This window comes from Fringilla coelebs (assembly GCF_963513975.1).
Source record: "Fringilla coelebs genome assembly, chromosome: 30".
NCBI classification, from domain to species: Eukaryota; Metazoa; Chordata; class Aves; order Passeriformes; family Fringillidae; genus Fringilla; species Fringilla coelebs.
This window is the reverse complement of record NC_140056.1, coordinates 2,707,117-2,776,971: the sequence shown is the minus strand read 5'-3', so window position 1 is coordinate 2,776,971 and position 69,855 is coordinate 2,707,117. Positions and strand designations below refer to the sequence as shown.

Here is a 69,855-nt window from a genome sequence, read left to right as displayed (position 1 = left end):
CTGCCCCCACGGGCCAATCCCAGTCCCGATGCTCCAGAGCTCCCAGAGCCAGCCCTGGAAGGGCCAGGTGGCCACAGGTGGGGGATGCTGTGGCCTCATCCCAACCTCACCCAGAATCCTGCAGTATTTTCCTTCCTGGCCCCAGCCACTGCCTCTCAGCCCCCCCAAATTCCCAGATTCTGGCCCCATTCCCACACTCCCGTAGCATAGGAAGCACAGCTCTGGCTCGCGGGGTTTGGCTGTTACAATAAAGTTCTGTCACTCAGAATCCATCCTGTCCTTGGTTTTCTCTCAGCTGCCCACCACAGGCACCTGGAGCAGCAGCTCCTTCCCAGCAGGACCCACCTGGGGACCCTGGCTGGGTCCTGGCAGCCAGGTGAGGCTGGAATCGCTTCCCAAGGATTGGCCTGGGCACATCCCTGGGAGGAAGGGTGAATCCTTAAAACCCAAAATCCCGGACAAAGACTCTCTAACTCAGAGTTAGAAAGTGGTAAATCATGCTCCAAGGGCACAGGGCCAGAGGGGCAGACACAGGGTGGGATCCAAGGCCTTGGGGACCAAATTTGGGAAGGAGGGAAACACACTCAGCACTGCTCAGCTTCCCCTTCCCAAACTCCTCCTGCCCCTCTCCAGAGGGGAATTTGTGCACATCTGGGCACCCATTTCCCTGCAGCTCCTCCTTCCAGAGGTGCCCTTTTGGTGCTCCTTTGTCCCCACAGAGACTTCCCTGGGAGATCCAAACCAGAGGAGGTTCCCTGGGGCACTGGAGGACCCAAATTTGGGAGCAGCTTTGCTGTTTGCTGCTCACCTGGGAGACACTCTGCCCTTCCAGGGTCAGCTTCCCCTTCCCAAACTCCTCCTGCCGCTCTCCAAAGGGGGATTCCTGCACACCTGGGCCAGGTCCATCCTGGGCACCCACATTTTCCTGCAGCCCTTCATTCCAGAGGTGCCTTTTGGATCACAGGTGCTCCCTGCTCCCCTGGGAGTCCAAAGCAGCCCAGGATCCCCAAGGTGCCAGAGAACCCAAATTTGGGAGCAGCTCTCCAGGTGCAGGGCAGGGGATGGGAGACAGAGGATGGGAAGGACGTTCCAGACCACAGGAAAGAGTTCAGTCCAGTTTCCCAGCCTGGCAGGATGGGGAAGGGGGGGCTCTGAGCAGTTTGCAGGTGCTCCCAGTTGGGCAGGGTTAGTGCAGGGCTGCCTCTGGAGCCAGGAACCTGCAGAGCCTTGGGGAAAGCCCTTCCCAGGCAGAGGAACCGAGCAGTGGGAAGGGCTGTGTGCTCAGAGCAGCCCCATTCCCAGGACAGGAGCAGCAACAGGGCCGGTGCTGCCCGGGATGAGGCTGGAACGGGGGCCTGGGACACCCCAGCTGGGGGAACTCAGGGAGGGCTGGGGCTCAGCTGAGACTTCCCACTGCTTTTCCTCCCTGACCTTGGATTTTGGGGATTTTTCTGCTGTTTCTGAGCCTTCTCCACCCACGGGATTGGGAGAGATCCCTGAGGCCACAGCAGGGGATTAAAGGGTGGGTTTGAGATTTGGGATTTTGGGTCCCTGTTCTGGGACAGACCTAACCCAGCATTGTCCAACTGCTCCCAGCCTAATGGCTCCATCCAGCAGAATTCCTGCCCTCCATTGAGGGGAGCTGAGCTGAGCTCTGCCTGGGACCATCCATGGCTTTGGGAGGCCCATCCTGCCCTCTCCACCATCCCTCCCTCACTGGGACCCAGCCTCTTCCTCAGGGCAAATTCCCATGGCTGTTCTCATCCCAGAGTCACAACCACCCCAATTCCAGCTGTAAATTCCCCAGGGAATTGCTGCAGGTTCCAGGCAGCACCCTCAGCTCAGAACCCCCCTGAAAAATCCCTACTCCAGCCCTTCAAAAAGGTCCTGGCTGCACCCCCATGTTGTCCAGATCAGCGCTGTCAATCCAGAATATTATACACTGATTTACCCTTATTAGGGATAGAATGTGAATAAAGGGAAAACAGAGAAGGATGCAGCCCCAGAAAGTGCCAGGTTTGTCACATCCATGGCTTTGGCTCAAAATGCCACAAAATCCCACCTGGCTGCTTCCTAAAAATTCCTAAGGACTGAAAGGATCCTGAATTCGGTTGGGGGTGGGGGTGGTGGGGGAAGTTGATGGAAAAGCTCAGGTTTTATGGAAAAAGAGATGGTTTTATGATGGTTAGAGGGCGCTTGGTGGGGTGGAGGCATTGCTCACCTTCTCAGATCAATGTAAAAAATGGATCAAGGCCTGAGGATTTCTGGGAAAACCAGGGTTAGGGAGGGTAATTACCTAAAAAATGGTATAATGAACAGGATTCCCCCGTTTCTGGCTCAGTAATGGTGTTTTATGGCCAGCTCCAGTGATCCCCTTCAATCAGTCACCCCTGGGGTGCCAGGGCACATTCCCCGGGGGATTTGGGAGCTGCTGAGGCCATCTGTGGGATCAAGGGACATTTATCCCTCTTATCTGCCAGGCCCCTCAGGAATCCACGGCCCAGCCTCCTGCAGGCCGTGCCGTATCAGCTCCAGCCGCTCCCAAGGGCGATCCCATCCCCGCCTGGAGCCTCTCCAGGACCGGACACGTCACAAGTCCTGGAGGTCTCGGACGTGAGACATCCCAGGGGCGAATCCGGGGCTGCGGGGATTTCGGGAAGGGCAGCAGGGGATCAGCCCCGGAGGCCGGAGCGGCTCCCGGAGCATCCCGGGATCCGCGCACCTGGAGCGGCCAGGAGCGAGCTCCGGGCTCCCTCTGCCGGGCAGGTGACGCCGCTGCAGCGCCTCCCCAAAAATCCCCAACAGCTCCGGCTTCCTTCCACAGGCCCGGCCTGCAGAGAGAGGGAAACGGCTCCCGAGGAGCGGGGAACGGAGGGGATCCACAGGGGATGTACAGGGGATCCTACAGGGGATGTACACAGGATCCTACACGGGACCCTACAGGAGACCCTACAGGGGACCCTACAGGGGATGTACACAGGATCCTACACAGGACCCTACAGGGGATGTACACAGGATCCTACACGGGACCCTACAGGGGACCCTACAGGGGATGTAGACACGATCCTACACGGGACCCTGCAGGGGATCTACACGGGATCCTACAGGGGATCTACACAGGATCCTACAGGAGACCCTACAGGAGATCTACATGGGATCCTACAGGGGATCCTACACAGGACCCTAAAGGGGATCCTATATGGGACCCTACAGGGGGTCTACACAGGATCCTACACGGGACCCTACAGGAGACCCTACAGGGGTCTACACGATCCTACAGGGGACCCTACAGGGGATCTACACGGGATCCTACAGGGGACCCTACAGGGGATCCTATATGGGACCTACAGGGGACCCTACAGGGGATCTACATGGGATCCTACAGGAGACCCTACAGGGGTCTACACGATCCTACAGGGGACCCTACAGGTGATCTACACGGGATCCTACAGGGGATCCTATACGGGACCTACAGGGGACCCTACAGGGGATCTACATGGGATCCTACAGGAGACCCTACAGGGGACCTACATGGGATCTACACAGGACCCTACAGGGGACCCTACATGGGATCTACATGGGATCCTACATGGGACCCTACAGGAGACCCTACAGGGGATCTACACAGGATCCTACACAGGATGCACAGGGGATCTACCCAGGACCCTACAGGGGACCCTACAGGGACCCTTCTGCCCCGAGCAGCTGTGGGTGCCCCATCTCTGGCCAGGCTGGACGGGGCTGGGAGCACCCTGGGAGGGTGGGACCTGTCCCTGCCACTGCTGTAAGGTTCCATGGTTCTGTGACCCAAACGGGCATTTCTCATCCCCCAGGAGCTCCCATCCGGCTGGGAATGACTCCTGGGATCCAGCCTGGCTGTCCCATTGCTCCAGACTCGCTGCCCCCCTCCTCCAGAGCCCCCACACCCCTGGAATCCCTCGGGGAAGGTGAGGAACTCGTCCCTCCCCCTGAGCCCACCTGGAGCAGCCGTGGATCTGTCACCTTCCCCTCCCTGGGCTCAGGTAACACCAGTCTCTGGCTGTGCTGAAATATCCCCAGGTCCTTTCTGACTCCACTTTTTTATCCTCTAAGGGCCAAATCCTCCAGGAACACACCCAAATCATCTTTATCAGGGGAAAAACCCTTTTCCTGTCTGGAGCCTCAGCTCACAGCCCCTCTGCTCCCCAGGAAACAGCTGCAGGGGGGAGCATTCCTGGTTTTCTTCCACCTCTCCTCCCTTCCCCAGTGGATTTTGGGATGCACCCTCAGTCTGGGAGCAGCCAGGCCTTGTCCCAGTCCTTCCCAGTGCACAGAGCCTGGAGAAATCCAGCCCCAGCTGAATCCTGCTCAGCACCAGAGGGGAGCCAAACTCCCCCCGAAGTGCCATGGGGTTAAATGTGTGGGAAGGGAGCTGGAAATGTCCTGGCACTGGGAACTGATGGCCTGGGGCTCCCACTCCACATCCAAACCCAGTTTAATCCACCCACCCCAGCTCTCCCACAGCTGCTCCCTCAGTTCCAGCGTGACTCAGGTGGGACAGGAGGAGGAAGAGGGATGCTCCGGGTCCTCCCCCGGCCCGGCACGACTGTTTGCAGGGATGGAAGTGGCTCACGCCAGGAAATCAGCCATTGGGAAAGGGAGCTCCCCCACTTTGGGGAAAAGACACGGGTTGGATTTCCCTTTCCTGCACCATCCTGGCCCAAACCGTGCCTCAGTTTCTTGGCTTTTTTCACCTGCAGCCTCGGGGAGGATGGAATTTGGGGGGCGGGGAGATAATTTCGTTTTCCGAATGAAATGCTCCAGCACAGAGCAGGGAATTCAGCAAGCAGGGAAGGGCTCAGCGAGGATTTATCCCTGTCCCTCTCCCCAGGCTCGAGGGGATCACCAGCCCCACCCTGGGTGCCCAAACCCCTCCGGGAGCCCCAGATCCCCGGGCTGGCTGCAAACAAATCCCGGCATTGTGTCCAGAGAGGGGAGGAGGGAGGGGGGGGAAGGAGCCCGGCCCCATCGGCCCATCCCGGGGGAGCGGCTGCCGCTGCTCTGTGCCCGTATAAGGCCAGGTTGGGCTCTCCCGGCCCAATCCGAGCAGGAATTGGGAGCACCTGAGCCCGGCCCCGCCCAGGGGAGCCGAGTCTGCCCAGGTGAGCCGAGCTCGCCCTGCCCGGGGCGGGGGGGCTGCGGCTGCAGCCCCTCCCCAGCCGTGTCCGCTGGGAATTCCGCCCCGGGAACCGTCCCGGAGGCCCCAGGGCGGCCACACCGGCTCAGTTTTAAGGCGGGGCGGCACCTTTCCCTCCCCCATTGCCAGCCGTTCTCCACAGGGGAGGTGGAACAGCTCTCCGACCGTCCCGGTGCTGGGATTCACCCCCTGTGCCCAGCTGGGATCGCGATTCACCCCCCTCAATCCGCCTGGGATTGGGATTCATCCCCTGAGCCCGGCTGGGATTGGGATTCACCCTCTCTGTGCCTGCCTAGGGCTGGGATTCACCCCCGTAAACCCGCCTGGGATTGGGATTCATCCCCTGAGCCCGGCTGGGATTGGGATTCACCCTCTCTGTGCCTGCCTAGGGCTGGGATTCACCCCCGTAAACCCGCCTGGGATTGGGATTCAGCCCCTGAGCCCGGCCAGGACCGGGATTTGACCCCTGAGCCCGGCCAGGACCGGGATTTGTCTCCTGAGCCCGGCTGGGATTGGGATTCATCCCCTGAGCCCGGCCAGGACCGGGATTCAGCCCCTGAGCCCAGCCAGGACCGGGATCCGGCCCCAGTGCCCGGCCAGGACCGGGATTCAGCCCCTGAGCCCGGCTGGGATTGGGATTCACCCCCTGAGCCCGGCCAGGACAGGATTCCCCTGCCAGGTGGCCCCAGCCCCGCTCTCTCCGATCCCAGCAGGATCCGGGGCTCCGGGCCGGGGAATCGCGGCAGCCCCGGGCTGTGCCAGCACCGGCTGCCGCCGGCTCCGGGGCTCCGGGGACTGGCACCGGGGTCTGGTGGCCCTGTCTGGGCAGGGGCATTGGCCTGGGTGACCTCCACAGGTCCCTGCCAACCCCAGGTGTTCTGGGATCCGGGGACATCGCCTGGATCGCAGCCCTAAGGTGCCACCAGGCCGGGGGGACACGGGAGGGACCCCGGGGTGCCGGCACAGCCCAGCGCTGTCCCTGTCCCTGTCCCTGCCAGCCCGGAATTTAGAAGAAAGCAGAGTTGCTGCCGAGACCCAAGACATTCCTCTAGCTGCCCCAAGTGATTCGAGACCCCAGCAAAGAGCTCAGAGAGCTCAGCACAGAGTCAGAAACACCTGTGCCTTCGATTTTAGTGCACAGAAAAAATGACCAACTTTGTGTGAAGATTTACAAGCCACAAGAGTTTGAGTAGAATAATAGTGAATTTGACACAAAGTGAAAAAGTAGAATTTTAAGGTTTTAGATTGAGGCTTCAAGAAGCAAGATAGAAGAATCTAAGTGTGTCCTGTCCTTCTTCTTGTCCTCCATCTTCTGCTGTGATGGTGGTACTTTTTAATTAAAGTAGAGACAAACTGTTTAACATAAGTGATAAGTATTGGAAAATTATTGTAAATAAAGTACAGGTAGTTTGTAGTATAAAAAGTTAACACCACCCCATGGGCAGGGACTGTGCCACAACCCGACCTGCTGGACAGATCTCAGCAGGTCAGAGAAAGGATGTAATGGATAAGGAAAAATAAACAACCCTGAAAAGCAAAACTGACGAATCTCAACTTCTTCTGGGAAAAAAGAGACTTTCTAATGCCTCAAACGTCACCTGAACCACAGAAAGCCGAGAGGCTGCGGGGCCGTGCAGCCCCGCGGGAGCGGAGCCAGCCCGGCCCCGGGGCTGGGAGTGCCCCGTGTGCCACCCCCGGGTGCCACCCCCGTGTGCCACCCCCGAGTGCCACCCCCGTGTGCCACCCCCGAGTGCCACCCCCGTGTGCCACCCCCGGGTGCCACCCCCGTGTGCCACCCCCGAGTGCCACCCCCGTGTGCCACCCCCGGGCCGGGCGCTCCCCGCTGCAGCTGCGGCAGCCCTGCCCTGCCCCAGTTCCTGCCCCAGTTCCTGCCCCAGTTCCTGCCAGGGGCACACAGGGAATTTGGGGTTTGTCTGATTTACACCGAGCAGACCCCGCAATGGAGGAGCAGCCTGGCCTGGGACACCTCCAGTGCTGGAATCCAGGACGTCCCTCTGGCTCCAGCCCCTGCCAGGGGGCTCAGAGACCTTGGCACAGAGCCCAAGACCCCTGTGGCTGATTTTGACCCATGGAGCAAATTACCACCTTTATATGAAGATTTACAAGTCAAGAGAGTTTAAGCAGAATGAGAGTTAGTTTGTCACAGGGTGAAAAGTAGAATTTTGGGGTTTTTAGCATACAGGTTCAGAGGCCAAGATGGAGGAATTTGGGTGTGCCTTGTCCTTCTTTCTCCCTCTCCCTAGCCTCCATCTTCTGGGTGATGGTGGCACTTTTGGATGGGTTTAAGGTAGGAACACACTGTCTAATGCAGGTGATAGGTATTGGAAAATACCTGTAAATAAAGTGCCTGTAGTTTGTAGTATAAAATGTTGACACCAGGGCGGGCAGAGTGCTCTGGCTGAGCTGCTGAACGGACCTCGGCAGGCCAGAGAAAGAATGTTACAGATAAGAGAAAATAAACAGCCTTGAAAAGCACAGCTGAGGAATCCTGACTCCTTCTTTGGGCTGGGAAATGAGACTTTTAACACTCCAGGAACCATTTCCAGCTCCCCCTTGGCCCTGGCTGAGCTCCTGCTCCAGGGCCTTCCCTTCCCCCTTATCCAAACCTGCTCCCTGGGCTCAGCTGGGGAAGAGGAGGCTGGGGGGGACCTTCTCCCTCTCACAACCCCTGACAGGAGGCTGGACTTGGCATCTGCTGCCAGGGAATGAGTGAAAACGGCCTCAAGGTGCATCAGGGAGGATTTCAGTTGGATTTAGGAAAAAATTTCTCACTGAAAGGGTTGTGAAGCACCAGAAGGGGCTGCCCAGGGCAAGGACAGGTCCCCATCCCTGGAAGTGTCCAGAAGGGTGTGGCTGTGGCAGCTGGGGACATGGTCACAGGGGTGGCTGGGGTCCTGCTGGGTTGATGGTTGGAGCTGATGCTCTCTGAGGGCTTTTCCAGCCTGAGCAATTCCATGGTTTGTGGACAGCAGCGACCAGAGGTGGCTCCTGGGGTTTGCAGTTGGGCACAGCTCGTCCTCCCCGCTCCCTTCAGGCCCTGAGCACCATCCCAGAACTTCCTCCAGGATCAGCTGGAGACCAGGGGGCTGGAGGAGGTGGAAGGAGCCCTGCCCACAGCACCAGTTCCCCCTGGGACACAGCTTGGGCTGGACACCCTGGAGTCAGGGCATGGTCTGGGGTGAGGGGTCTCAAAGCTCACCCCATCCCAAACCCCTGCCATGGGCAGGGACACCTCCCACTGTCCCAGGCAGCTCCAAGCCTGTCCAACTTGACACTGGAGCTGCCAGGGATGGGCATCCTCTGGGAAATCCATCCCAGGGCCTGCCCACCCTCACAGGGAGCAATTCCTTCCCAAAATCCTTCCCAATATCCCTCCCTCTGGAGCCATTCCCTGTGTCCTGGCACTCCAGGCCTGGCCCCCAGTCCCTCTCCAGCTCTCCTGGAGCCCCTTTGGGCACTGGAAGAGGCTCCGGGGTGTCTCCAGAGCCTTCCCTTCTCCCAGCCTGCTCCCTCCCAGCCCCACAGATCTCTATGAGCACAAATTCACCAGGAACTCCCCAAACCTCAGGGAGTTGGGATCCACAGAGGGCTCTGGGAGATCTGGGGCAGCGTCCAAGGAGGGGTCTGGATGAGCCACAGGGATTTGGGACAGTGCCCTGTGTCCATGGAAGGGTCTGGAGCAGCCACAGGGATTTGGGACAGTGCCCTGTGTCCATGGAAGGGTCTGGAAGAGCCACAGGGATTTGGGACAGTGCCCTGTGTCCATGGAAGGGTCTGGATGAGCCACAGGGATTTGGGACAGTGCCCTGTGTCCATGGAGGGTCTGGATGAGCCACAGGGATTTGGGACAGTGCCCTGTGTCCATGGAAGGGTCTGGAGCAGCCACAGGGATTTGGGACAGTGCCCTGCGTCCATGGAAGGGTCTGGAAGAGCCACAGGGATTTGGGACAGTGCCCTGTGTCCATGGAAGGCTCTGGAAGAGCCACAGGGATTTGGGACAGTGCTCTGTGTCCATGGAGGGTCTGGAGGAGCCACAGGGATTTGGGACAGTGCCCTGTGTCCATGGAAGGCTCTGGAGCAGCCACAGGGATTTGGGACAGTGCCCTGTGTCCATGGAGGGTCTGGATGAGCCACAGGGATTTGGGACAGTGCCCTGTGTCCAAGGAGGGTCTGGAGCAGCCACAGGGATTTGGGACAGTGCCCTGTGTCCATGGAGGGTCTGGATGAGCCACAGGGATTTGGGACAGTGCCCTGTGTCCATGGAAGGGTCTGGAAGAGCCACAGGGATTTGGGACAGTGCCCTGTGTCCATGGAGGGTCTGGAGCAGCCACAGGGATTTGGGACAGTGCCCTGTGTCCATGGAGGGTCTGGATGAGCCACAGGGATTTGGGACAGTGCCCTGTGTCCATGGAAGGGTCTGGAAGAGCCACAGGGATTTGGGACAGTGCCCTGTGTCCATGGAGGGTCTGGAGCAGCCACAGGGATTTGGGACAGTGCCCTGTGTCCATGAGGGGTCTGGAGCAGTCACAGGGCTCTGGGGGATGCAGTGCTGTGCCTGTGCCCACGGAGGGACCCAGCAGGAGCAGAAAAGCCCCAGCTCAGCAGGGAAAGGAGCTCCCTGGAGCCACGCCAGGAATGCAGAGTGGGAGCGGAGCTGAGCCGCTCCTGCCGGGACCTGCCGCGCTTGCGAGGCTCCGGGCACACCCAGAAATTCAGAGCTTCGGAAAAAAACCCTCAGCACCTGGGCAGGGGAGGGGGAGGGAGGGGAGGAACCACTTCAGAGCTGAGGAATCCCAGGTGACTCAGCCCTGACGCAGGAAGCAAACAGGGCTGGGAATGGTGGGACGAGGGTCGGGCAGCCCCGGGAGGGATCCTGAGGGGCCAGGGAGACTCGGACCACCTGAGTTCATGCATGGGATGTTTTCAGCTGCAGCAAAGCTGCTCCAAGCACTTCCCAACACCCACCTTCATCTGGCTCAGAACCAGCTCCAAGGGTCCCAAAAGCTCCTTAATGCCAGCACTTCTCAGGCTGCTGCAATCCCAGTGCAGCACCAAGAGCAGCCCCCTGCCCACAGAGAGGCAATGCACCCTTGAAAAAACGGAATATAAACCACCTGGATCTTCATCTCCAATGCTTCCAGAGCCTCATCATGGAGCCAAAGGGGTCTGTGACTTCCTCTGGGCAGGAGAAGGGAAGTAGGGATGAGGACCCCACCACTGAGCCCGTGGATTAGGTCCAGGATCCCAGGATGGTTTGGGTGGGAAGGGACCTTAAAGCCCATCCCATTCCTGACACCTTCCACAGCCCAAGCTGTTCCAAGCCCCAACCAGCCTGGCCTGGGGATGGGGCAGCAGGGTTTGGGGGGATTGGGAAGCACTTGGAGCTCTGGGGGTTTGGGGCTTTGGAATTGCAAGGAGAGCAGTAAAACAGCCCCAGCTCAGTGCCTCAGCTGTGGATCCACTCTGGATTTACACCCCCTGCCCTCCACAATGGGTAAATCCAGCATTCCCTGGCTAATTCCCCAGAATGAGGGATCTGCACCAGTTCATCTCCAGCATTCCCAGTGGTGACACCAGTTTAAGTCCCAGTTCCTGAAGTGAGGACCCCATGGAATCCCAGCTGCTCTCCTGGTTCAAGCCAACAACGGAAAACCCTCAAAAACTGGGACCCCAAACCCAGACTAACCCAGGGGGAATAAATCCAAATATCTGGATCACAAGACACTCAAATAACCTCAGAGTTCATCCAGCCTTGGATGTGCCATGGGGATCTGAAATTCAGGAGCATGAGACGTTTCCCCTCTTCAGACCCCCACGGGGTCAGCCCTGTCCAAGCTCCCCCAGCCTGCTTTTGGGGAGCACCAGTGGAGCCTCTGGATGGGGGGCTGGATTCCCTCCATCCCTGCTCCTGGCAGCTCTCAACAGCAGCTTCTGCCACAGCCCACACCCACGGGACACGCTCTGACCTGAGCTGGGATTTGGGATCGGCCCACGCCCGGCGCTGGCAGCAGCTCTGCACTTACACAAGGCAGGGAAAGCTTGGGCAGGAGTGTGGGGGTCCCACCTGGAGCAGAGCAGGGATCCCACCTGGAGCAGGGCAGGGGATCCCACCTGGAGCAGAGCAGGGCAGAGGATCCCACCTGGAGCAGGGCAGGGATCCCACCTGGAGCAGGGCAGGAGATCCCACCTGGAGCAGGGCAGGGCAGAGGATCCCACCTGGAGCAGAGCAGGAGATCCCACCTGGCCACAGCAGGGCAGGGATCCCACCTGGAGCAGAGCAGGGCAGAGGATCCCACCTGGAGCAGGGCAGAGGATCCCACCTGGAGCAGGGCAGAGGATCCCACCTGGAGCAGAGCAGGAGATCCCACCTGGAGCAGAGCAGGGATCCCACCTGGCCACAGCAGGGCAGGGGATCCCACCTGGAGCAGGGCAGGGCAGGGGATCCCACCTGGAGCAGAGCAGGGCAGAGGATCCCACCTGGAGCAGGGCAGGGCAGGGATCCCACCTGGAGCAGGGCAGGAGATCCCACCTGGCCACAGCAGGGCAGAGGATCCCACCTGGAGCAGGGCAGGAGATCCCACCTGGAGCAGAGCAGGAGATCCCACCTGGCCACAGCAGGGCAGGGATCCCACCTGGAGCAGAGCAGGGATCCCACCTGGAGCAGGGCAGGGATCCCACCTGGAGCAGAGCAGGGCAGGGGATCCCATCTGGAGCAGGGCAGGGCAGGGATCCCACCTGGAGCAGGGCAGGGATCCCACCTGGAGCAGGGCAGGGGATCCCATGTGGACCTGGGCAGGGGATCCAGGGGTTGGTGGGACTGAATTCCAACACAAACTTCCCGAGTGTCCCCCAGGAACAGGAATTCCCACCTTGCTGGAAGCTCCTCAGCCCACCTTGAGTGCAGGAAGGGGCAACTCAGGGCCTTGTATTTGGCTTTATAAAACAGGCCTCCAGTGTCTCCAGCCCCTGCTCTGCATAAAATCCCAGTCCACAACTGGGAATTGCCTTTGGACTGCTCACCCTATTCCTCACTTCATCTTGGGAAGGGGCAGCATTCCCACCTCTCCTTCACAAAGAGGCTGAGCTGTTCCAACCAGGAAAGAGCCCCAAATTCTCCACTCAGGCAAAGACCCCTCCCAGCTGCTCCCTGTGCTTGGCCATCCCGGTGCTGCAGCTGCACATGGAAAAGGCAGGATCAGCTCAGACATCCTCATGGTGCTTCCCAGTCCCCCAAAATCCTGCTGTCCCATCCCAAAATCCCGCTGTCCCATCCCAAAATCCTGCTGTCCCATCCCAAAATCCTGCTGTCCCATCCCAAAATCCTGCTGCCCCATCCCAAAATCCTGCTGTCTTATCCCAAAATCCCGCTGTCCCATCCCAAAATCCTGCTGTCCCATCCCAAAATCCTGCTGTCTTATCCCAAAATCCTGCTGCCCCATCCCAAAATCCTGCTGCCCCATCCCAAAATCCTGCTGCCCCATCCCAAAATCCTGCTGTCTTATCCCAAAATCCTGCTGTCCCATCCCAAAATCCTGCTGTCCCATCCCAAAATCCTGCTGTCTTATCCCAAAATCCTGCTGTCCCATCCCAAAATCCTGCTGCCCCATCCCCAGGCCAGGCTGGTCAGGGCTTGGAACACCTTGGGCTGTGGAAGGTGTCAGGAATGGGATGGGCTTTAAGGTCCCTTCTCACCCAAACCATCCTGGGATTCTGGGACTAATCCAGGTGTACCTGAAGGTACACATTGACAGAGTTGCCTTCCCTGCCAGCTTAAACCCAGAATTCCAGCTCCAGCACAAATGGGATGAATCCCTGTGGATTTAGTGGGAGCTGGGCCCCTTTAACAGTCCCTTTGTGCCAATTCCTGTGTTTTACTCTGAACTGGGAGGTTTTTACCAACCATCCCAACCATGCCAGGAATGGGGTGGGGATGTTTTGACAGGGAGTCCTGGATCACGTCCAGATCCCACCCAGCTCCCTCCTCTCACCTCTCCCTGCTGCCCGACGTGCTCAGCTCCGAGTGTCAAGAGACTGGAATTTGAGAGAAAACAGACTCAGAGAGCAAACACTGCCCAGAGCAGGGGGGATCCAGGGATATCAGGCCCGGGATCACACACACGGCTCCCTGCGTGCGGGAATGGAACATCTGGGGCTAAACCCGCATCTGTAAAACACACCTGGGGGAGCAGCTCTGAATCCCACCCGCGTGGGGACATCCCTGAAAAGCCAGGTGCACATCCCTGTTTTCAGTGAGGATCCTCGTTCTTCTCAGCTGCTGCCGCACCTGGCTGGGAAAGGCGCTCGGGAGGCTCCGCCCGGCCCCGGGGCAGCTTCGGGAGCCGCTGTGGGCGCGTCCCTGGAGCCTCCCGAGCCGCGATCCCTCTGATCCTCCCGCGTCCCTGCCCTGGGCTGGGAACGCCGCGGCTCCAGCTCCAACCCACTTTCGCTGGGTTTTGCACAGGAGGCAAATCTGGGCGCTGCAAAGCTCCCACATCAGCACATTGGCAGGAGCGGAGCCTGCCCGGCACAGAAATGCCAAGGCCAGGCAAGGGGGGGCTCCTGGAGCCTGTGGAGGTGCCCAGATCGTCTTCTGGCCTTCCCAAGGTCCCTTTGGTGGTGCTACTGGATGATTCTGAGGGTCTCTTCCAAGTGATTCCACAGCCTCCCACCCCTTCTCTCTGACCCAGCCACCTCCAATCCCCACAGTCCACCTGGAACCATCCTGGAACCATGGCTCAGATGCTCAGGGAAAGCATCCTCCTGTCATGGGGAAAACAGGACCTTTCCCTGCTCTGTCACCACCCAAACCTGGATTTCTGTGACAGGACATCACGGAGAGGGGCTGGGATGAGCCAGGGATCCCATGGCTCCTCTGGGCACCCCAAAGCCTTGCAGACCCTTGGGATGCTCCTGCACAAGGTGTTCCCTCAGGGATCAGCGGATTCAGGCCCACCCTGCACCTGAAATCAGAGTCCAAAGGAACCAAGTTCTGCATCAACCAACTGGGGCCATCCTTGGGGTATTTCCCAGGGAACAGTGGGGGAATCATGGAATCCCAGAAGGAGTTGGACTGGGAGGGAGCTGGAAGCTTCCAGGGCTCTCTGGAACCTCCGGGTGCCCTGTCCCACGCTCTGTTCCTGTTCCACACCACCCACCTGATCAGAGGCTTCATGGGCATTTCCACTCTCACTAAAACACTCCTTCACCTTCCAACTCTCTAAATCCTTACAAATCCTTACAACTCTTCCTTTGGAGCCTGAAGAGGAACCAGCCCAGCTCCACCATGGAGCCCAGATCCCCCAACTCCTTACAAAGCCTTTCCTGGCTGAGCCTGTCCCGTGTGAGTCAGCTCTGCACAACGCCCGAGTCAGCACTTCCCACAAAGCAGCTGGAGCTGGGCCTGGAAAAACGCAGCCACATCCCCAGGAGGGACCAGCCGGGACCTGCCGGGCTGGCACGGGGCACAGGGAATGTGCTGGTGACAGCACCCACCAGCAACGCCCAGCAGGACAGAACAGGGAGCAGCTCTGCCTCGCCCCCAGGCACAGGGCCCTGTTTGGGACGTGTCAGAGGCTGCTGGCGATGGAGCCAGCCCAGCCTGGCCCTCCCCAGCTCCTCTGGGCACGGGGATCCCCCAGGTCAGGTCTGCACCGGGGTTATCTGCTGGAACCCAGGACATCCCCCTGGCTGCCCTGGAGGAATGGAGCCCTGGGAGCTCAGAGACCCCGGCACAGAGCCCAGGACCCCTGTGCCTTTGACTTTGGAAAAAATTACCGACCTTACATGAGGATTTACAAGCCTCAGAAGTTTAGGCAGAATGAGAGTTAGTTTGTCACAGGGTGAAAAGTAGGATTTTGGGGTTTTTACAATACAGGTTCAGAGGCCAAGATGGAGGAATTTGGGTGTGCCTTGTCCTTCTTTCTCCTTCCTAGCCTCCATCTTCTGGGTGATGGTGGCACTTTTGGATTGGTTTAGGGTAGAGACAGACTGTCTGACATAGGTGATAGGTATTGGAAAATAATTGTAAATAAAGTGCGTGTAGTTTGCAGTATAAAAAGACAACACTGCCCTGAGGGTGGTCAGCGTGCCACAGCCTGACCTGCTGAACAGACCTCAGCAGGTCAGAGAAAGAATGTACTAGATAAGAGAAAATAAACAACCTTGAGAACCAGAGCAGAAGAGTCCTGACTCCTTCTTCGGTTGCCAGGCTGGGGAAAGAGACTCTGACACATCTCGGGGTCATGGTGACCACAGAGACCCCCGAGAGTTACCCAGGCCAGGTGAGATCCCAGCCCCAGCACCCACAGCAGGACCCTCAGGAGAAGGAGCTCAGGAGGGCACGGCCAGCAGGAGCCCCAAGAATTCCTGGTTCCATTCCCGAGCCTCATCCAGGCTTGCCAAGCTCAGGTGAGATTCCAACGTCCAGCCTCAATCTTCAGGTGAATGGAGCTGGTGAACACAAGGCCCAGGAGGCACTACAGGAATACTTCACTCCCAAACCTCATCCACACTCAAAGCTCAGGAGATACTCCAGGAATGTCTAATTTGATTCCCAATTCTCATCCAGTCACCCTCCTTTCCGCCCTCCCTCCTCTCCCAAGCAGCTCCCAGGCTCACAAATCCCATGGGATCTCTGTTCCTTCTTCCTAACCACCTTTTCTACTCAGACCTTCCCTGAACCTTCCTGTGCTCTCTCCTGGCTTTTCCATGGAAACCTGGACACCTTTCCCACCTGCCCTGAGCACTAAACAAGGTGTCCTGGAAGAAGCCAAAGCAGGTGGGGTGAGGCTGAGTGGAAATGGAGCCTCCCAGGTCCCCATGGTTGCCTGGATTCAAGGACAAGGCTGTCAGCAGTTGGGATCCACAGTGGGATTGGGGCAAACCAAAGGCAGCTCTCAGGGGTTCATCCTATGGGAATTTTGAGGAAAGGACTGAGCCCCACCTGTGTCAGCAAAGGGGCAGGAGTGGAGGCAAAGCCCCACCTGAGGAATGGGCTGCAGGTCCTGCTTCAGGGGCTGGGGGACTGGAAACCCTTTGGGATCTGCCCCAGTTATCCCACAGGAGCTGGGGGACAGGAAATCCTTTGGGATCTGCCCCAGTTATCCCACAGGAGCTGGGGGACAGGAAACCCTTTGGGATCTGCCCCAGTTATCCCACAGGAGCTGGGGACAGGAAACCCTTTGGGATCTGCCCCAGTTATCCCACAGGAGCTGGGGGACTGGAAACCCTTTGGGATCTGCCCCAGTTATCCCACAGGAGCTGGGGGGACTGGAAACCCTTTGGGATCTGCCCCAGTTATCCCACAGGAGCTGGGGGACAGGAAATCCTTTGGGATCTGCCCCAGTTATCCCACAGGAGCTGGGGGACAGGAAACCCTTTGGGATCTGCCCCAGTTATCCCACAGGAGCTGGCACTGCTCAGGCTGGGAGTGTCCAGTCACTCCCTCAGATCATTCCCAGGAGATCCACAAGCCCTGGAGAGAAGCCACCACACATTCCAGAATTCCAAATTCCCCTGTGTCCATGCACTGGCCACCCTTGGAGACACCTACAGAGGATGTTCCTGCCTGAGGGGATGGATCTTCTCCAGCTGGACACAGAGCCAGAGCAGCTCCCTCGGAGGAGATATTCCATGTTTGCATACATTGATTAGAGATTTGGGGAAAATCCTTCATAGAAGAGTTGTCCTGCCCTAAAAGGCTGCCCCAGGGCAGGGGCAGAGTCCCCATCCTGGAAAGTGTCCAAGAAATGTGTGGATGTGGCACGGTGAGGGGTGACCTTGCTGGCACCAGGTTGGACTCGATGATCACTGAGGGCTTTTCCAACCTGAACAATTCCATCATTCCTGGCTCAGGCCGTGGCATCTGCTCTGAGAGACACCAAGGCTGGCTGGATTAGAGTTTTCCCCATAAAACCTTCACCCTCCTGCCTGTTTTCCTCACACAGGGAATGGGAATTCTACCCAAAATGCCAGCAAGGATCCCTTCACCGAGCTTTTCCCAGCACCATCTCACACAGATCCATGGAATGCTTTGGGTGGGAAGGGACGTTAAAGGGACATTAAAGCCCATCCAGTGCCACCCCTGCCATGGCAGGGACACCTCCCACTGTCCCAGGCTGCTCCCATCCCCGTCCAGCCTGGCCTTGGGCACTGCCAGGGATCCAGGGGCAGCCCCAGCTGCTCTGGGAAATCCATCCCAGGGCCTCCCCACTCTCCCAGGGAGGAATTCCCCCTTGTCCTGGCCCTCCAGGCCATTGTCCCCAGTCCCTCTCCAGTTCTCCTGCAGCCCCTTCAGGCCCTGGAAGGGGCTCCAAGGTCTCCTTTTCCTTCTCCTCCCCAGGTGAGCACCCCCAGCTCTCCCAGCCTGGACCAGAGGGGCTCCAGCCTTTGAATCCAAGCTGGGAGTGCCTGGAGCAGGGTGTCCAGCAGGGATGTTCCCAGAGTTAATGGGGATGTGGAGACAGAGCTGAGCCATCCCAGGGCTGGCAGGTTTGGGAGCCTCCCTGTTCCCTCCCTGCTGCCTCTGTTTGATCCGTGGAGGATCCCAGGAGTGCTTTGATGTGTCAGCCTGGCAGCAGGGCCTGTTCCAGCACGACTGCTCCCAGATTCCTGCGGGAACAAAGCTGCACCTCAGCAGCTCCCACAGGCTGGGACTGGCGCTGGGGCAGAGCAGGGACACCAAGTGACACAGAGAGACCCCCTCAGCATCAGCTCCCCTGCCCTTCCCAGCAGTTACAACCCAACAATCCAGCAGAATGGGTTCTTCTGGGATGCTGCTGCCTCACAGGGCCGGGTCTGATCCCTGACCCAGCACATGATGGGGTTTGATCAATCACCCAGTGTGTGTCCTGCCATGGAGACGTGGATCAGATCCCTCCTGAGCATCCCTGCTCCATGGCAGGGTCCCCACATGAGATTTGGCAGCTCTGGCCTCAGAACTCTCTCACTCCCAATGAAACTGGCTCAGGGAGGATCCAAGGATGGAGCAGCTTTGTTGAACATGAAATTCCAGGGGGCTGCTAAGCATTTTATGATCCTGATTGGACTGGGATTGTCAGGTCAGAAGAGATAAGGTCTGAGAGCATTTTATATTCCCTGGAAGCAGATCCCCACCCTGCATCACAACTCCAGCCCCTTCCAGTGGGCCCAGCTCCAGGAGAACAAGGATGTTCCAAATTGACTCATTCCAAGGAACCTGAGTCTGAGCTAAGGAATGGTGGCAAAGATTATGCCCATAATGATCCAAGGGACTTCTGTGCCCAGGGGGAAAACAAACCTACCTCAGTTTGTTCCATAAGTGAATAAAATGGGAAACCTGAGGTGTTGAAATGAAATCCCAGAGAGGGATGAAGGAGCTCAATGAGAAGCTTCCACAATGGGCCAACTTCTCCACCAGGGCCAGCGAGGATAAAGCCCTGGGGATTCCAAGGAACCCTTCCCACCTGGAATTTAAACCCAAGGGTTCATGGCCAAGGCACTTCCATCTCCAGCACTGACAGCCCGAGGAAGGGAACAGCCAAACTCTCCCTGTGGGTAACCCAAGAGAGCAGGACCTGCCTGCAGCACATCAGGGAATCCTGGAGTGGTTTGGGTGGGAAGGGACCTTAAAATCCATCCCATCCCAGCCCCTGCCACGGGCAGGGACACCTCCCACCACCCCAGGCTGCTCCCAGCCCCATCCAAGCTGCCCTTGGACACTCCCAGGGATGGGGCAGCCACAGCTGCTCTGGACAAATGTCCAGAGTGACCCCAGCCTCACCCTTGGATTTGTGCTTGGTTTTCCCACCAAGATCCCACCAGGGCTCCCAGTTCACCTCCACAGTCCAACCTTTGTCCCAGAACTGGTGACACTGGGAGGGAAAAGGCAAACTCCCAGAGTGTGTTTGGGTTGGGACTGCTCTTTTCCCAGCTCTCCAGAATCAGATTCCCTGCTGTTCACAGGCTGCCACCTCTCCCTTTTCACCTGTAATTCCAAAGTGACAGGAGGAGCAAGAAGGAACCTGCCCTGAGCTGAGCAAGGAAGTCCAAACCTCTGCCCTGGGACCTGCAGGGACAAGTTCCTGGGCCCAGGAAGCTGCTGCCAACTCCCAACTCCTGAGATGGGTCCCTCCGCTCCTGGGCTGCTTGGATTAAACTGGAAATTGAATTTATCCATTTTTTTGCCATGTCCCCAGTGAAAAATCATGGGATGGCCTGGTTGGGAAGGGACATTAAAGCCCACCCAGTCCCAGGGTGGGCTTTAACATCCCCAGGGACACCTTCCACAATCCCAAGGTGCTCCAAACCCTGTCCAGCTTGGCCTTGAACACCTCCTGGGAAGGAGCAGCCATGATTTAACATGGACAGAATTATCCTCCATTTTCCCAGCCAGGAATTCCCAGGGGTGGGAACTGTCTATCCCTCAGCATCAAAGCCAAACACAGCTGAACAAACTCTGGGAAAGCCTTTCATGGATATGATCCAGCTCTGGTTTGGAGAGTCCCTTTGAGGAAATGCAATTCCATTTGCTGAAGTCCAACCCAATTCTAGGAAGGGGGAACTCACAGAAACTTCTAAATGTGGTAAATTGGGGAAGTAGAGAATGAAAACCTGGATGAGCTCTGGAAAGGGGCTGCTGGGGGGACTCATCCCTTCCAGGGCCAGGGCTGGGGGAATGGGAAGGAATCACAGCTGAGCTGAGGAGTCTGAAGAATTCCTTCTGCTCAGGAAAGGGCTCCAGAAAAACAGCCATGGAAGTGGCACAATGAGCACAGAATCATGGAATGGCTTGGGTTAGAAAAGCCCTCTGAGACCATGGAGTCCACCCATGCCCCAGCACAGCCCAGGCCACCCCTGGCCACGTCCCCAAGTGCCACATCCACACAGCCCTGAAATCCCTCCAGGCTGGGGACCCTCTCCAGCTGTGCCAGGAAGTTCCAGATGTGGAAGGGAGCAGCTCCAGGACATTTGGTGCTCTCAGGGGGTTCCCTCTGGCCACTCTCCAGTTCCTGCCTGGGCCCAGAGTTCCACACTCCATTTTTCCCTGGGAATGTGTCCTTTGTGCTCACTCAGCACAGGAATCTGGGAGACAGCAAAGTGTCCCTTAGAGGAGGTGACATTGAGTGTCACAGGAGTGACAGTAAAGAGAAATCCAAAACAAAAATAGAAAAGGATCTCATCAACTCCAACCCAATTCCACTTCCTCCAAGGGCTGGAAGCACCTGCAGAACCATCTGGAAAGTGGAAGCTCCAACATATGAATTTTGATGCTTCAGTTCCCCTGCAAGGAAGGGGAGAGTGACCTCCCCACAGCAGGAGGGAGCCTTAATGAGTCCCAGGACTCGGCAGGGGACTGATGAATCCCTGCAGGAATTACTGGGAATAGGGCACAGCTCTGAGCACAGGCTCCAGCTCAGCTCCTCAGGTTCTCCCTCCCAAAAGTGCTGTGCAGTCACACAGCCAAGATTCCCCATCAGGGAATCAAACCCATTCTGGGGATGGAAAAACAGAGGCAAACTGGGCTGGAGGCTGGGAACAATCCCAAAACTCAGAGCTCAGGAAAAATCCCAAAGTTCAGGAACAATCCCAGAGCTCGGAGCTCAGGAGCTTCCCAAGGCACAGCCAGGTGCTCCAGGGCAGCTCTGCACTCCCAGGGAAGCTCCTGCTCCCTCAGCAGCAGCAGCCAGCACTGGCAGGCCCATGCTGGGATCAGGGACATCCCTCCTGCCCTGCTCCAGGTGTCCTGAATCCTACCAGGGTGACCAAGCCCAGGGGTCCCTCCAGGAAACCGAGTCAGGTTGTCCAGAGCAGCTGGGGCTGCCCCTGGATCCCTGGAAGTGTCCAGGGCCAGACTGGACAGGGCTTGGAGCAGCCTGGGACAGTCCCTGCCCATGGCAGGGCTGGGATGGGAATATCAGGAGTCCCTTCCCAGCCAAACCCTTCCCTGAGTCCAGGACCTCCATCTCCCCAGGACATTCCTTCTCCAGGAGGAACCAGCACAGAGCTCTGCTGCTGCCCAAGGAGCAGATGTGGGTTTAACCCCCAGCTGGAATTTCCCTCTGTCCCACCCTCAGGAAAACTGGGAACACATTTTAGTGATATGGGAAATGCAGAGTGTTAAACAGAGCTCTCCAGATGCTTCCTGCAGCTGGGATCCCTGGGATCTCCTCCAGGCTCTGCCCCCACTGTACCCCAGAGCTGTTCCCACCTCTCCAGTCCCAACACCTTCCTGGACAGCAGGAGCTGAAAGGAAAATGAAAGTGATCTTTCCTCCTCTGTGCTGAAGGACTGACTCCGTGCTGAGCTCTGCAGCATCCTGGGATCACAGAACCATGGAATTGTTCAGGCTGGAAAAGCCCTCAGAGGTGATTGAGTCCAGCCATCAACACAGCACCACCTTGGCCATCCCTGACCACGTTCCCAGGTGCTACATCCACACTTTCCTTGGACATTCCCAGGGATGGGGACTCCCCACTGCCCTGGGCACCCCCTTCCAGTGCTTTCCCACCCTTTCCAGGAAGGAATTTTCTCAATATCCAACCCAAACTTCCCCTGTGCAACTTGAGGCTGTTTGTTCCTTGTTCCCTGGGAGAATATCCCAAATCCCCCCTGGCTCCACCAGGGCTCTGCCAGGGAATTCAGGAGAGGGAGAGGGTCCCCCCTAAGCCTCCTTTTCCCCAGGCTAAGCACAGGGACTTGTTTTGACCATTCTGAGCTGTATTTGTGGCAAAACCCAAAGGATTTGGCTGTGTCAAAGCCAAGCAGAGGGAATTCTGGAGCTGGGCCACTCCTGAGCCATATCAGCAATTCCAAAGTCCAGGAATGAGAGATAAGAAACCACTGTGCAGTTACAGACACACCAGGCACGGACAGCATGGAAAAGCTGGGCAAATAGGAATTATCCAGTCCATAAAAATAAAATAGGAAATATCAACTCCAACCCACACTGCTCCCTCAAACAGCAGCCCAGGAGGATTCCCCAGGCACATCCTGGGGGGATTCCCAGTAAAAAAGGAACATGAACCTGAAGGAGAAGATCTGAAGGAGAAGATCCTACCAGCCAAGTGTAGGGACAACAGTTTGGGAGGCACCTTCCTAGCAACTCTTCCTAGAATTTTTCACAGGAAAGCACAAAAATCCCCAAAGGAAAAAGAAAGGCAGAAATTCTTTTCCCCCTTTAACTGGGAGCAGGGACAGAGCTGGGCTTAGTTCAGAAACGTTTCAAAGGTGAAAGAAAACAGCACCAAATATTGACACAAGGGAAGGGAAACATTCCAGCGGGGGAAGGGTGTGGGATGCATGATCCTCCAGTGCCCCCAGCTGGGAAAGAGCAGCTGAGCAGGAGCAAAGGGAGGAAAACAGGCTGGGAGTGACACCCCTGGAGTCAGCAGAGCTTCCCCAGAGCTCCTGGAATGTCAGGGAGCTGCTCAGTTCCCAAAGGATTCAGGTGCTGGAGTTGCTGCAGGAGCCCTGGGGAAGTTGTGTTTATGGGAAGGGCCTCAATCCTGCAACCCTGCTCAGCATCCTGAAAAACCCAGGGTCATGGAATGGTTTGGGTGGGAAGGGACCTTAAAATCCATCCCATCCCATCCCATCCCATCCCATCCCATCCCATCCCATCCCATCCCATGCCCAGGGACCCCTCCCTCTGTCCCAGGCTGCTCCAGCCTGGCCTTGGGCACTGCCAGGGATCCAGAGGCAGCCCCAGCTGCTCTGGGAAATCCATCCCAGCCCCTGCCCACCCTCATGGGGAGGAATTCCTTCCCAATATCCCATCCATCCCTCCCTCTGGCAGTGGGAAGCCATTCCCTGGCTCCTGTCCCTCCATCCTTGTCCCCAGTCCCTCTCCAGCTCTCCTGGAGCCCTTATGCACCAGAAGGGGCTCCAAGGTTCCCTTCCCTTCCCTTCCCTTCCCTTCCCTTCCCTTCCCTTCCCTTCCCTTCCCTTCCCTTCCCTTCCCTTCCCTTCCCTTCCCTTCCCTTCCCTTCCCTTCCCTTCCCACACTCTCCCTGCAGGAGGAAACCAGGAATTCCCAGTAAGGACAAGGACAATCCATCCAGGTGTTCCTGTCCCTGCTCACCTGGGCAGGAGCAGTGACACACGAGCACCACCTCCTGGAGGTGCCACCTCCTTCCCTCTGGAATGGAGCTCACCTGGAACAAGGCTCCGGACACCCCGGCCTTCCCTCGCTCCCACTGCAGCAAGGAAAAGGGAAATACAACAGAATTACTAGCTCAGGTCCTTGGCACCCCTCAGGTGCTGAAAGGGATGGGAATAAAAACGGGATTAAAAACCCCAACACGGAATTTGGGATAAATTTCAGTGATTTTTATTCCAAGGATATCATTCCCAAAAGCACTCACCCTTAGGGATGGACCCCTGACCCAGGGCTGCTGGGGCCAGGGAGGGGATTGTCCTGCAGGGGATTGTCCTGCAGGGAATTGTCCTGCAGGTGCCTCAGCCCAGCCCTGGGGGAGATTTGGGTGCATTTTGGGAACAGGTTGCTCATCCAGGGGGAACAACTCCCCAGGGATCAGTGGGATTTTTACTTTGTCCAGGGCCAGGAGTTGGAGTCAGTCCCTTCCAACTCAGGGTACTCCATGACTCTGTGATCCCTGTGGGTCCCTTTCAACTCTGATTATTCCATAATTCTCGAGGTCAGGAGGTGCTTGGACAACACTCCTAGGCACTGGGTAGGATTTTGGGATGTCCTGTGCAGGGTCAGGAGTTGGAGTTGATGATCCAGGTGGGTCCTTTCCAGCTCCAGATGTTCCATGACTCTGAGATCCTCACAGGTCCCTTTCAGCTCTGGATATTCCATGATTCTGGAGGTCTGGGAATGTCTGGACAACTTGGGCATCAGGATTTTGGGATTAGTGGGATTTTTTTGAGATGTCCTGTGCAGGGCCAGGAGCTGGACTTGAGGATCCTTGAGAGGCCGTTCTAATCAGGACATTCTACATTCCCTTGGGCATGTTCCCTGGCATTCCAGAAACAGCAGCACTGTCCCAGCAAGGGGGGGTTTCAGGTGGGATCAATAATTCTCCTTTTCAGGGCCAGGTGAGGCCACACCTGGATCCAGGGCAGGCCTCTGAGGGACTGGTATTCCAGGAATATTCTTGATACAAGTGGAAAGCACATGTAGGAGCTTGGATTCCAGGAGCACTTCCCTGAACAACCTCCCACCCCACAAAATTGGTGCTCCCTGAGCACCTGGAGTGGATCCCCCATGTGGCAGCAGCTCTGTGGTCACAGAGAGAGGCACAACTTTCCCAGGCATGGTTCTGGGAAAGGCTGGGAGAAGATCAGAGAAAAGAATGAGAAACAATCCTTATCTTCACTCATTGCACCTGGTGTTGTGAACATGTGGAAGGTTTGGGTGGGATGGGACCTTAAAATCCATCCCATCCCCAGGGACACCTCCCACTCTCCCAGGCTGCTCCACGCGGAATGCGTTGTGGAGATTTGTTTATCAAAGGATGGTTTCTTAATTAACTGTCCCAAATATCAGCCACAGACATCCCTTGCCCCAGACTCCCACGGGAAGCCAAGGTGCAGTCCCAGCAGGGATTCAGGGATTCCCAGCTCTGCCCGAATCCGCGGCTGTGCGGGGCCGTCGCTCAGCCGGCGCCCTGGGGACGGGCAGTGGTGGATCTGAAGAGCAGCAGGCTCCTGTCCCAGGAGGTGCTCCCGAAGGAGCAGACGAGCTCCATGGCGCACTCCTGGGTCAGGATGCGGGTGATGCTCTCGGCCATGTCCCCGTTGATCCGCAGCGAGCGGAAGTGCTCGAAGTCGTGGCGGCCCAGCCTGCGCAGCCGGCGCGCGGCCGCCCGGTAGCACCTCCAGGGCTGGGGCTCCACCAGCAGGAAGGTGCAGAGCGAGGCCAGCAGGGCCAGGAACTCCAGCAGGCCCCTGTCGCCGTGGTTCAGGTGGATCCACATGGTCACGGACATGCAGAAGCCGATGTCGAAGGAGGAGCGGCCGAAGCGCTGCAGGTAGGAGCTCAGGAAGGGCTCCCTGGCCCCCGAGTCCATGATGTCCAGGCTGGCAAAGGAGATGGAGGCAGGGAAGGGGCTGCTCTGCTGGGCCCTCTGGATCAGCTCGGGGTCGATGTCACAGCACAGCAGCTTCAGCTCCTTCCCGGCTCCCGGCGGCTCCGGGCCGGAACTGCCGTCCTGGAGCCCCAGCAGGTGCTGGTACAGAGCCACGCTCAGCTCCTGCAGGAGGAAAGCAGGGATTCAGGGAGAGCTCCCCAGAGCCTCCTCTCGTGGCTGTCCAAAGGAAAATCTGACCAAGACCAGCAAAAGATCTGTCCTGGGAGCCCTGAGCACCTGGAGAGGATCCCCCATGGGGCAGCAGCTCTCTGGCCACAGAGAGAGGCACAACCTTCCCAGGCATGGAAAAGGCTGTGAGGAGCTCAGAGGACAGAATGAGAAACAATTCTTATGTTCACTCGCTGCACCTGGTGTTGTGAACATGTGGAATGTGTTGTGGAGATTTGCTTAGCAAGGGGTGGTTTCTTAATTAACCAATGGTGATGGTGTTTTAATTAAGAGGACCAGCTAGGTCTACCTGTAGCGAACGAGGGTATAAAAAAGCAATGGGTTTCTTAATAAAGAAATAAATGAATATATAAATAAATGAATATGTAAAGAAATAAATATATAAAGAAATGGATCAATATATAAAGAAATGAATATGTAAAGAAATAAATATATAAAGAAATGGATCACCTTCTGTGAGAGCACAGAGTTTGTGTTACTTATTACAGTTATTATTACAGGGGACCCCCCTGCACTGACACCCCCACAGCAAGGGCCTGCTCCAAAATCCAGGGAATCCTGGAATGCTCTGGGCTGAGGAACCCAGCTCATCCTCCTCCACCCCTGCCATGGGACACCTTCCACAAGAGCAGGTGGCTCCAAGCTCCCGGAATGTTCCAGTCCCTGGCCTGGAATCTCTTTCCACAGTGCACACTGATGGAAAGTGAATTAATCCTTAATTAAAGGAGATCCCATGGAGCTCCTGGAGCTGCAGGCACAGGACAGACTGGGAATGTCCTCTGGAGGTGACAGGTGCCTCTCACTGAGCTGCTCCACCAGCTCCCCTGGAATGGGATCTGGAATTGTCCCTTTGGTAATGCCTCAGGGGAATTCCAAACCCCGGAACAGCAGCACTGTCCCAGCAGGGTGGGTTTCAGGTGGGATCAATAATTCACCTTGGCTGGGCCAGGTGAGGCCACACCTGGATCCAGGGCAGGTGTGGGGGACTGGAATGGGAATGGGGCTGGGAATGGAGCTGGGAAAGGGCTGGAGCACCAGGCAGAGCTGGAAGTGCCCGAGGGAGCTGGGGGTCTCATGTGGGACCTCTGGAGAGGGGGTGGAGCAGGAGGGGTCAGGATCTGCTCCTGGGAGCAGAATGAGAGGGAGCAGATCCCAGGGGAGGTTTAGTTCAATTTTAGGGACAATTCCTCATGGACAGGGCTGGCCAGGGCAGGGCAGGAGTCCCCATTCCCAGAGGGAATGAACAGACCCAGGACATTGTTTCTTCCCAGTCTGCCCCACTCCTCCCAGCATCCCATGGAGGTGACTGTCCCACTGTCCTCCCTCCCACACGCGGGGCACTGCCAGTCCCAGCGCTCCCCACCTCTCCCAGTGCTCCCAGTGCTCCTCACCAGTGCTCCCCACCTCTCCCAGCACTCCCCACCAGTGCTCCCCACCTCTCCCAGTGCTCCCAGCACTCCCCACCAGTGCTCCCCACCTCTCCCAGTGCTCCCAGTGCTCCCCCCCACTGCTCCCCACCTCTCCCAGTGCTCCCAGCACTCCCCACCAGCGCTCCCCACCTCTCCCAGTGCTCCCAGCACTCCCCACCAGCGCTCCCCACCTCTCCCAGTGCTCCCAGCGCTCCCCACCAGTGCTCCCCACCTCTCCCAGTGCTCCCAGCGCTCCCCACCAGTGCTCCCCACCTCTCCCAGTGCTCCCAGCACTCCCCACCAGCGCTCCCCACCTCTCCCAGTGCTCCCAGTGCTCCCCACCAGTGCTCCCCACCTCTCCCAGCACTCCCCACCAGTGCTCCCCACCTCTCCCAGTGCTCCCAGCACTCCCCACCACTGCTCCCCACCTCTCCCAGTGCTCCCAGCGCTCCCCACCACTGCTCCCCCCCCCTCCCAGTGCTCCCAGCACTCCCCACCAGTGCCCCCCACCTCTCCCAGTGCTCCCAGCACTCCCCACCAGTGCTCCCAGCACTCCTCACCAGTGCTCCCCACCTCTCCCAGTGCTCCCAGTGCTCCCCACCAGTGCTCCCCACCTCTCCCAGCGCTCCCCACCAGTGCTCCCAGCACTCCTCACCAGTGTTCCCAGCACTCCCCACCAGTGCTCCCCACCTCTCCCAGTGCTCCCAGTGCTCCCCCCCTCTCCCAGTGCTCCCAGCACTCCCCACCAGTGCTCCCCACCTCTCCCAGCACTCCCCACCAGTGCTCCCCACTTCTCCCAGTGCTCCCCACCAGTGCTCCCCACCAGTGCTCCCCACCTCTCCCAGTGCTCCCAGCACTCCCCACCAGTGCTCCCAGCACTCCTCACCAGTGCTCCCAGCACTCCTCACCAGTGCTCCCCACCTCTCCCAGTGCTCCCAGCACTCCCCACCAGTGCTCCCAGCACTCCTCACCAGTGCTCCCCACCTCTCCCAGTGCTCCCAGCACTCCCCACCAGTGCTCCCAGCACTCCCCACCAGTGCTCCCCACCTCTCCCAGTGCTCCCCCCTCTCCCAGTGCTCCCAGCACTCCTCACCAGTGCTCCCCACCTCTCCCAGTGCTCCCCAACAGTGCTCCCAGCACTCCTCACCAGTGTTCCCAGCACTCCTCACCAGTGCTCCCCACCTCTCCCAGTGCTCCCAGTGCTCCCCCCCTCTCCCAGTGCTCCCAGCGCTCCCCACCAGTGCTCCCCACCTCTCCCAGCACTCCCCACCAGTGCTCCCCACCTCTCCCAGTGCTCCCAGATCTCCCCACCAGCGCTCCCCACCTCTCCCAGTGCTCCCAGTGCCCCCCACCATTCCCACCTGCCTCCCCCGGCTCCTCCATCTCCCCCAGGCATTGCCCTTCCCTGCATTCCCAGTTTGTCCCATTGCCCTCCCTCATTCCCCACCAGTGTTCCCAGTCTGCACCACCCCACACCAGTGCCTCATCCCCAGCCCTTTCCAAACTGGGCTGGATTGTCCCCCAGTGCCCCCAGTCTGTCCCAGTGCCAACTCGTGCCCCCCAGCAGTGCCTCCCCAGTCTGCCCCAGTGTCCCCAGTGCCAGGGGACTGCCAGTCTGCCCCAGTGTCCCAGTGCCCCCACCAGTGCCCCCCAGTCTGCCCCAGTGTCCCCAGTGCCAGGGGACTGCCGGTCTGTCCCAGTGTCCCCAGTGCTCCACCAGTGCCCCCCAGTCTGTCCCAGTGCCAACTCGTGCCCCCCAGCAGTGCCTCCCCAGTCTGTCCCAGTGTCCCCAGTGCCAGGGGACTGCCAGTCTGCCCCCGTGTCCCAGTGCCCCCACCAGCGCCTCACAGTGTTCCCCACACCCCACACCAGTGTGTACCTCACGCCAGGATTTCCCAGTCAGTCCCAGTGCCCCCAACACCCCAAACTGGTGCCTCCCCAGTCGCCCCCATGCCGCCCCCGAGGTGCCCCAGACCCGCCGGCGTGTGGCCCCCTCACCCCGGAGTTGCAGCCCACATCGAGCCCGAGGAGCGGGCGGGTGGCCGCAGGGAAGAGGCTGCGCAGGAGCCCTTGGGGCAGGAGGCTGATGCGCCCCTCGGGCGGGTGGAACCGGGAATAATTCGGGAAGTTTCCGTAGGGAGCCGCGCCGGGCTCGAGGCCGCGGCTGGAGCGGCTGATGGGCGCCGCCATCTTGGCACCGCTCCCCGCGCCGGGCGGGAACCGCAACTGGAGAGAAACGTTCCGGGGCAGAAACGTTCCGGGGCAGAAATGTCCGGAGCAGGGACAGAGGGACAGAGGGACAGGGACAGAGGGACAAGGGAGAGGGGACAGGGACAGGGGCAGAGGGACAAGGGACAGGGAGAGGGGACAGGGGCAGAGGGACAAGGGACAGGGAGAGGGGACAAGGTACAAGGGACAGGGAGAGGGGACAGGTACAAGGGACAAGGGACAGGGACAAGGGACAGGAACAAGGGACAGGGACAAGGGACAGGGACAAGGGACAAGGGACAGGGACAGACAGACAAGGGACAGGGACAGAGGGACAGGGACAGGGAGAGGGGACAGGGAGAGGGACAGGGAGAGGGACAGGGACAAGGGACAGGGACCAGGGACAAGGGACAGGGACAAGGGACAGGGAGAGGGGACAGGGAGAGGGACAGGGACAAGGGACAGGTACAGGTACAAGGGACAAGGGACAGGGACAAGGGACAGGGACAAGGGACAAGGGACAGGTACAGGTACAAGGGACAAGGGACAGGGACAAGGGACAAGGGACAAGGGACAGGGACAAGGGACAGGGACAAGGGACAAGGGACAAGGGACAAGGGACAAGGGACAAGGGAAAAGGGACAGGGAGAGGGGACAGGGACAAGGGACAGGGACAAGGGAAAAGGGACAGGGACAAGGGACAGGGACAGGTACGAGGGACAAGGGACTGGGACAGGGACAAGGGAGAGGGACAGGGACAGGAAAAAGGACAGAGACAGAGACAGGGACAAGGGACAGGGACAGTGCCACCAGGGCAGCCACAGCCCCTTGGGGGGGAAGAGACTTTAGACATTTTGTGTAAAGACCCCTGTGAAAAACGCCAATCACTTCTTTTTAAAATTTTAAAAGTTTAATAGTAATAAAATGGTTATAAAAATAGCAATATAATTAGAGTAAGAAAAATTTGGACAATTGGGATTAGGACAATATGAGACAATAAAAACAAAGAGTTACAGACAGTCTGGGTACCTTTCTGGGCAAAATGAGCCCCACGTCAGCAGAGGATTAACCCTTACAGCAGCAGCCTGTTGCACATTCACACCCCCGTGCAGGATGCAGGAATTCCATTCACACCCAGGATTCTGTCCGGGCAGGGTCAGCTCCTTCCTCTGAGTCCTGGCGGCTCTGCAGGGCTGAGCAGGCAGGAATCCGTTCATTTCTTCTGTAAGCGAGCAATAAATTCTCTTTCCATGAAAGATCCAGGTGTCCTGGGGCTGCTGTCTCACTGTGAGTCCTTCCCCAAAAAAGTATCTTACACAGCACAGTTCCTATTTTAACATTCTGTTATAACCTAAAATTATATTTAACACACTGCTTAAGAGAATTAATACAGCCCAACTTTCTAACATTACACATATAATATTCATTTGAATACTTGCAAAAAGCCAATCATGAAATACTCATTTTACACAACCCTGTGAAAAATGACCAGATGATATTGCCTTTCACATTGACAAATTAGCCTATGCATGCTGTTAGTGATTGTAAGTATTTAGAAGTATCAGTTGTAACTCCTTGTAGTTGTATGTTGGTGTCATATAATCGATCAGCTCAAGTGTGCTCTGTATTGCTCACAGTAGTAATAGAAATAGAGGTGTCATGAGTACAATATCAATGTATCACTTATGGAAATAATGTGTGTGATGGATGTACTGTGTTATGGGCCTTAGCAAAACACAAGATGCTGTGAAAAATGCGTGTTTTGTGATTGGCTTTTCACAAATATTCAAATGAATGTTATATGTGCTGTGTTAGAAAGTGATGCTGTATTAGTTCTCTTCAGTAGAGTGTTAAATACAGTTTGAGGTTATAACAGAATGTTAAAATGGGAACTGTGCTGTGTGGGATACTTTTTTCCTAAAGAAAGGACTCTCACTGAGACAGCAGCCCCAGGACACCTGGATCTTTCATGGAAAGAGAATTTATTGCTCCCTTACAGAAGAAATGAACTGATTCCTGCCTGCTCAGCCCTGCAGAGCCGCCAGGACTCAGAGGAAGGAGCTGACCCTGCCCGGACAGAATCCTGGGTGTGAATGGAATTCCTGCATCCTGCACGGGGGTGTGAATGTGCAACAGGCTGCTGCTGTAAGGGTTAATCCTCTGCTAACATGGGGCCTTTTTGGGCTCATTTTGCCCAGAAAAGGTACCCAGACTGTCTGTAACTCTTTGTTTTTATTGTCTCATATTGTCCTCATCCAAATTGTCCAAATTTTTATTGCTTTAATTATATTACTATTTTTATAACCATTTTATTACTATTAAACTTTTAAAATTTTAAAAAGAAGTGGTTGGTGTTTTTGGCAGTTAAGCTGGCACAGCAAGCTGGGTTTCATCTGCTGCTGGTTTCAAGCACAGCCTGGAGAGCAGAGGGCGCCTGGAGCTCACAAATGCAGGTGAAACTCTCCAGCTCCCTGCAGCAGCCCTTCTGTGTTCTCATGGGAATGGTTTGGCTGGGAAGGGACCTTAAAATCAATCCATCCATCCATCCATCCATCCATCCATCCATCCATCCATCCATCCATCCATCCATCCATCCATCCATCATCCATCCATCATCCATCCATCCCATTCGTCCCATCCCATCCCATTCCATCCATCCCATCCCATCCCATCCCCAGGGACCCCTCCCTCTGTCCCAGGCTGCTCCAGCCTGGCCTTGGGCACTGCCAGGGATCCAGGGCAGCCCCAGCTGCTCTGGGAAATCCATCCCAGGGTCTCCCCACCCTCCCAGGGAACAATTCCTAATTCCCAATCTCCCATCCATCCCTCCCTCTGGCAGTGGGAGCCATTCCCTGGCTCCTGTCCCTCCATCCTCTGCAATTTGCAGGCAGCCCCGACATGGGAAGAGATGAGAATCTTGACTCGGTGTTTCAGAAGGCTGATTTATTATTTATGATAAATATTATATTAAAAATGCTATACTAAAGCTACACTAGAGAAAGATAAAGTATTTCATCAGAAGGCTAGCAGAGAAAGGAATAATGAATTCTTGTGACTGCTCACAGCCTCGGCACAGCTGGCTGTCATTGGTCATCAAGTGAAAACAATTCACACGCTGGGTAAACAACTCTCCAAATCACATTCCAAAGCAGCAAGACAGGGAGAAGCTGAAGCTTCCCAGCTTCTCAGGAGAAAAGATCCTAGTGAAAGGATGTTTCAGGAAATATGTCTGTGACACCATGCCTTGTCCCCAGCCCTCCCCAGCCCTCCTGGAGCCCCTCCAGGCCCTGGCAGGGCTCTGAGCTCTCCCTGCAGTCAGGGGAGCACCCCCGGCTCTCCCAGCCGGGCTCCAGAGGGGCTCCAGCCCTGGAGCAGCTCCAGAGCCTCCTCTGGGCTCTCTCCTCATCCTCCCTGTGTGGGACCCCTGGCCACAAAAGAAAGGCAGAATAAAGTGCAAAAATAAATTCAATTTCCCCCCTTCTCCAGGCAATTCAGGGGTTTGAAGTTGCCTCTGACTCTCTGTCTGGATTTAGGACCCCCAAATTCCTGTTCTCACCAGGCAAGGGAAGCAGCTCCATCCCCTCCTCCCTCCAGCATCCCTCACACCCCGACCAATCTTCCCCTCATCCTGCATCACTCCATCCTTCCTTTGATGGTTCCAGTCTGATTCATCCAAATTTCTGCCTGAGCATCCAAAAGCCCAGGGCTGAAATTTGATGGAATCATCAGCCTTTTATCATGTCTGTGGTCATTTCAGGGAACGCTGATGATGCCTCATCCAACTGCTCTCGGACACCTCATTATTTCTGTGGCAATGTTCCACTTCAGTCTCTTTTTTCCTACAGAAAATGCAGGGAAATCCCTCCTGGCTGTTCAGCATCCCTTCCCAGGAACCAAATCTCCTACATTTTGGGTCTGACTCCTTCCCAAAAGCACAGGCTGCTTTTGGGGAAGGATCCAATCCCTGCTGCACTGGGATTTCTGTCCTGGACAACCATCCCTTGGGAGCTGAGGGAATGAGGTGGGAGTTTACCTCTCCCAGTGCAGTTTGCAGTTTACCTCTCCCAGATGGGAGTTTACCTCTCCTTTTGGGTGGTGAATTGTCCCTGGAGGAATTTTTTTCCTCCATTTACTCTTGGGAAAGCCTCAGCTGGCAGAAAATTCCCTTGGAGCTGCAGCCCTCCCACAGCTTATCCCCACTCACTGAATTCTGAATCCTGTGGCCACATGAACCAAGTGGCAAAGGGAGCAAATCCCTCATTCCAGGAGCCCTTTGGCCCTCAGTTCCCAGCAGTTCCTCACCCACGACACCTGTTCCAGATCCTTGTGCTTTTATTGCTCTGTGTGGGATGTTTTCCTTACTCATAACCAGGCAAGAGGTGGCTGGGGCTCCGTTAAACCTCTGGGCCATGCCAGGACCTTGTTTACATCTGAAGGGATGAAGCAGCACCTGCACAACCAGAGCAGGAACAGGCACAGGAACAGTTTTGCAACCATTTATTAGCAATAGTCAGAGAAGATACAAAATTCTATTTACAGGGAAATCATAGGAACGACCTCTCCAAAGGATTGGGATCTGGAGCTGGATGAGGGCTTGGGGTGGAGGACACAGGAGGAGGGGGAGCAGCCCTCCACATCCCACCCCAAATCCTGCATTTCTCACCCTCCTGAGGAGCTCCAGCTCCCCGAGCAGGACAGTGCTCAGCATCCATCAGGGCTGGCTGGGGTGGGATCAGTGTGGAAAAGGGACCAGGAGGGCAGAAATCCCCCCCAGCCAGGTGCCTGGAGCGGGGTCGTGCCAGGTGTTCACAACAGGAGCAGAAAAGCCAGGATACATCAGCAGAAAGCCAGGATATATCAGCAGAAAATCCAGGATATATCAGCAGAAAGCCAGGATATATCAGCAGAAAAGCCAGGATATATCAGCAGAAAAGCCAGGATGCAGCAGCAGCAAAGTTACTCCACAGCAGAAGGAAAAAGAACGATTCCAGAGGGGGCTGCAGGTCCCTGTGCTCCTCCCCAGCTCCCAGCAGGGCATTCTGGAGGAGTTTTGGGACTATTTCAGAGCCAGAGCTCATCATGGAGCTCCACACTCCTCCCTCCAAGCCTGGAAAGCACAAATCCCTACAGGAAATAACTGAGCAAGGACAGGCTGCCCAGCCAGCCTGCTGAGGGCCAGGAAATTCCCTCCTGGAACTCCAATTCCATCCATTTTTAGGGTTCCTCCTGTGCCATTCCCACTCCTGCCTGCTCAGCAATCCATGAACTTCCTGCTGCCATCACCTCGTGCTGTCCTTCATCCCAAAAAGAATTTGGTTTTGGTTGGGGGATTTTTTGGTCTGGTTGGGTTTTTTTTTTTTTTCTGGTTGGGGTTTTTTTTGATCTGCTTGAGATTTTGATCTGGGTTTTTTTGTGTCTGACTGGGTTTGTGGTCTGTTTGGGGGTTTTTTAATGAGATTTTTTTGGTCAGGTTGGGTTTTTTTGTCTCTGACTGGGGATCTTTGTCCGGTCAGAGATTTTTGGTATGGTTGTGGGTTTTTTGTCTGGTTGGGGTTTTTTTGATCTGGATGAGATTTTTTGGTCTGGTTGGGGTTTTTTGTCTCTGACTGGGGATTTTTGGTCTGCTTGGGGTTTTTTTGTGTCTGACTGGGGATTTTTGGTCTGGTTGGGGTTTTTTGGTGTCTGACTGGGGATTTTTGGTCTGGTTGTGGGGTTTTTGTCTGGTTGGGGTTTTTTCTGATCTGGATGAGATTTTTTGGTCTGGTTGGGGTTTTTTGTGTCTGACTGGGGATTTTTGGTCTGGTTGGGGTTTTTTTGATCTGGATGAGATTTTTTGGTCTGGTTGGGGTTTTTTTGTGTCTGACTGGGGATTTTTGGTCTGGTTGGGTTTTTTTTGTGTCCAACTGGGGATTTTTGGTCTGGTTGTGGGTTTTTTTTGTCTGGTTGGGGTTTTTTTGATCTGGATGAGATTTTTTGGTCTGGTTGGGGTTTTTTGTGTCTCACTGGGGATTTTTGGTCTGGATGTGGGGTCTTTGTCTGGTTGGGTTTTTTTTTTTGATCTGGATGAGATTTTTTGGTCTGGTTGGGGTTTTTTGTGTCTCACTGGGGATTTTTGGTCTGGATGTGGGGTCTTTGTCTGGTTGGGTTTTTTTTTTTGATCTGGATGAGATTTTTTGTTCTGGTTGGGGTTTTTTTGTGTCTGACTGGGGATTTTTGGTCTGGTTGTGGGGTTTTTGTCTGGTTGGGTTTTTTTTTTTTTTTTTTGATCTGGATGAGATTTTTTGGTCTGGTTGGAGTTTTTTTGTGTCTGACTGGGGATTTTTGGTCTGGTTGGGGTTTTTCCTGATCTGGATGAGATTTTTTGGTCTGGTTGGTTTTTTTTGGGAGGTGTTTCAGGAAGGAAGATAAGGGGAAGGCATCACTTCTGCTCATCACTGCAGCCACAGAGGGGCTGGAGCGTTTCCCTTCCCCACCCAGTAACTTTCCCTGGACACGTGTGGCAGGAGGACAGGACATGTGCGGGGTAAAAACCAGGGCAGAAGGAGCAGGAAGGTTCCAGCGCTCTGGCAGAGCCCCTGTGCAGCAGGAATTGCTGGAGGCAGCTCCCTGACGCAGCACTCGCAGCATTCCCAGCGAGATGGGAGATAGCAGCTCCTATCTGCAGGAGGGATCACTCTTGGAATGAGAGCAAAAGGGCCCTTATCTCCCTGGGGAGCTTTACAGCCCCAGATCAGCCAGCTGAGCCCCAAACAGGGAATGTGAGCGGGGCCACGGTGGAAAGTTACCTGAGCACATCCAGAGCCCGCGCTGACATTCCCCTTGGGAGAGGAGAAATGGAGAAGGGCCAGGGAGAGGGAACATTGCTGCTCCAACGGCCTCAGACCCTGGAAAAAAACCCTTAGGAATCCTAATTTGGAGCAACCAGGACAGTTCTGTGAGGGTGTCAGAGCCTCAGCGTGGGCCACAGGATCCCAGCCCATTTCCCACGTGGAATGGCATTTCCTAGCTTGGAAACTCAGCCTGCTCCAGCTCTCCCCTGCCTTTTCCTGAAATATTCCTTCCCTGGGATCCCAACGCCCCCTGTGAGGAGCCACACTCCAAAAAGAACCAGCACACTGCCCTGGGTGGGACCCATGGGCCAGGGAAGGGAAGGGAAGGGAAGGGAAGGGAAGGGAAGGGAAGGGAAGGGAAGGGAAGGGAAGGGAAGGGAAGGGAAGGGAAGGGAAGGGAAGGGAAGGGAAGGGAAGGGAAGGGAAGGGAAGGGAAGGGAAGGGAAGGGAAGGGAAGGGAAGGGAAGGGAAGGGAAGGGAAGGGAAGGGAAGGGAAGGGAAGGGAAGGGAAGGGAAGGGAAGGGAAGGGAAGGGAAGGGAAGGGAAGGGAAGGGAAGGGAAGGGAAGGGAAGGGAAGGGAAGGGAAGGGAAGGGAAGGGAAGGGAAGGGAAGGGAAGGGAAGGGAAGGGAAGGGAAGGGAAGGGACACTCAGTTGGATGCAAGGGATCCAGGGGAATTTTTCCTGCAGTGGCACCAGGGATGACCTCAGAGAGCTGCACGTCCTGAACAAACAGGTTCCCTGTGCCTGGAGCACTGAAATCCAGCTACGTGATCCCACACTCCACCTCTCCAACAGCAGGAGTCACCAGGAATAGCACAGAGGGCACCAGGCTCCAGTGGATTGTGGGAAACAGGGCAATGCCAGGATTCCCCAAGGCTTTTCCCTCGGCTCAGCTGCTTTTCCTGCCGGGATCTAACCAAACTCCCTGCCCTGCTGCCCTCTCTGCTGTTTGTCACAGCATTTCAGCCCATGATGGGCAGCGCTCAGAGGCACCTCCAGCAGCCCCTGGGGCCAGGAAGGTCCCGTCTCTGCCCCAGCCTCTGGACTGGTTTGGGCTGGGCGGGACTGGGGGGAGCAGAAGGGACACGACACTGAAGCCCTGCTTTGCTCTCTGGGTCACAAAGGCCTGGCAGCAAATGTACAAAGCTGCAGGAGGGGCCTGGGGCTCCTCAGGTGGACCAGAAAGGGAGGGATTGGGTCAGGCTGGCGGGTTTGAACCCTTTCACCTCTGCTTTTCAATTTAACCCCTCACATTTGCCAGCACAGGGAGCATCCTGCCCCTGCCCTCACTCCTGGCTGGAGCCAAAGAACTGCAGGAAGAAGGAGAAGATGTAGATGATGTCCAGGTAGATGTTGAGGGCTCCAAAGATGTATTCCTCGGGGCTCAGCGAGTACCGGCGGTTCCCCATCAGCATCTGCGTGTCCAGGGCCAGGAACTGGAGGGAAGAGAGGAAAGCCCAGGACAGTGACAGGGAGGTTTGGCCCGGGAGGCAATAAGGGCTACAATGACAGGAGTCCCCTGGATCGGGGTGCAGCCCCTTTTTATGGGCTGTAGCCACAATTTAAGAGGCACAAGGCACTGAACGAGCTGCAACTTTCCCCCTTCCTCATTCCCCTCCTGACAACCAAACCCTGAGTGCAGCTCCCACTCCAGGCCCTCTTCCCTCAGGCTTCCTCCATCTCTAGAGCCACCATCCCTCCTCCTCCTCTCCCAGAGCCCATTACCTGTTATTCCCACACTTCCCTCGGGTCACAAACACCTGCCAGGGAACGAGGTGGTCACAGGGTGGCCTGACCCCAACAGGATACGGAGCAGCACCGCCAGAAATCCCAGGTGTGACTGAAATCCACCATTTTCTCCTCCCTCCCTTTCCTCCTTCTGCCATCCTAACGTCCCTCACGGCTCCAAAGCTCTCCAGGGTTGCACCATCCTCCAGAGATGCTCTTTTATCCCCCCAGAACAAATCCCAGCTGAGCTGCCCTGGCAGGGCCAGGCCGAGGCTCTGACTGATGTTTATGGGGTAATTATCAGATGTTGAAGCCTCCTTGTATTTTACAGAGGGATCCTGAGTCATGAATCAGCGCCGAGCTCCCCGTGCTCCCTTGGAGTGACTTTTATGGGTGATAAAGGCAATTGCTCAACTGCTCCCATTCCCAACATGCCCAATGGGCACCGCCTCGGAGCCAGGGCAGCCCCGGGCTGAGCCCCGGCCCCGGGAGCACCGGGCACCTCCCCAGGTACCCGATCCCCCGCTGGATCCCAGCACAGGCACCGCGACTCGCTCGGGAAGGGGCTCTGGGGACGGACCCCGGGAGCACCCCAAGCCTTCCCTTGGAGGAGCTGCCCAGCTCCGGGGCTTTTCCCGCCTTTGTAAACCTTCCTAATGCCTCTTAATCCCTAATCTCAGCCTTCCCGGGTTTTCTGCACCTCTGTGAGCCAAACTCATCCCAAACCTTGGCTCGCTCTCACCCGGCCAGCCCCGACTCGACCGTGCAGCCTCATCCCTGGATCCCCTCGCCCCCGGAGCTCTGCCGAGCTCAGCTCTGCCTGCTCCACTCCAGAGGCACCTCTGGCTGTCCCCACGATCCCTGCAGAACAATCCAGCCAGGACTGCTCACCCCGCACAGCTCGGCACGCACACCATGCCCTGCGCCGGCACCGGCACCGGCACCAGCACCAGCACGTCTGCGGCATCTCCCGCCGGGATCGCTGCTCCGGGGCCGCCCCGAGCTCTGCAATCCCTGCCCCGGCTCCATCCCTGCCCCGGCTCTAATTCCGGCCCCGGCTCCAATCCCTGCCCCGGCTCTCTGCGAGGCTCCAATCCCTGCCCCAGCTCCATCCCTGCCCCGGCTCCAATCCCTGCCCCAGCTCCATCCCTGCCCCGGCTCCAATCCCTGCCCCAGCTCCATCCCTGCCCCGGCTCCAATCCCTGCCCCGGCTCCATCCCTGCCCCGGCTCCAATCCCTGCCCCGGCTCCCTGTGAGGCTCCAATCCCTGCCCCGGTTCTAATTCCTGCCCCGGCTCCATCCCTGCCCCGGTTCCATCCCTGCCCCGGTTCCATCCCTGCCCCGGCTCCATCCCTGCCCCGGCTCCAATCCCTGCCCCGGCTCCATCCCTGCCCCGGCTCCAATCCCTGCCCCGGCTCCATCCCTGCCCCGGCTCCAATCCCTGCCCCGGCTCCAATCCCTGCCCCGGCTCCATCCCTGTCCCAGCTCCATCCCTGCCCCGGCTCCCTGCTCTAGCTCCATCCCTGCCCCGGCTCCATCCCTGCCCCGGCTCCATCCCTGCCCCGGCTCCATCCCTTCCCCAGCTCCATCCCTGCCCCGGCTCCAATCCCTGCCCCGGCTCCATCCCTGTCCCAGCTCCATCCCTGCCCCGGCTCCCTGCTCTAGCTCCATCCCTTCCCCAGCTCCATCCCTGCCCCGGCTCCAATCCCTGCCCCGGCTCCATCCCTGCTCCGGCTCCATCCCTGCTCCGGCTCCATCCCTTCCCCGGCTCCATCCCTGCCCCGGCTCCAATCCCTGCCCCGGCTCCATCCCTCTCCCGGTTCCATCCCTGCCCCGGCTCCATCCCTCTCCCGGCTACCTCCCTGCCCCCGCCCGGCTCCCGCTCCTTTCCCCGCTGTTTTCCCTGCCGGCCCCAGGAGCAGACAGACACTCACCATGGTGAAGATCCCAGCCCCGAGCAGAGCGTAGATCGCGTGGAGCCATGGGACCTGCAGGACACGGACACATGGACACAGGGACACACAGACAGGGACATGGACACACGGACACACGGACACACGGACACACGGACAGGGACACGGACACACGGACAGGGACACACAGACAGGGACACGGACACATGGACACACGGACACACGGACACACGGACACACAGACAGGGACACAGACACACAGACACACGGACACACGGACACACGGACACATGGACATAGGGACAGGGACATGGACACAAGGACAGGGACACAGGGACACACGGACATAGACATGGACACAGACACAGACATGGACACAGGGACAGAGACAATGACATGGACATGGACACATGGACAGGGACAAATGGACAGAGACAGGGACACATGGACATAGACAGGGAAACATGGACACGGACACACAGACACAGACACACGGACACATGGACACAGACATGGATATGGACACACGGACACATGGACACAGACAGGGACACACGGACACATAGACAGACAGGGACACACAGACATAGATAGGGACACACGGATATGGACACACGGACACAGGGACACACACAGGGACACACGGACAGGGACACACAGACAGGGACACACAGACACAGATAGGGACACACAGACAAGGACACACAGACAGGGACACACGACCAGGGACACACAGACACAGATAGGGACACACAGACAGGGACACACAGACACAGACAGGGACACACAGACACAGATAGGGACACACAGACAGGGACACACAGGGACACACGGACAGGGACACACGGACACAGACAAGGACACACGGACACAGACAGGGACACACGGACACAGACAGGGACACACAGACAGGGACACACAGACAGGGACACACAGACACAGACACGGACACACAGACACGGACAGGGACACACGGACAGGGACACACGGACAGGGACATGCGGACAGGGAGACACGGACACAGACAGGGACACACAGACAGGGACACACGGACAGGGACATGCGGACAGGGACACACGGACACAGACAGGGACACACGGACAGGCACACACGGACAGGGACACGCGGACAGGGACATGCGGACAGGGAGACACGGACACAGACAAGGACACACGGACAGGGACATGCGGACAGGGACACACGGACACAGACAGGGACACACAGACAGGGACACACGGACACAGACAGGGACACACGGACAGGCACACACGGACAGGGACACACGGACAGGGACACACGGACACAGACAGGGACACACAGACAGGGACACACGGACACGGACAGGGACACACGGACAGGCACACACGGACAGGGACACACGGACAGGGACATGCGGACAGGGAGACACGGACAGGGACACACGGACAGGCACACACGGACAGGGACACACGGACACACGGACAGGGACACACGGACACACAGACAGGGACACACGGACAGGGACACACGGACACAGGGACACACGGACAGGCACACACAGACAGGGACACACGGACAGGGACACACGGACAGGGACAGACGGACACAGACAGGCACACACGGACAGGGACACACGGACAGGGACACACGGACAGGGACACACGGACAGGGACAGGGACACACGGACAGGGACACACGGACAGGGACACACGGACAGGCACACACAGACAGGGACACACGGACAGGCACACACGGACAGGGACACACGGACAGGGACACACAGACACAGCGGTCAGAGCCGCGCCGAACGGGCCGTGCAGGATTTCCCTCCGCAGGCTCGGCCGCAGAGGCCCCGGAGCCCCGCGGGTTGGCAGCCCCGCAGCTGGCGCAGCTCCCTGGCCATGTCTGTGTGGCACAGCACGGAGCACGGGGCACGGGGCACGGGGCACGGACCCTCCCTCCCTCCCTGAGCCCTGTGTCCATTGAGCTCCTGAGCTCCTCCATCAGCTGCTCCTCACTGCCAACAGCCCTCGGCCCCAGCCCTGTCCTGCGGGAATCACGGGATCCAGGATTTGGTTTGGGTGGGAAGGGACCTCACAGCCCATCGCATCCCACCCCCTCCCACCCTCCCAAGCTGCTCCAAGCCCTGTCCAACTTGGCCTGGGGCTCTTCCAGGGGTGGGGAAGCCACACGTCCCAGTCCCAGCATGATGGGAACACTCAGGAGCACCCCAGAATGGATTTATTTACCCAAACACAGCTGATCCCACTGGAAGAAACACCAAATATTCCAGGAGCTGGAGCCAGTTTAATTTGCCTGAGGAAACAGCTGGATCTGTGTCAGGGGAGGTTTGGGTTCAATGTTGGGAAAAGGTTCTTCCTCCACTGGAACAGCTCCCCAGGGCTGCCAGAGCTCCAGGAGCACTTGGACAGGGCCCAGGCTCAAGGTGGGATTGTTGGGATGTCCTGGGCCAGGAGCTGGACTGGATGACCCTGGTGTGTCCCTTCCCCCTTAGGACACTCCATGATTCTAATTAACAAGCACAATTTAAATATATTCATCAGAGGGAGTCACAGGGAAAATTTCACTGGGACTGGGAGCAAAGTTCAGCCCCTGCTGTGGCCCAGAGGAACCAGGAGAAGGTTCTGGTCCAACCTGAGCTGGGCTCAGTGGAGCCAGGGCTGTCCCAGCCTCTGGGGCTCATTCCCACCCTGGGGTTTTTATCTCACTGTCTCTCCATTTTATTCCCAGGTCTCTCCAGTTCCATGGCTGTGCTTTGGCACTGCCAGCTGCTCCAGCCTCACGTTCCCACTGGGAAGGGGAGAAGCAAAATCCCAGACAGCCAAAATCCAACCCTTGGAATGCCCAGGCCGGGTTTGTCCAGCACCAGCTCCAGGGCTGGGACCAGTGGGAATCTCCTGGAGGTCTCCCGTGGGGAATGGCTCAGGGCAGAGGAGCTGGCTGGGATGGGGAGGGATTGGGGTCCCAGGAGCCTCCCAGGTGATTTATGGCACCTGCCTGGCCCCACCCCCATTCCCTCATCCATGTCCAGGGGTGCCAGACCCTCTGGGGTGGCACCTGCCAGGATGAGAAACCCCTGGATGCTGCCCAGCCCCGCTCCGGGCCGGCTGGAAGCTGCTCCAGGATTGCCCTGGGCACAGCTGGGGCCAGGAGCGGCTGCAGAGGCCAAAGGAAGGGCTGGAGCCGTGTGAGGGGAGGGCAGGGCTTGGGGACACACAGGGGTCAGTGACCCTTGGGCGCACACAGGGGTCACTGTCCCCCTGGGACACACAGGGGTCACTGTCCCCTTGGGGACACACAGGGGTCACTGTCCCCCAGGGACACACAGGGGTCAGTGACCTTTGGGGACACACAGGGGTCACTGTCCCCTTGGGACACACAGGGGTCACTGACCCTTGGGGACAAAGAGGGGTCACTGTCCCTCAGGGACACACAGGGGTCACTGTCCCTTGGGGACACACAGGGGTCACTGTCCCCTTGGGACACACAGGGGTCACTGACCCTTGGGGACAAAGAGGGGTCACTGTCCCTCAGGGACACACAGGGGTCACTGTCCCCTTGGGGACACACAGGGGTCACTGTCTGTCAGGGACACACAGGGGTCATTGACCCTTGGGGACACACAGGGGTCAGTGACCTTTGGGGACACACAGGGGTCACTGTCCCTCAGGGACACACAGGGGTCACTGTCCCCTTGGGGACACACAGGGGTCACTGTCCCTCAGGAACACACAGGGGTCACTGTCTGTCAGGGACACACAGGGGTCACTGTCCCCTTGGGGACACACAGGGGTCACTGTCTGTCAGGGACACACAGGGGTCACTGTCCCTCAGGGACACACAGGGGTCACTGTCCCTCGGGGACACACAGGGGTCACTGTCTCATTGGGGACACACAGGGGTCACTGACCCTTGGGGACACACAGGGGTCACTGTCCCCCAGGGACACACAGGGGTCAGTGTCCTCTCAGGGACACAGAGGGGGCACTGTCCCTTGGGGACACACAGGGGTCACTGACCCTTGGGGACACACAGAGGGGTCACTGTCCCTCAGGGACACACAGGGGTCACTGTCCCTTGGGGACACACAGGGGTCACTGTGCCTCGGGGACACACAGGGGTCACTGACCCTTGGGGACACACAGGGGTCACTGAGCCTTGGGGACACACAGGAGTCACTGTCCCCTTGGGGACACACAGAGGGGTCACTGTCCCTCAGGGACACACAGGGGTCACTGTCCCTTGGGGACACACAGGGGTCACTGTCCCCCAGGGACACACAGGGGTCACTGTCCCTCGGGGACACACAGGGGTCACTGTCCCTCAGGGACACACAGGGGTCACTGTCCCCCAGGGACACACAGGGGTCACTGTCCCTCGGGGACACACAGGGGTCACTGTCCCCCAGGGACACACAGGGGTCACTGTCCCCTTGGGGACACACAGGGGTCACTGTCCCTCAGGGACACACAGGGGTCACTGTCCCTTGGGGACACACAGGGGTCACTGTCCCCTGGGGGACACACAGGGGTCACTGTCCTTCAGGGACACACAGGGGTCACTGAGCCTTGGGGACACACAGGGGTCACTGTCCCTTGGGGACACACAGGGGTCAGTGACCCTTGGGGACACACAGGGGTCACTATCCCATTGGGGACACACAGGGGTCACTGTCCTTCAGGACACACAGGGGTCACTGTCCCTTGGGCTTGGCTCCTGAGGGTCACTCACACCTCAGGGTCACTGCTGAGCCATGGTGGCCTCACGATTTGAGCTCTGCAGGTGCTGGGTGTTAGTCCTGAGTCCAAATCCTGCCCTGGGCTTGGGACAGGGTTTAATGTGCTCGTTTCCCTGGTTTAACTGAGGGGAAACTGAGGCAGCTGTGCACAGGTGAGACCCCCCTGGCACCAGGGGGTCTCAGCACGGGGGGGAGCGTGGAAGTGTTGGAGTGAGTCCAAAGGGACCATGGAGCTGCTGCAGGGCTGGAGCCAGGCTGGGGAGCTGGGGGTGCTCACCTGGAGAGGAGAAGGCTCCAGGGAGAGCTCAGAGCCCTGCCAGGACCTGGAGGGGCTCCAGGAGAGCTGGAGAGGGACTGGGGACAAGGATGGAGGGACAGGAACAGGGAATGGCTCCCAGTGCCAGAGGGAGGGATGGATGGGAGATTGGGATGGAATTCCTCCCTGTGAGGGTGGGGAGGGGCTGGGATGGATTTCCCAGAGCAGCTGGGGCTGCCCCTGGATCCCTGGCAGTGCCCAAGGCCAGGCTGGAGCAGCCTGGGACAGAGGGAGGTGTCCCTGCCAGGGCAGGGCTGGGATGGGCTGGGCTGGGCTGGGCTGGGATGGGATGGGATGGGATGGGATGGGATGGGATGGGATGGGATGGGATGGGATGGGCTTTGAGGTTTTTTGGTCATTTTCCTGACCAAAATCATTCCATGATTCCACCACCAGGAACAGCAGGAAACGTCCTCAGCCCTGGGCCAGCTCCATCCTCGTATCCCATGGTCCATCCCAGGGAATGACCCTGCTCTCCCATCCCTCCATGGGGGCTCTCACCCATTTTCAGGGAGCTGCCCCCCCCCCCTCCCAGCACGCCCAGTTTGGCCCAGTTTGGCCCAGTTTGGCCCCGCTGTCACTCACGTATTGGTAGGGCAGGATGACGGCCAGGACCAGCCCCCCCAGGAACAGCACCATGAGCAGCACGAAGAGAACGCCCTGGTACGAGGTGAAGTCGAACTGCAGAGGGGAGGGAGGGAGGAGTGTCTGTAGCAGGGGCTGCACGGGGGGAGCCCCAGGTGCCCCCCCTGAGCTGATTCCCTGGCTGGGAGAGCACTGCTCCTTCCTGGAAACAGCCCCCAACGGCGGCGGCACACCGTGCGGGGCCAGGACAGAAACTGGCAAACCTTGCTGGATTTCTCCAAAACAAAACTGCCAGCAACGAGGACCCTGCAAGTCCTTAGAGCCCTAAAGGCACCTCTGAGCTGATACCCAGACCCTGGGAAAATGAGTTCTCATTCCCATGGAAAATGCCTCCGTTACCGGACACAGCCTGGCCGACCGTGCGGTGTGCAGCTGGAAATTGGCAAACTTTGCTGGATTTCTCCAAAATCAAAGCTGCCTGCAACGAGGACCCTGCAAGTCCTTAGAGCCCCAAACGCCACCTTTCATCTGATACCCAGACCCTGGGCAATGAGTTCTCTTTCCCATGGAAAATGCCTCCGTTTTTGGACACTTTCCCCTGCCAATAATATGGTGCCAAATTGCTGAGAAATTGGCAAACTTTGCTGGATTTCTCCAAAAGTGGGGCTGACAGAACCCAGCACCCTGCAAGGCCTTGGTACTTCAGGGACGTGGTTTAGTGCTGGGCTTGGCGCTGCTGCAGCTCCCGAGTCCCCCCAGGACCCACCCGGGGCTGGTTCTGCCTCTCCCTCCCAGCCCGCACCCCTGGCCCCGAGCCAGCGCCCCCAAATCCCCTCAGGGCCACAGGGAAGGGCTCTGCTCCCACCAGGCACCAGGAATCCCAACCCATCACACACCAGTGTCCTCCTGGATCCCACAGCCCAACCCTCCCAAAGTCCCAGTTTGCACCACGCAGCCTCTTCCAGCCCCTCTGACATCTGTCACATCCCAACCCTCCAAAAATCCCAGATTATTCCCACACATCAGCAACTTCCAGTCCCATGTGCACCTGTGGCACACCCCAATCCCCAAAAAATCCCATTTTAGTCCCATAAATCAGCATCTTCTAACCCCTACCCCAATCTGCAAAAAATCTCATTTTATTCCCATGTATCAGCATCATCTAGCCCTCACCCCAATCCTCAAAAAACCCTCATTTTATTCCCATTTATCACCATCTTCTAGCCCCTAGTCCACAAAAAAAATCTCATTTTATTCCCATATATCAGCATCATCTAGCCCTCACCCCAATCCACAAAAAAATCTCATTTAATTTATGATATATATATATATATCAGCATCTTCCAGCCCCCAGCCCAATCCACAAAAAAACCCTTGTTTTATTCCCATTTATCACCATCTTCTAGCCCCTAGTCCACAAAAAAATTTAATTTTATTCCTATATATCATCTTCTACCCCCCCACCCCGATCCACAAAAAAATCTCATTTTATTCCCATATATCACCTCCTTCCAGCCCCACTTCCATCCCAGCCGGGTCCCTCCCTCTCACATGTCCTGATCCACCCCCCCCTCCTCATGACATCCCCACATCCCTGGGGCTGGCCCTGTTTCCAGAGCCCTCCAGATGCCCCCAGCTCCCCCCTGTCCTGCCCCAGGCGTCCCCTCCCCGAGGGAGGTCCCCACCTTGCTCTGGAAGCTGAAGATGGTGACAGACAGACAGACCAGGGCCGTGATCCCGAGGCACAGCAGCACCGACTTGGTGTTGTAGTAGCTGCAAAATGACCAGAAAACCAGGCTGGGATAATTCCCACAGGGATGGGGAAGGGGATTCGGACAGGCAGGAGCTGGGCAAGGAGTCCTACAGGCACAAACAGCACTGGAATGATCAATATTCCACACCAATGGTAGAAAAGGAAGGATAGGGAAAAGGCTGGATGGGTTTCCCTGCTGTTTTGAAGGATGGAGGGAAGGCAGGAGGGTCCAGCTGGGCCTCCCAGAGCTTTGGAGCAGCCCCAAGTCCACCAATCCCACTGCCCAGGGAAAGGGGAAGGTCCTGCCTGGGAGGTAACAAAACCAGGATGACAAAAGTCACAGCACATGAGGGGAAGCCAAAGGAGCAGCCCCGGGCTCCTGCCCAGTCTGGCTTTTGGGAAAGGGCAGGAAGGAGGGGTTGGAGCAGGGACAGGGGCTGCAGACTCGGCCTGGAATGGTTTCCAGGCTGGATCAGGATTTAACTGCAGTGCCAGGCTCAGCCCTTGGAAAAGCCAGTCCTGCTCTCCCTGGGGGTGTTTGTGTGGAGCCACTGGAGTTTTCCCCCTGGAGCTGCTGAGGCTGCAGATTTCTTTGTCCCAATCCATCCATCACCCAGCCTGGATCATGGCTCCCACGTGAGCCAGGAGCAGATTGCCTGGTGCAAATGAGCAGAAGGGAACAGGCTGAAATTCCTGAAACCACTGGGAAAAATTCCTTGGCTCACTGCAGCCCTGACTGCCTGGGACCTGCCCAGTGAGAAGTGTGGCATCACTGAGTGGTCACCTGCAGCCCCTCCAGGTGCTGCCCTGTCCTGGCCCTCCAGGGCTCTCCTGCAGGATTTGGGATGTGGAATCCCCCAGTGCTGCCCCCCTTGGGACAGGGACAGGCCTTGGAAAACTTCCTTGGAAAGTTTTCAGAGGGCAGCTCCAGCTTTGTGCAGCTGCTGGGAGCCCCAGGTAGCCCAGGTACCTCAGGAACAGGGAATGTTTTCAGGAAGAGACAGGACAGAGGGCAGTGCCCAACCCACCTGGAGAGCATGGCAGTGAGATAGGCCATGGACAGGGTCTGGGGGAAAACACAGCCTGGTTAGTGCCCTCCTGCCCCGGAGCAGAACCACAGGAAATCCCTCAGTCCCAGAGAAAAGGGCAGGGGAGCCTCTCAGACTCAGGGGAAGGAGCTTGGGCAGCATTTGGAACCCTCCAGTGACTAATGGGCACAGGAGAGGGCAGAGGGAGGGCAAATGGCCCAGGAGCAGCCCCTGCTCCTGCATCCCTCCCACACAGGAGCCAGCTCCCATCCCAGCTCCCATCCCAGCTCCTACCCCAGCTCCCATCCCAGCTCCCATCCCTGCTCCCACCCCTGCTCCCACCCCAGCTCCCATCCCAGCTCCCACCCCAGCTCCCATCCCTGCTCCCACCCCTGCTCCCACCCCAGCTCCCACCCCTGCTCCCACCCCAGCTCCCATCCCAGCTCCCACCCCTGCTCCCATCCCTGCTCCCATCCCAGCTCCCAGCTCCCATCCCAGTTCTCCTCCCAGTTCCCATCCCAGTTCCTCTCCCAGCTCCCACCCCAGTTCTCCTCCCAGCTCCAATCCCAGCTCCCACCCCAGTTCTCCTCCCAGCTCCCACCCCAGTTCTCCTCCCAGTTCCCATCCCAGCTCCCATCCCAGTTCCCATCCCAGCTCCCATCCCTGTTCCCATCCCAGTTCCCATCCCAGTTCCCATCCCAGTTCTCCTCCCAGCTCCAATCCCAGCTGCCATCCCTGCTCCCACCGCTGCTCCTATCACACATCCCAGCTCCCGTCCCTGTTCCCATTCCAGTTCCCATCCCAGTTCTCCTCCCAGTTCCCATCCCAGTTCCCATCCCAGCTCCCATCCCAGTTCTCCTCCCAGTTCCCATCCCAGTTCCCATCCCAGTTCTCCTCCCAGTTCCCATCCCAGTTCTCCTCCCAGCCCCAATCCCAGCTCCCACCAGACTCCACAGATTATTTTTTGCATTTTTTTACAAACAGAGGGTCCCTTTTTTCCCAGCTTCTCCCACCCCAGTGTAACCACAGCTCCTCAGCCCAAGCCCAGGACAATAAGGGGATGAAATTCCCACTTTTCCCCAGGAATTCCAGCCTTGTCCTGGGAGCCACTCTGACCCCAGGGCAGATGTTGGCCAGATGTGCTACTCACAAAGATGCTGAGCAGGATCAGATTCCATGGGAAGTATCTCCTGCATAGGAAACAGGGGTCAGTCAGCCAGGGCTGTGCCAGGGAGTCCCTGACCATGGGGTAATTAGGGGTAATTGTGAGGGTAATTAATGGCCATGCTGGTAATTAGTGCCCTGTGCACAAGTGCCAGGGCAGTGCAGGGCACAGCCACCCTGCTGGGAGCCCCAGGGCATTTGGGGTCCTCCTGGGCAGGTCCCCAGGATATTCCTGCTCCTCTGGAGCTGACAAGAGCATCCTCTGGAATGTTTAATTCCCAGAACCCAGAGCTGCAAACGGGGCGCTGTCACCACATTTCCTTTCACAGAGAAAAGCAAGGCACAACTCTTCCCAAGGATTTCTGAGATTCACATTCTCTGAAGCTCAGAGAAAGGGAAAACACCGTTCTTATCACTTGCTGTGCCTGTGTTGTGCTAAAGCAGACTGCAGTATGGAGATTGTTTTGTTTCCTTGGCTATCAGGGCCAAGTTTGTGTGTGTCTGTCAGGCCTGTCACTGACAGGGATTCTGTGCAGGCTGAGCTCTGTGTGCAGAGCGAGTGCTTGGCAGATTCAGTTCAGATGAACTGTACATGGTACAGTATAATAAAGTAATTAATTAACCTTCTGATATCCATGGAGTCAGATGCATCACTCCTCCTTCATCCTCACAGCACTGCTGCAGGGCACTTTCTGCTGGGCAGTCCCAGCTGCAATTGGACTCCTGAGCTGCAGCAACCCAAACAGGTTCTCCAGAGCAGCTGTGGCTGCCCCTGGATCCCTGGAAGTGTCCAAGGCCAGGACAGTGGAGCACCCTGGGGCAGTGGAAGGTGTCCCTGCCCATGGCAGGGGTGGCACTGGATGGGCTTTAAGGTCCTTTCCAACCCAAACCATTCCATGATCCCATGGAAACACAGCAGCTGCGTCCCTGCCCCACAACAGGGCTGGAAACTTGAGGAAAACATTCCTGCTGCCTTCCCCAGGCTGTCCCAGACCCAAAGCATCCCCTCACCTGGGCCCGGAGCAGCAGGCGAGGATCAGGTAGGTGACGAAGAAAACGGCGCTGCAAGGAGAGAGAGAGGGAGAGTTTGGGGGGGAAACCAGCCTGGGAGGGTGGAATTCCCTGGGATGGAATTGCCTGGAAAACCACCCTGGGAGGGTGGTGCAGGGGGGAATTCCTTGGGATGGAATTCCCTGGAAAACCAGCCTGGGGGAGGGTGGAATTCCCTGGGATGGAATTGCCTGGAAAAGCAGCCTGGGATGGGGATGCTGGAAATGCAAACACCCAGCAGGCTGGATTGGGGTGGTGCCCACCCCCGGCCCCTCTCACTGAGCTCCTTCCTGCCCTCAGGAGCCTCCTCTGCACTTGCCCATCCCCAGGGTGGGACAAAACATCCCTGGAGAAGCTGAGGGCTGGCTTTGGAGCAGAGCACCCCAATGTGTGAGGGAAAACAGGGCAGGACCTGGGTTTGTGTTGGCTCCTAGGAAATTTCCTTCACAGAAAGGGAGGTCGGGCACTGGGAGGGGCTGCCCAGGCAGGGGTGGAATCCCATCTGTGGAAGGGTCCAAAAGCTTTGGAAGTGGCACTGGGGGACGTGGCCAGTGGTGAGGGGAGGGTTGGTGGTCGGACTCGATGGTCTCCAGGGGCTTTTCCCACCTTCATGATTCCAGGATTCCCTTGGTTCTGTGAGTTTCTCACACGGACATGCCAGGCTTTGCCCCTCATTTCCAAACCCTTTCCAGCTTGGTGGTGTCAGGCCTGGAGGTTCTTAAACCAAGACCTGGCAAAGTGACCAGGCTCAGGCAGGGCTGGAAGGGCTGGAGGAGGGAGCTGCTCCCATGGCACATCCCTCCAGGAATGGGAATTTTTGGGCTTTCCATTCCTGGAAATGCACAAGGCCAAGCTGGACAGGGATTGGAGAAACCAGGGACGGTGGAAGGTGTCCCTGCCCATGGCAGGGGTGGCACTGGGTGGGTGGACTTGAAGGCTCCTCCAACCCAACCCGTTCCAGGATTCCACTGCTGGAGTGCTTGAGGAAGAGCTCAGGGCAGGGAAGGGCTCAGGGCAGGAGGAGCTGCTCGGGGAAGGGCTCAGGGCAGGAGGATCCGTTCAGAAAAGGGCTCAGGAACAAGCCCAGGGCAGGAGGATCCATTCAGAAAAGGGCTCAGGAACAAGCCCAGGGCAGGAGGATCCGTTCAGAAAAGGGCTCAGGGACAAGCCCAGGGCAGGAGGATCCGTTCAGAAAAGGGCTCAGGGACAAGCCCAGGGCAGGAGGATCCGTTCAGAAAAGGGCTCAGGGACAAGCCCAGGGCAGGAGGATCTGTTCAGAAAAGGGCTCAGGGACAAGCCCAGGGCAGGAGGATCCGTTCAGAAAAGGGCTCAGGGACAAGCCCAGGGCAGGAGGATCCGTTCAGAAAAAGGCTCAGGGACAAGCCCAGGGCAGGAGGATCCTCTTGGCCCAGCAGAGCCCAAGGTGCTGTGGCTGCCCAGCCCCGCCCAGGTCCTGGCAGGTTTTATCTCCCAGCATTTGAGCCTCTCAAGGCACAGCAGCCCCAGAGCTGAAGGAGGCTCTCCTGCCCACAGCTGGGTGTTTTTCCAGGCTCTGGAAGCTGCTCCCCTGCTCCCCCCGGGGCAGCAGGTCTGGGCGTGCCGATGGCTCCCGATAGCCACTGACCCTCGGCCAGGGCAGGGAGGTGACGGCAGAGCCCAGGGCCACGAGGCCCAGGGCACAGAGATAAACCCGGGCCCAGCTCTCCCACTGGGAAACCAGGAAAGCCAGCCTGGACACGGCTGAGCAGCTGGGAAGAGACTGTCAGGAGCAGCGAGCCAGCAGGGCCGTCCATCCCCCAGCTGCTCTGGATGTGTTCCCACTGAGGTGCCATCTCAGCAGTGGGAAAACATCCTGGGGCTCCCAGGTTTTATTACAGAGGCCTCTGGTTGGGAAGGAGAGCCAGGCAAAAAGCGAGAAAAACATTTGGGGACACTGGAATGAAGGGAAGGGCTTGGCTCACTGAGCAGTGAAAAAACAGACAAAATTAAAGTCATGGAATGGCCTGGGTGGGAAGGGACCTTAAAATCCATCCCATCCCACCCCCTCCTGTGGGCAGGGACACCTCCCACTGTCCCAGGTTTCTCAAAGTCCTGTCCAACTGGCCTGGGGCTCTTACACGGATGGAGCAGCCCCAGCTTCTAACGAAATCCATCCCAGCCCTTCCCCACCCTCACAGGGGGGAATTCCATCCCAATCTCCCATCCATCCCTCCCTCTGGCACTGGGAGCCATTCCCTGGCTCCTGTCCCTCCATCCTTGTCCCCAGCCCTCCCCAGCCCTCCTGGAGCCCCTCCAGGCCCTGGCAGGGCTCTGAGCTCTCCCTGCAGTCAGGGGAGCACCCCCGGCTCTCCCAGCCGGGCTCCAGAGGAGCTCCAGCCCTGGAGCAGCTCCGGGGCCTCCTCTGGGCTCTCTCCTCATCCTCCCTGCACAGGAGCCCAGGGCGGGAGCAGCTCTGCAGGTGGGGTCTCACCTGGACACAGGGGGACAATGACCAGGGGGAATTTCCTCCAGGACAGAACCCCCCAGCTGCCCCAGGGGTATTCCTTCTGGGAAACAGGAGGGAATAAACCCCATCTGGGCAGGGAGCTGGAAGAGGTGGCCCCAGAGGCCAAGGTGGGGACCTGAGCAGGGCTAAAGCTTCTCCCCCTGTCCCCAGGGAGGTGACACTGCCTCTCCAAGGCCAGCTGCTTTCTGGAGCACCTTTGGTTCCCTCCTGGTGCCCCGGAGCTCCCACTGCTGCTGTTTGGATGGTTCTCCCAGGTTACATAAGCTGCTGTCTCATCTCCTGATTTGGGTGTGAACTGATTAAAGCTGAGTTCACCTCACACTCAGTGAGCAGCACTGACCCTGCCAGCAGCCAGGAAACCACGGAGCCAGGAGATGCCAGCACCTGGGAGCTCCATTCCGGGCTGGGGGAACCAAGGAATGGCATCCCAGCTCTGGGGCTCTGGGATGGAGCCCCAGGAGTGACAGCCCCACCCAGACGTGGCCAGGAACATCCCAACAGCTCCAAATCCACCCCACATATCCACTGGATATTAGGTAATGGAAACCCTGAGAACCACCTGGTTTCCAAGGGGAAAATCCCAGAATTCAGCCTCCATGGTGCCCTGAACATCCTTCCAGGTGTCAGATATGGGGCTCTGCAGTGTTTTCCTGAATGCTCTGCAAGGAGGCCTCTGGAGCTTCCCAGGGGACACCCCCAAAATGAACCCTCTAAGGTACCCTGGACATCCTTCCAGGGCTCATTAGGAGTTTCTGTTTCCATGGAAACTCCCCAGTTTTCTCTGGGTTTCTGCAGGAAATACTCAGGTGTTTATTTTGACCCTGGTTTCTAGAGTCATTTTTGGGGAAGTGTTTGGAGTTCTCCTCTCAGGTGTCTCTTGCTCATTCAGGTGAGATTCCCCACCTGCTCACCTCAGGCTCACCCATGGATTGATGCCCAGAGCAGCTGGGGCTGCCCCTGGGTGCCTGGCAGTGCCCAAGGCCAGGCTGGACACTGGGGCTGGAGCAGCTGGGATGGTGGGAGGTGTCCCTGCCCAGCCAGGGGAGGCACTGGATGGACTTTGGGGTCCCGCCCAACCCACCCCATGATTCCATGACCTTCCCCAGCTGCCCCTGGGGAAGGGGGAATGCTTCAAGAGAATCACTCTTTGGAGTGATGCCTCACATGCAGGACACGTGGGAAGTGTTGGAGACCCTTCCCACACCCCCACAGCCCCACCCAGGCTGTCTGGAGCACACAAGGCCACAGGAAAAGCCAGGGATACTCACTAGGAAGCCCAGTACCAGGCAGAGTGGGTCTGGATGTAGCCCTTGACTGGTTCACTGCAAGACAGAAGGAAAGATCCTGAGCAGGAAGAACCCAGTCCCTCAGCCTCCCTGCTCAATGAACCCAGGAACAGAACTAGCAGGGCATTAAAAACCCAGCCCTGGGTGAATCCTCCCGGCAGTCTGAGCCTGTGGAGAGGAATTCCAGCTGCCAGGTGGGAAGGGTAGCGCTGGTCCCCCAGTTCCACAGCGGAGCTGCCTGGGAATGGCTCCCAGATGGGATTAGGGAGCCCAAATCCTCGGGCTGGCACTGATCCATTATTTATTCTGGAGGCAACATGAGCCACACACACCCAGAGCGCTCGGTCATCCGAGATGGAGAGGGGGATGAGCAGGGGAGGGAAGAGAGCCCAAGGAGCTGGGATCTGGTAACTCCCACAGGGAAAACCCAGCAGCCACTGCCAAGGGCAGCGGCCCTGGGGATCATCCGGGACGGAAGATCCAATCCCAGATGTGGGTGGGAATGGGGGCAAAAGGACTGAGGAACCTCTGAGTGCTCCCTCAGGTCAGCTTTTCTCTTGGAATACTCAGAAAGAATCCAGGTGTGACCCAACCCCAGGAACCCGCCCAGGGCCCAGTCCAGGTGGCCCAGGACACACCCAGCACCCACCAGAAGGTGAAGAAAGCCACGATGACAACGGTGACCAGGAGCTGGACCATCAGGATGGCATAAACCTGCAGGGAGAGGGGGTGACCCATGGATCCCCGACTCCAGCAGAGCCAGGCCCTCCAGGGGCTGGGGGTCCAGCTGTGCCAGCCCAGCGGGCGAGGGACGTGTCCCAGGCTCACCTTCCTGATGAACACCCTGCGCACGTTGCGGTCGTCCCAGCTGAAGGTGGTGAGCAGCTCCGTGTCCCCCGGGTACCCCCCGCCGCCGTAGCTCGGGCTGGCGCCTGCAGAGAGGCCAAAGGAGCAGCTCCCAGCCCCAAATCCCCCCAGCTGCAGAACCTCAGCCCAGGGAGCCACCACAGCTCAGGCGCCCCAAACTCCCAGAGGTTCCCTGTGCCATTCACATTCTCTGAAAAAATCCGCTCATCCAGGGTTTTTCTCCTGGGAAGCTGAAAGGCACCAAGAGGCTTCAGAGAAAAGGAAAACAACTCTCATCTCATTTGCTTCTCCTGTGTTTTGCTCATGTGGAATGTGCTGGGGGATTGTTCACCCACAGGTGATTGTTTCACTGGATTCTGGTGTGAGTTGTTTTGACTCTTTGGCCAATTGGTGCCAAGCTGTCTCAGGGCCCAGGAGAGAGCCATGAGTTTTGATTATTAGTTTTTTAGCATTTAGTAAGTATCCTTTCTGTAGTCTTTAGTATAGTTATATTATATATTATATTAAAGTATAGTATTCTTTGATATAATATATTAAAGAATATTAATATAATAATATTAATATTAAATAATATTAAATATATTATTCTCTAGAATATTTATATTATATATTATAATAAAGTATAGTATTCTTTAATATAATATAGTATAATTAAGTAATAAATTCGCCTTCTGTGAACATGGAGTCAGATTCATCATTCCTGCCTTTGTTGGGACATTTCCCAGCAAATACCAAAGTTCCTCGGCTCCCTTCCCACTCCTGCTACTCCTTAGGATCCTCCTGGGAGCAGAGAGGGAACATTCCCCCAAACCATCCCAAGAGCAGGCTGAATCCTTGTCTGGGGAAACGCCAAACCTTCCACAGCAACGGGAGGGCCGGGATCATCCCTGGCTCTCCTTTCACTGGATGTTAAAGCATCCCCAGCAGCTGTGACTCAGCATTCCCAGGGGAGCAGAGGAGTCCCTCGCTGCTCTCCTGAGCTGTGTTTGCATCGTGGCTTTGTCAACAACGTCCCTGCTCTGAGAGCAGCTCCTGGCAGCTCCCTGAGCTCCATCCCTCAACCCCATTTCCATGCAGGGACTCAGGAAACAGTTAAGCACCGAGCCTGAAAAAGGGGAAAACATCTCCAATGCTACCAGTGAGAAAAACCTTCCCCCAAATCCTCAAATCCCTGCACAAGTCATCTCTGCTTTGCCAAAACAGGAACAGAAGCTCCTGTTGCTGGTTTTCCTTTCCCCATCCCTGGAAATGACCCAGACCAGGTGGGATGGGGCTTGGAGCAGCCTGGGACAGTGGGAGCTGTCCCTGCCATGGCAGGGCTGGGACTGGATGGGCTTAAGGGTCCCACCCACCCTCTGTGCTTCCCTTGCTGTGTCCCCTCCTCTGTCACTCAAGTCCCCCCTGCTGGGTTTCCACAGAAGGATTTTTGTGCGATTTTCCTGCTTTACATTCCTGTCCCTGCCTGGTCCACAGACACCTCCCCTCCTCCTAAAGCTTCTGGGCTCAGGGACAGCCAAATCCTTCAGGAGATGGAGCAAAGACCCTCTCAAGCTCAGAGCAGACACCAGGAGAGCCAAACTCAAGATCCTGATCCTGGTTTTCTCCTGTTTTTTCCTGGTTACCGTTGCTCGTTCAAAATGCAGGCGCCTCACATAGGTGCCCCCAGCAGGAAATAAGTCCCTGGTGCTGTTCTGCTGTCAATAAATTCCTTGATCCTTCCTTCCTGCCCCACTGGAGCTGAACCTCCTGCATGTTCTCCTGGATCCCTCAAAGGTCCCAGAGTACCTGGGGCAGGAGAATCCCTGGGACACTTCCAGGCCTCCTGCTCCAAAGCAACCCCAGCCCCTAAACACCAAACTGGCCCCTAAACACCAAACTGGCCCCTAAACACCAAATTGGCCCCTAAACACCAAATTGGCCCCTAAACACCCAGCTGGCACCTCAGTGCCCCAGAGGAACGGAAGGGTTTTACCCTCTTCCCTCCCTCCCTCCCTGCCAGCATCCAGAGGGTTCCATCCTCCTCCCTCCTGGTGTCCCCACGTCTGTCCCCTCGCCCAAGGCCACAGCAGGACGGTGTGTCCTGAGTTCATGGTCACAGAAACAACCCCAAATCCACATCCCTTCTCTCCAGGTGCTCCCAGTCAGGTGTGAGACATCCCGTAGAGTGGGTTTCCCACCTGGACCCTCAAAATATCCCATCCCACCCCCTAAACCCCAAATACCCCATCCCACCCCCTAAACCCCAAATACCCCATCCCACCCCCTAAACCCCAAACACCCCATCCCACCCCCTAAACCCCAAACACCCCATCCCACCCTAATTCATTGCAAGAGCAGAAAAATCCAGATGAGGCCCAAAGGCACCTGGGGGTTTATCCTGTTCCTCAGAAAGGCTGAGAAAGCATCAGAATGTGCTGGCACAGACACAGCAGGGGAGGTTTTCACTCCTTCCCCTTCCCCAGGCATCCCATCCCTGCAGCTGGACGGAACAGGCAGCAAAGGATGGAACAGGGCAAGAGCTCAGGAGTCCCTAAATCCCATAACCCCAGCATTTTCTCTGGCTGGAACTGTGCTGAGTGAGCACTTAGCCACCCCCAGGGTCACTTCCCAGGCACCAGCCCCATTTCCAAGCCTGCAGCCATTCCCTGGGCACAGCCAGGGCTTTGTCCTTTGCTTCAGCCCAGCAGGGAGCCCAGCTCCAGGGAGCTTCTGGTGTTGGAAAAACTGCTGGTTTGCCAGGAGTGGCCACGAGGATGCTGGAACAATCCAGCCTTTGGCCCCAGCTGTGTCCCAGCCTCCCTGGCTCTGCCAGCAGCTGCCAACAGCCACACTCAGGGCTGTGACACCACTTGTGACACAAATTGTGCCACCTCAGCTGCTCTGGGAGCTGGGGCTGAGCAGGAGCTGCAGGAGGGGGTGGGGGGATCCCTGCAGCTGCTCCAGGCCTTTCTCCAGCCCCAGGAGCTGGGATCTCCCAGGGCAGCAAGCTGGGAACGGGGATTTCTCCCACCAAGGGACTGGGAAGGAGTTTACTCCCTCATCTGGAAGGGGGTGAGGTCTCTGGGATGGCTGGAATGGCTTCTATTCACAGATATGGAATTCTATCTGCAGATGGAGACTTTTATGTGTAGATGGAGAGTTTGTACATTGATAGAGACCCTCCTGTGCAGACAGAGGCTCACAGCTCACGGCTGCAGCTCTACCCTGGGCCAAACTGGGCACCACAACCTTGGTCCCCCTCTTATCCCTGCTCCCCCTCTTATCCTGATCCCCTTCTCTTCCCTGCTCCTCCTCTTATCCCTGCTCCCCCTCTTATCCCTGCTCCCCCTCTTATCTCTGCTCCCCCTCTTATCTCTGCTCCTCCTCTTATTCCTGCTCCTCCTCTGATCCTGGTCCCCCTCTTGTCCCTGCTCCTCTTCTCATCTCTGCTCCTCCTCTGATCCTGGTCCCCCTCTTGTCCCTGCTCCTCTTCTCATCTCTGCTCCTCCTCTTATCCTGGTTCCCCTCCTATCTTGGCTTCCCTGCTTATCCTGCTCCCCTCTCATCCCTGCTCCTCCTCTTACCCCTGGTCGCCCCCTTGTCCCTGCTCCTCCTCTTATCCAGGTCCCCCTCTCATCCCTGCTCCTCTTCTCATCCCTGCTCCTCCTCTTATCCTGGTTCCCCCTCTTATCCCTTCTCCTCTTATCCTGCTCCCCTTCTCATCCCTGCTCCTCCTCTTATCCTGGTTCCCCCTCTCCTCTCCATGCCGGGGGATCTCTGCCCCCTCTCCCAGGGCTCCCCCCAGCCCGGACTTACTGGGATCCACGTAAGCCCAGCTGGGGTGGAGCGGGGCGGCGGGCGGGGCAGGAAAAGCCCCGGCTTTCATCCCTTCTCCCGCTGTCGCCTCCTCGTAGGACGGGGGGGCCGGGGGGGCCGTGGCATTGTCCTTCTTGTCCCCCTGCCCCTCAGAGCTGGGGGGTTTGTTGTTCACAGAGAGCTGCACAGAAAGGGGCAAAGAGAGAGAGAGCTGAGTAAAAGCATCCCAAAAAACTGCCCTGGAGGAGAAGCTGGCACGGACAGGCTCTGGAAAAGGGGTCAGGAACTGGGAGCCCCGGGAACTGGGAGCCCCCCAGCCATTCCTGGGGGCTGGGCACGGGCCCATCCCTGCACCCCTGGGAAGGGCATCCACGGCTGAGGGGAGATGGGAAAGCCCTGGAGGTGCTCACTGGGATGAGAAGTTCCAGGCAGGGAGGTCTGAGGGGAGACCCGGAGCCCCCGCGGTGCCTCGGGCTCAACGTGACACCAAAAACATCCAAGGAATTCTCTGCTTCTCATCAAACTTCCTACATTGCTCCTTAAAAAGAGCTTTCAGTTCCTGGGCAAAAAATCCTGAACTCTTCATTCCCATTTACCCCATTTTGGGTCAGCTGCTCCCAGGAATGCTCTGATGCTCTGGTTTGGCCCTCCAGAATTTTCTCCTCTGTGCCCGTGTGGAGGCTCAGCTCTGCTGCTTCCCAGCATTCCAAGGACCCGGGACTGCAGCAAGGAGCCAACCTGGGGCCACCTGAGCACTCGCCTCTCCTTGGGAACATGATCCCTTTAACCTCCCCGCTGGGCCTGGGATGGATAAACTGCCAGGATAAACTCTGCTGCCCTCGGAGGAGCCAGCTCAGCCCCAGAGCAGCGGCCCCACAGCTCGGGGGGGCTGCGGTGAACCCCAAAACAGGGGGGCATTAACAGAGCAGAGTGAAGGGGCCACGGACCCTGAAAACACAGCAGGGCCAGGCTGGGATGAGTGCCACGGGCAGATCCAGCTGTGCCACCTCCCCTGGCAGCCCCCTGGGACTGTCCTTCCCTGTCCTTCCCTGTCCCTTGGGTTTAGGGGGCCGAGTTCATACAAGCCCCCTCCCCACGCCCCCCCGATATCCAAGGAGATCCAGAGGGATGGAGCTGCATCCAGAGCGTTGCCATGGAGATGGTGCATGAGCTGGCAGAGGATCCACAACCCCCCCTCCTCGGTCTGAGAGCACCGGAGAACCCCAAAATCCCCAAAATCCCCCAAATCCCGAGCCCCCGGGCCGGGCAGGAGATGCTGCCAGGTGGGGACAGGGGTGGGACAGCACAACTAGCTCACGGAGCCCCCTGGCACCCGGGATGTGGGGGGCACAGGGGGATAAAACGGCCACAGGTCCGGTCCAACGGGGTCTGAGCTGTGCATCATCACCCCTAAACCAGCCCGATCACCAAACAAACCCCAAACCGGCCTCCGATCCCAAAATCACCCCTAAACCCGCCCCCAACCCCTAAACCCGCCCCCCAGCCCCTTCCAGCCCCCAGCCCCTTCCACCCCCACGGCAGGTGCCGTGCACGGACACCCGGCTCCCCTTGCCCCCATCGTCCCGTTCCTAAATCCCTCCCGTTCCTAAATCCCTTCCCCGCGCCGCTCCTTGCCCTCCGAACGCGCCGTTATGCAACAGGGACGGGCTCGGCCCGCCCGCCCCGGCTCGCTCCTACCTTCCCCTGGGTCATGGCTGCTGCCTGCCCCGCCGAGCGATCGGCACCGAGCCGGGGGCCCTTCCAGCCCTTCTCCCGGCAGCTGTCGGGGCGGGACGCGGCCGCCGCAGCCCCGCAGCCCCCGCAGCCCCCGCAGCCGCTGCCTTCGCTCCCAGCAGCGTCCCCGAGCAGCGGGCGCTGCAGGCAGGGCTGTACCACTGCCAGCCCGCGGAGCAGGGGAGCGGGAGAGGAGAGAGGGACGGGGAGAGGGATGGGATGGGATGGGGAGAGGGATGGATGGGGAGAGGGATGGATGGGGAGAGGGATGGGGAGAGAGGTGGGATGGGGAGAGGAATGGATGGGGAGAGGGATGGGGAGAGGAATGGGATGGGATGGGGAGAGGGATGGATGGGGAGAGGGATGGGGAGAGGGATGGATGGGGAGAGGGATGGATGGGGAGAGGGATGGGGAGAGGGATGGATGGGGAGTGGGATGGGGAAAGGGATGGATGGGGAGAGGGATGGGGAGAGGGAGGGGATGGATGGGGAGAGGGATGGATGGGGAGAGGGATGGATGGGGAGAGGGATGGGGAGAGAGATGAGGAGAGAGATGGGATGGTCAGAGGGATGGATGGGGAGAGGGATGGGGATGGGGAGAGGGATGGGATGGGGAGAGGGAGGGATGGGGAGAGGGATGGATGGGGAGAGGAATGGGATGAGGAGAGGGATGAGATGGGATGGGATGGGATGGGATGGGATGGGATGGGATGGGATGGGATGGGATGGGATGGGATGGGATGGGATGGGATGGGATGGGGAGAGGGATGGGATGGGGAGAGGGATGGATGGGGAGAGGGATGGGATGGGGGGATGTGGGGATGGGGAGAGGGATGGAGAGGATACAGGGTTAGGGTGATGAGGAGGATGCAGGGATGGGATAGTGGGATGGGATGCAGGGATGGGATGCAGGGATGGGATGGGATGGGATGCAGGGATGGGATGCAGGGATGGGATGGGATGGGATGAAGGGATGGGATGCAGGGATGGGATGCAGGGATGGGATGGGATGGGATGGGATGGGATGGGATGGGATGGGATGGGATGGGATGGGATGGACAGACAGGGCACCCATTAGGGTGAAGGGTTGGGGTCAGGAATGGGGAGGGTGCATGGATGGGGAGGATGTGGGGATCCAGGGAACGGTGATGATCTGGTTTTGGGGAAGATGCAGGGATGGGATCCCACTTCAGGGCTGGGAAGCTGCCCCAGAGCTGCTGAACCTCGGGACTGGGATTTGCAAAGGGAGGGAGGCTCTGAGGAGCCTTTCTGTGCTGCAGCCTCAGAGCCAGCCCTGAGAGCAGCTCCCAAATATCCTGGGGGTGCTCTGGGGGCTGGAGGCTCCAGTGGGACAAGAGGCCTTGGGCAGAGGGCAGGAAGGAGGAATCCCACACTGGATGGCTCCTGGGGCTGGAGCAGCCCACGGGGGCACAGAGAGGGGCTGGAGCAGCCCAAACCCACAGCAGATTATTGATCAGTGTTATTGATCCAAGCCCATGGGCAGGGGGACAATGGGGAATGGACACTGAGGGAATTGGGGTTTTCACTGCTCTGACAGAGCCTGGGGGGGAGACACAACCTCAGGGCACGGGGAGATGGGGACATCTGCTCTTGTGCCACAGGCAGCAGGACTTGGGGGAAAATTGTCCCTTTCGAAGGGTGAAGGGGTCCCAATGGGCCCATGACAGAAGAAACACAGCCCAGGCTCCACCTGGAGCCCCGGAGAGGGGCTGGAGAGGAATGGGAGCTCTCAGCAGAGCAGCCGTGCTCTCTGTTCCCCCAAAATGAGACAATTTGGAGATGAGACCCTCCACCCCCCTCCCGTCCCTCTGAACCCCTTCCAGTCATTCCTGAGTTTGCCAGGTCAGTAACAGAGGTACAAATAATAAATCAGCTGCTCTGAGCACTCTGCCGGGAAATAAATAAATAAATAAATAAACATGACAAACTCCAGGCTCCCCCGGCCCAGCGCACAGAAGGTGAGGAATCTTTGCAGGGAAACGGGGTGGAAAAACCCTCCCCGCTCCTGGATTCTGCGGAGAAGCCGGGAGAGGAAGGGTTAAAAGGAAAGCAGGAGCTGGAAGGGCAGGAATGCAGCCAAGCAAAGCAGCCTTGGCATCCGCACGGACCCAGCCCGAGCCATTCAGTCGGAAAGGGGCGATCCCACCTGTCAGGATTATTCCGAATCAATTAAGGGCCACTTAACCCGCGGCTCCTCAAGGGCTTCATCCTCCCGGGGCTGGGCAGGGGCTGAGAGCCCTGGGCAGGTCCTAAGGCAGGGAGAGAAACCGAGCCCAGCGCTGGGTCCCGTTCCGGCTGCTCTGGGAGGGCGAGGATGGACAAACAGCCGAGAACAAGGACGGATAAACAACCACGGATAAATGACTGAGCACAAGGAGGGGAAAGGAGCCTCCAACACACTCAGGGGTGACACCCTCCAGGCAGGGCCTGGCCAAGGGGAACAGGAACTTTGTGAGCCCAAAGGCTCAGGGAGCCCCAGGGCTCTGCTGCCGGCCAAGGCAGGAGCCTCAACTCCATCCCAGGTTAGAAAGGCTCCAGGTTTGGTCTGGGAGAGGCAAAAGTGCCAGCAAAGCAACAGCCCCAGCGGCTCCTCCTGGATAAAAAACAGCAGGGAAGAGATTCCAGCCCCTGCCTGCTCTGTTCTGGGAGCAGCCTCGGGGGGAAGGTGTCACTGTATGGCACGGAATAACAGGACGTGGACACGCTGCTGGTTTCAAAGTAAAAAAGGGAAGTTTATTTTTTTACTTCAATATTTACAGATTTCCAAAAGTGACAGTGGGTTGGAGGGTGACAGTGCCACCTCTCCAATGACACTGGATAAACTAGCAGTCTATTCAATTCCTCTTTTTCCATAAAAAATGCAAAACAAGAAGTTATTTACAAAAAGTGTGTGAGAAAGTTTGTTACAAAAATGTAAACATCAGAAGGCTTAAAAAAATCTTTAAAAATCAGGGTGAGAGGAAGGGACCCCAGGATCATCCAGTTCAACCCCTGGCCCTGCACAGACACCCCAAAATCCCACCCTGAGCCTGAGAGGGGTGTCCAAAGGCTCCAGGAGCTCTGACAGCCTGGGGCCATGAGCAATCCCTGGGGATGAGCCCTGCCCTGATCTCCTCCTGATCCCCCCTGGCCCAGCTCCAGGGGTGTCCAAGGTCCATCCCCACCCTGGGGAGCTCAGCCTCCCCTCCTGGCCCAGCCTGGCACCCAAGAGGAGCCATCACATCCTTCCTGAGCCCCTCAGGGCTCTGCCTGCTCCTGGAGGAGATGATGGAGACTCTGCCCAGCCTGCAGGATGCAGAGCAGATCCCTCCCCCAGACCCCTGCTCCAAGCCTGGATCCTCGCTCTCCTGTTGGAGCTGGCAGCTCCCAAAGGTGCCAGAGTCCTCCCAAGGTGTTAATTGTCCCCAGGGCCCATCCCACAGGTGCAGGTGTCTGGCACACCCATCCAGCTCCAGCCCAAACCCAGCTCTGGCCATTCCCCTCCTCACTCTTCAACACTCAGACTGAGAAATAATGGCAATAAAAAATCTCTGTCCAGGCCACACCCAGCCAAATCCACCAGGGATTTTGCAGGATTAAAACAACTTTGCTGAACACTCAATCACATCAAAAACAAAGGAAAGGAAACCTGATGGGATAATTAAGGGATTTGCTGCACCAACATCCACAGGGGCACACCCAGAAGCCCTCAGCAAATACTCTCTCCCCCATCCCAAGAGAGAACAAAATCCCTGGCAGTGAAAGCTGTGCTGTGGGCTTCAAAATAAAACATTAAAAATTCAAGAATTTACCCCAGGCCGCTGAATTATCCACGGATTATTAATGCTAAATCCCTGGCCCCTGGGTGGGGGATTAACCTGCAGACTGAAATCATCAGGGAATGCACTGAGAGGGGCTTGCAGAATAAAAGAAATGAAAACCTCCTTGTCCTTGAGGGGCAGAGCCCTGCCACCATCCCAGGGATCCTCCCAGGGCTGCCAGCCTTGGAGCTTCATCTCCACAGGAGATGGAAACCTGGGCAGGACCAGGGGGAAAGGTTTGAAACTAAGCCAGGAAAGATTTAGATTGGCTGTGAGGAAGGGATTCCTCCCTGGGAGCAGGGGGAGGCCCTGGAATGGGTTTCCCAGAGGATGCCCCATCCCTGGAATGCCCAAGGCCAGGTTGGAGGGGCAGGGGAAGGGGTCCCTGCCCTGGGACTGGATGGGCTTTGGGGTCCCTTCCCACCCCAGCATTCCATGATTCCACCCAGCCCCCTCCAGCTGAAATGTCCCCTCCTTCCCCCCCAGGATGCTCCTGAAGGGTGGGACAGCACTCCCTAAACAGTGGGGGAAGGAGCTGGATGAGCCTGGGCCCCTTGGGACGGGAATTCCTCCTGGTTCCTGCACTCAGGCCTGGAGAGCTCCTGCTGGCGCCCGAGCTGACCCCAAACCCCTCCCAGCACCCCCTTTGTGCCTCAGTTTTCCATTGCCTGCAGGGATCCCACAGACTGAGCTGTCCCCCTGCTCCTGGGCTGCCAGGGAACAATCATTCCAACCCTGAGCAGCAGCTCTAATTAACGAGGGCTTGGCCGGCTGTGGTGGGCAGCACCCACAAGGAGCAGCAGCTGAGGAAGGTCCTGCTTCATCCCCACCTTGGGACCAAGGCAGTTGGGGTGTTTGGAGAAATTTGGGGCTGGTTTATTGCTTTGAACACCTCCAGAGCTCTGGTGTGAGATCTCCATGGATCACAGGGAACAGTGTTGACAGGATTTGTCTTTTCAGAAAATCTCCGGGTTTGCTGGTGGATAAAACCAGCACTGGGAAATAAAAGAAACAATGGGGAGGATTCCACTGATTGGTGAACGGGAAAAGAGATTTGCTTTTACAAGTAAACTTCAGGTTTGCTGCTAAATTAAATTTGACATTGAAAGATGAAAGAAACAATGGGGAAAAAACCCCTAAATTCAATAAGAATTAAAAATTAAAAGGGAGTGTTATACATTAGATGGGAATCTTTGGGATCAGGTGTTCTGGGGAGTCTGAACCTCTCAAGTACCTCAGAAATGGGGAAAGAGAGAAGGGAAATGCGGCTGGAAATTGGGATAAAAAGGAGGCTGCATCCTCCAAAAATGTGAGAGACCCCAGGGGATGCCCCATGGCCTCTCCCTTTATTGGAATAAAGCAAAAGGACTCCTCTGGCTCCTGGACACAAACCTCTGGTGTTTGTGGGTGAGTTTTCCTGGCAGTGTGGACCCAAGGAGCAAACAGAAGAGAAATGGGCGCTCCCACGTCAGAGCAGCAGCTCCGGGTGCTGCCGGCCGAGCAAACACCGCAGCCCAGCCTGGCTCTGCCCAGGATTAAACCTGCAGCTCTCGGCCTTGGCAGCGCTCCCTGTCCTGCCCCCGGGCGCAGCCGGGCTGCTGCAGGGCAGGAATTGCTCAAGAGCTCCCAGGCCTGGCTGGGAGGGGGAGCAGAACAGGTTTGGGGACACTGGCAGGGACAGCGAGCAGTTCCTGCTCCCAGCTGCTCTGCAGGGACCTCATATAACGCTGGGAAGGATGGAAGTTAGACAAGAACGTCTCACAGATGTGTGTGTGCCTGGCAGAAAGATTTTTGAATGTGGAATCTGAAGAAGGAATAGAAATGAAAGCAAGTTTTGATATAGAAGAAAAGAATTGCTGAGCCAGTCTTACTGGGTAACCAAGGAGGCAAAGGGTGTGTGAGTTAGAAGGGGATTTTATGGCTTAGAGCAAAGGATAAACCCACCCCAAACAAGAAGATGTTTTTACCAAGCAAGAAGATAGCACAGGCAAACAAGCCTGCTGATGTGGCAAGTAGAAAAAAGGTCTCAGAATTTTCCACTGCAAGAAAACTGAATAACAACTTCTGGCTTAAACTGTGATGTACTGACTGTGAGTGATTGGAGAGCAGTAACATGAATATGGTAATGAGAGCAGTTATGATAGGCTATAGACAATAGCCAAGGCATAGATTGGTTCTACTGTATTGAGAGGCTCAGCAAAGAAAAGTCTAGAATGCAATGGAACCAAAACCAAAGGGTCTCCAGACCTGCCTGCAGCTGGAGCTGACAGCTCCACAGGCTCTGTCACCCACAACCCTGGACTGCTGCAACATCTTGGATGGAATAAACTGCATTTTGGATACAATAAACTGCATTTTGGAGAGGTGCCTGGAGTCCCACACCTCTCATTGAGGCTCTTACAATAGAACACAGCCCAGGGTGGCCACGGGAGTGTCTGGGGCTGCTTCTGGCCCAGGAGTCCCTGTGCTGGTGACACGGCTGCATCCTGCCCAGCAGAGCACCTGGAGGAAGGACTTGGGTGATCCTTGGGTCCTTTCCAACTCAGGGTTTTCCAGGTTCTGTGGTTCCAGAGCCCAAATTCCCAGCAGTTGGCTCAAACCCCAGGTTTGCTGGTCTTCTCCTGGAAGGATCCTCTGTCCTTGCCCTGGAAGCCCAAGTTTAGAAGGAAGGGCATTTCCCACCTGGCCTAAGGATGTCCCAGGAATGGAACTGCAGAATCAGGGAATCCTGGAGTGGTTTGGGTTGGAAGGGACCAGGACAGGGACACCTCCCACTGTCCCAATGTCCAACCTGGCCTTGGGCACTTGCAGGGACCCAGGGGCAGCCCCAGCTGCTCTGGAAATCCATTCCAGGGCCTCCCCACCCTCACAGGGAGGAATTCCCTCCCAGTAGCTGACTGCACCTCTCCAGGTTCTTGCAGCAGTTTGCAAACCAAGCCTGTGGCTGATGCCTCCCTGAATTTCATCCCTGGGACACAAAGACCTTGCTTCCCTCCTTTGTGTGGCTCCAGACATCCCAAAATCCCCTTCCTTCTCCTCTTTCCTCCCCAAACCCCACCTTTCCCTTCACATCCATGCCTGGAAAGCCCCTTCAGACCCTCAGTGGGGGCAGATTTCTTTCTCTCCCCAGTTCCACCACGAGGGAACAGCTCCATCCCTCCCAGGATGGACCTGGGGCTGCCCCCAGCTCTCCCTGTCCCACGTTGGGACCTTTACCCCCAAAACCTCCGGGCAGGATTCTTTTAGCCTCAGTTCGTGCTCTTTGGGTGGATTGTCCCAGGTTTTGGGGTACAGCAAAGCTCCTCCACCCCCACCAAAGCCCAGCCCCTCTTGGATTCCAGAGCAGCAGATTCACGAGCTCCACTGGAGCAGCAAAATGAAATTCTGAGCTCCCTGGGCAGCTCTGTCCCCACCCAGGAGAGGATTTCAGAGCTTTCCTCACGCTGGACTGGCTGGCACGGCCTCGAGGAGCTGCCAGGGCTCCCCGAGCCTCAGCAGAGCTCAGAGAGCCAAAGCAAATCACAGTGACAGCGGGGCCAAATCCCATCAGCACGGGCACGGGCACGGGAGAAATCAGAGCCACAGCCCAGATTTGAAAACAAATCTCCTCCAAAAGTCTCTGTACCGTGGCAGGAGGGCAAATCCCAGCCCCACTGAAATCCAGTCACCACAAACAAAAATATCCCACCCTGAACCTTCACCCTCCCCTTCCTCCTCCACAGGGAGAAGGAGACAGAGGCTCTGCAGAACCCAGTCTGGGCTTCTCTCGTTTCAGCCTCGGCACTGAGGAGGGGTCTGGGAAGGACCAGGAAGCAGCAGGAGAAGGAGGGACATGGAGGATGGAAGGTGAAGGAGGTGATGAAAAGAGATGGAAGGAGGGAAGAGAAATGGCCCTTCCACTGAAAATTGAAAAGCAAGAGGTTGGATCTCCTGCCTGCACCTCCTGTGTGAAAACAAAAGTTCTGGGGGCAGTTTTGGAGCCTGTCCCAGCCCTTTTCCAGCTGTTGATCACACAGAGACCTCTGCAGAATCCAGGCTGGTGGGAAGGGCTGCAGCCAGCCCTGACGGCTGTGGAGGCCTTTCCAGGGGGGTGTCCAGCTTGTGGAGCTGCTCTGCCCTTTTGCCTGCTTCTCCCACCGTCCCAGACTCAATCCCCATGGGAAAAACTTCCTGAAGCAACGTAGGGATCATGAGAAGAGGGAGGGTTTTGTTTGCTGTGTCTGGAGGTTGCCAGAGCAGCTCCCAGAGGCAGCTTAGTGGGATGGAACTCTGGGAATTCACCTCAAACTCCCAACTTTGCTCCTGATGCTGTCCCAGAGCCCAGGGCTGGCTTCCAATCCCTTCCAGCCCCAGGAGGGACAGCTCCAGGCAGGGGCAGCTGCTGGGGGACAGAAACTGTCCCTGTCCTCCTGGCTCTGGGCACAGCAACTTCCCTGGATCCCATCCTGGTGGGATCAACCCTCAGCCATCAGCTGGTCCTGCACAAACCCCACTGGACTCAGGAACCCAGCACTGGGAATGCTGGGGCTGTCAGAGCCCAGCTCCAGACTCAGAGCCCAGCTCCAGACTCAGAGCCCAGATCCCAGCTCCACACCCAGATCCCAGCTCAGTGCTCAGATCCCAGCTCCACGCCCAGATCCCAGCTCCACACCCAGATCCCAGCTCAGTGCTCAGATCCCAGCTCAGTGCTCAGATCCCAGCTCCACACCCAGATCCCAGCTCAGTGGTCAGATCCCAGCTCCACACCCAGATCCCAGCTCCAAATCCACACCCAGATCCCAGTTCCACACCCAGATCCCAGCTCAGTGCCCAGATCCAGGCTCAGTGCCCAGATCCCAGCTCCACACCAAGATCCCAGCTCCAAATCCACACCCAGATCCTAGCTCAGTGCCCAGATCCCAGCTCAGTGCCCAGATCCCAGCTCAGTGCCCAGATCTCAGCTCAGTGCCTAGATCCCAGCTCCACACCCAGATCCCAGCTCCAAATCCACACCCAGATCCCAGCTCCATACCCAGATCCCAGCTCAGTGCCCAGATCCCAGCTCCACACCCAGATCCCAGCTCCACACCCAGATCCCAGTTCCCCACCCAAATCCCAGCTCCACACCAAGATCCCAGCTCAGTGCCGAGATCCCAGCTCCAAATCCACACCCAGATCCCAGCTCCACACCCAGATCCCAGTTCCCCACCCAAATCCCAGCTCCACACCAAGATCCCAGCTCAGTGCCGAGATCCCAGCTCCAAATCCACACCCAAATCCCAGCTCCACACCCAGATCCCAGCTCAGTGCCCAGATCCCAGCTCAGTGCCCAGATCCCAGCTCAGTGCCCAGATCCCAGCTCCACACCCAGATCCCAGCTCCACACCCAGATCCCAGCTCCATACCCAGATCCCAGCTCCACACCCAGATCCCAGCTCAGTGCCCAGATCCCAGCTCAGTGCTCAGATCCCAGCTCCAAATCCACACCCAGATCCCATCTCAGTGCCCAGATCCCAGCTCCACACCCAGATCCCAGCTCCACACCCAGATCCCAGCTCCATACCCAGATCCCAGCTCCAAATCCACACCCAGATCCCAATTCCAACACCTATATTCCAACTCCACACCCAGATCCCAGCTTGTTAACCAGATCCCAGCTCCATACAGAGATCCCATTTCCACACTCC

At 57.5% G+C, this 69,855-nt stretch overlaps 3 protein-coding genes across 3 annotated transcripts in view; 1 reads left to right on the top strand and 2 right to left on the bottom strand.

The window, feature by feature from the left end:
* The window catches only part of KRT80 (keratin 80), an 18,807-nt gene extending 18,581 nt beyond the window's left edge, over positions 1-226 (top strand). Inside the window, exon 9 of the mRNA XM_084223525.1 lies at positions 1-226. This exon is cut by the window's left edge and continues 1,081 nt beyond it. The gene's annotated coding sequence lies outside the window, so the exon portion shown is untranslated.
* Positions 227-23,515: 23,289 nt separating this feature from the next.
* On the bottom strand, positions 23,516-29,213 carry BCDIN3D (BCDIN3 domain containing RNA methyltransferase). Its single transcript, XM_084223527.1, has 2 exons — positions 28,866-29,213; positions 23,516-25,392 (listed from the first exon to the last, which is right to left on the bottom strand). The coding sequence occupies exons 1-2, from the start codon at positions 29,055-29,057 to the stop codon at positions 24,796-24,798; spliced, it is 789 nt and encodes a 262-aa protein (XP_084079653.1). The 5' UTR covers positions 29,058-29,213; the 3' UTR covers positions 23,516-24,795.
* Positions 29,214-37,192: 7,979 nt separating this feature from the next.
* FAIM2 (Fas apoptotic inhibitory molecule 2) lies at positions 37,193-60,348 on the bottom strand (the record flags this gene model as incomplete). Its single annotated transcript, XM_084223530.1, has 12 exons — positions 37,193-37,342; positions 39,569-39,622; positions 45,187-45,282; positions 46,872-46,959; positions 47,968-48,005; positions 49,118-49,157; positions 50,143-50,193; positions 53,956-54,009; positions 54,623-54,687; positions 54,802-54,905; positions 58,636-58,816; positions 60,334-60,348. The coding sequence occupies 12 exons, from the start codon at positions 60,346-60,348 to the stop codon at positions 37,193-37,195; spliced, it is 936 nt and encodes a 311-aa protein (XP_084079656.1).
* Between the last annotated feature and the right edge of the window lie 9,507 nt (positions 60,349-69,855).

Coding starts and splice junctions, on each gene's coding strand:
- BCDIN3D (XM_084223527.1), bottom strand. CDS start 29,057: ATGGCGGCGCCCATCAGCCGCTCCAGCCGCGGCCTCGAGCCCGGCGCG. Junction 25,393..28,865: donor ATGTGGGCTGCAACTCCGGG/GTGAGGGGGCCA, acceptor TTCCTCCTGCAG/GAGCTGAGCGTGGCTCTGTA.